The sequence below is a fragment of the Hibiscus syriacus genome, unplaced genomic scaffold, assembly GCF_006381635.1.
Source record: "Hibiscus syriacus cultivar Baekdansim isolate YM2019G1 unplaced genomic scaffold, ASM638163v2 tig00112380_pilon, whole genome shotgun sequence".
Classification (NCBI taxonomy): Eukaryota; Viridiplantae; Streptophyta; class Magnoliopsida; order Malvales; family Malvaceae; genus Hibiscus; species Hibiscus syriacus.
This window is the reverse complement of record NW_024063317.1, coordinates 244,047-316,135: the sequence shown is the minus strand read 5'-3', so window position 1 is coordinate 316,135 and position 72,089 is coordinate 244,047. Positions and strand designations below refer to the sequence as shown.

At 35.6% G+C, this 72,089-nt stretch overlaps 1 protein-coding gene and 1 pseudogene across 1 annotated transcript in view; both read left to right on the top strand.

The window, feature by feature from the left end:
* The first annotated feature begins 25,586 nt into the window (after positions 1 to 25,586).
* LOC120178761 lies at positions 25,587 to 65,050 on the top strand (annotated as a pseudogene).
* Positions 65,051 to 68,420: 3,370 nt separating this feature from the next.
* The window catches only part of LOC120178762, a 6,903-nt gene continuing 3,234 nt past the window's right edge, over positions 68,421 to 72,089 (top strand). The window contains exons 1-5 of the mRNA XM_039184558.1: positions 68,421 to 68,508; positions 68,920 to 69,138; positions 69,361 to 69,589; positions 70,565 to 70,734; positions 71,938 to 72,080. Of these exons, the coding sequence (XP_039040489.1) occupies positions 68,975 to 69,138; positions 69,361 to 69,589; positions 70,565 to 70,734; positions 71,938 to 72,080 (706 nt within the window). The 5' untranslated portion in view covers positions 68,421 to 68,508; positions 68,920 to 68,974. The remainder of the gene's footprint in view (positions 68,509 to 68,919; positions 69,139 to 69,360; positions 69,590 to 70,564; positions 70,735 to 71,937; positions 72,081 to 72,089) is intronic.

Below are 72,089 nucleotides of genomic sequence, written 5' to 3'. Positions count from 1 at the left end.
CAAAATTCGGGTATCTGGCGGAACAGAAGGGGTGGAGAAGGCTGATATCAAGCTAAAATCACATCTAGATCCTATAGAAATGCTCCATAATCTTAAACTGACACTCCCTGATGTGTCGTTGCGCTATCATGTCCAGGCTGAGCCGGATGCTCACTATTGACTTCATTGCTCTCACTACCAGTCCCTTGTCAGACTTTTTTTTCAGTCACCCTCGGTGAATTCACGAATTTCTACATCCAACACAACACACATAATAATAAGAAATTAGGTTAGAAATGAGTAACATCAATCACATCATATCAATACATATTAGTAACTTTGACATCCTAGTGACATGTACACACTTTTCACATAAAATACACTCAGTTTCAGACAATAATTGGCTAAACCTACAACTTTGATACCAATAAATGTAACACCTCATTCCCGTATATGTTCCCAAACACGAATCAAATATGTCACATGCTTTTAACACAATTTTTGTATTTGAAAAATTGTAAAATTTTGTTTCTTTAAATAATACGATCTAATAATAAAACAATTAAAACGTCATTTACTATTAATATGTAATATATCATTTATACGCGTCATATAATAGTTTAAGTTTGTTGATAAATATAATACTACAAAAGTATATTTCAACCATTCCTATCAGAGCATCATAACATAACAAAATACATGCCTACTAGTAATATCAAAATAACATCTAAATATGTCATACTGCTGCTGATGAGGCAACCCTTGACAGACGATATCAGCTGCTCTCCTTACTCCGAAAGTACGCTATAACCTACGCGTGAAACAATCATACACTAATTATTCACTTAGTGAGGCATATTAAAGTAAGGCATTTGAAAACATAAGTAATCATAAGAGATTAACATATGATTTAATTCGTATAAAATATAGAAACACGTAAAACTAACTTGATAAGCCAAGTTTCCATCACATAACATGCGAAATATTATACATAGCATAATTATCAATTGGTGTATTACAAAATCCATTCACAACCCAATGTATGATAGATGGGAATGCAAGGTACACAATTAGCACCTAAGTGCTACAATTACATATATGTATTGTAGTATACATCGACACTATACTAACAATTTCGGAGTGGTATTTCATTATGAACACCATCCTTGCACACATAGTGCCATAGTACAACAAATGCACTACTACAAAAATGCAATAATGCATTAAACAAAATCGATCAATAACCACCTTATTTAAGGTATTACAATTGTAACTATGACTCTCAATGTATACACAATAGGCTCTTATAACCAAATCGAAGATTAAACATTTATTCCAAAATAACAATAGATGTTAAACAGTGTGAACTACATCCATTTGTTTTAGGGCAGTTCATACCCTAAAGTCATTCAATAAAAATCATTATCATAAAATTTATGAAAATATTTTAGAATGCGTAAAAACATGATAAGTAAAACAGCCGAGGTTGACTCATCACAAGTCTTCCTCATATCATTTATGTACATAATAAAATGCACTCACCTGGTATGCCTCACTATTATGCCTTACTATCGATATCTGATTTTTATTGAACTTTTACCTTGCCTTTCGATTTTCTTGTATCACGAGTTTGATCACGATCTACACAAGCATCAATGTTTAGCACACACAAATATAAAATACATGTTAGTATTCTTACTAACGTTTTAAGCACAATAATAAAACTCAAAAGTACTATTATTTTTGAATTCTTCTAGAATTCATCTTAACTTTTTCTTTTTTACTCATAATGGTCCCTTGCCATTACTTCTTCATTTCAAGTCCCAAATAGCTCAAATAAAACTCCTGCATTTAATTTCCAACCTAATACCTCAACAATGTCATTATTACCACTTAAGTCACTAACCTTCTCAATATTTACCATTTGATGCTCAAATTTTGTTAACTTCCCAAAATAGCTCAATTTCACATTCTAACATCAATTTCAGACATTTAATATAAAATTACAGCAATGTAAATCCAGTATTAGGTAATTACACATTTATCGCACAATTTTTCAAAATTTTTTAATAGGTCTCCCAACTTTTAAAAATTTAAAAAATGGTCTCAAAATTTTTCTAAGTCTTGTAAAACCTTCCAAATATCATTTCTAAGCCATAAGAAATTTTTCATAATTTTCCCCTTTTCTTTCCTCAAGGCCGAATGCTCTAAGGGTTGGGATTCCATGATTTTCACTATTCAAAATTTCAAAGCCTCTGCAGTGAAACCCCTAACTTAATTTCATCAAATAACAAATTTTCCCCAATCTTAGAGTTAGGTTGAAACTACTATATGCATGAATAGGTGGTTTTAATCATCAATCAAGCTTGGACATGATTCTACAATATCAAAAACCTCAAAATCCATCGTCATCTCCTTAAATCCTAACTGAACATAAACCCTAAAATTTAGGATCTTCAAACTCTAGCAATATTAGCATGACCAAATGATAGAGCTCATCGAATAGAACAATTTTTATTTCATGACTTAATCCAAAAACCAAAGGAAATTGCTTGAAAATAAAAAATAAAATTGTCTTACCTAGGGTATGAAGGAGCACGAAATGGAGTTTGAAGAAGGCCTTATTTTCATGAAATTTCTTGTTAATTTGCCATTTATTAAGATTAAATGAATTTAAAATTCATTTAATGGGAAATGACAATTTTACCATTAATGAAACTTGACAATTACCTTCATACCAAGCCACATAACACTTATCATCTTACCAAAGTCAAAGATTAACAAAATAATTTACCCTTTACAACTTTACCCATGCTATTTTCCAAAAACTTCAATCTTACCATTTTCATCCAAAGATCCAAATTGAACATGGAAATAAATTCTCAAATCCAATTATCCATATTAGTTTCCATCATTTTAAAATGTGTAAATAATATTTCTAAGCTTAATTTAATATCCTTCAAAATTTCTCTAAATTTATATTCGATCTGATTTACCAAATTTTTACCAGACTTTAACACTTTCTAGCTTTTATTGCAGTGGCCCACTTTTCTCTATGTGCTTCAAATTCTGATCTTGTATCTTCTAAGGGTAAAGAGATTGACCTTTGTTGCTCTTCCAAAGATACCTCTAGTTCATTAGGGGATGTTGGGACCGTCTTATTTCGCCTTCTTTATCATCAGGCTTCATAATCTGGAGTGAATATATCATCTCCAAAAACTAGTTTAGATCGGAAAGTATTTTTTCCAAGTTTTGTCCCTTTTACGTGACAATTTCTTATAATCGTCTTTGTGAAATAGGAATCCAGACCCCCTTAGTCCATATGCCACGGGAACATATTGCCTACCTCTAAACTGTCTGATTACTAGAAGTAGAGCATATCCAATACCTCTCCAAATTCCTAAAAAATTTACCCAATGATCATTGCCACATCTGTACATGAATTTGTATTGATAAAACCATGGTGTATGCCATACGATGTCTTCTCCTCAGAGATTTCTAAGGATCTTAGTTCATCTACTTTTTGATAAGTCCATTGGCCATTATTGTTTTAAAAATTCACCCAAGGGTGAGTAATCATGAACAAATCAACCAAGGAATACGTGGAGAGCTTTCTAGAAATGGTTGTGAATCCAAACTTACAACAACTAAGTATATCTAAAAAAACGTTCATTTGCTATATGTTGGCACCTATTTAAGGATATAAGGGTTTCTACCAAAATTACGGGTGTAGGGTTCATCCCCTTTATCAACTACTCTATGAAATCTACTATGGAACCTTCTGCATGCCCCAAAACTCTTGGAAATAACATATATTGTGAGGACGAATGCTACAATTCTATTTCCTTCGTCCAAGTGATTTTCAACGATTTCTTTGAGGCTGACCCAAGGAATGCCCTCTTTTTTACCTTTATTTTTAATGTGGTCCTTTATCTATTTATCCCTCACTCCAAAGAGTTTCATCAACCTGGCTTTAAATGATGGGTCTTTAATGGGTCTGCCATAAATACGGTTACTTTTGACATCTTTGATGTTCAATAACGTCATATATTCTTCAATCGAATGGACCATGTCATGTCCAATAAAGGTGAAACAATGTTACCCAGGATTCCAAAATTGAGCCATGGCACGAAGCATTGGTTCGTCAACTTTCACATAAAGCAAAGCTGCAATGTCACCATAGAGTCGTTAGAAATGGTCCATAGTATCAACAACCCAACTATCCCACACTTTCACGAGTTCTTGCAAATTGTTCTGTTTCCAACTGAGATGAGTCTTATCCGTCAACTTTGACACTAAATCCAAGGGCAAAATGTATCCAAATTCTCGTTGTGTTATTTCTAACCAAACTCTTAACTCTAAGTATGAAACTAGATGCTTTTGAGATTCTTTCTCCGTTGATAAAAACATTCTAAATTTGATGTAGTATTCATAGATCAACGCCTCTTGTAGTATACTAATATGATGCAACATGGTACAAGAAAACAAAAGCAAAGAAAAGGAAAAAAAGTTATTAAAAATAATAAGCAGTAAAATAAAGACAATAAATCCTACCCGCGTGCTTTCTACCCTTGTTATGATATAGATAAAAAAATCCTACCCACCCAAGATTTATACCACAATGATTTATTCAGAAAGAAATTAAACCCTAACCTCATGATTTCTAGTTCACATGCTTTGTTCTTATAAACATATGAGGAAAATGATAAGGGTCGATTTCTCCTTTGTGTACACTAATTTGGGAATTCCTATAGGTTTCGTATGGTTTTAATCCGGGTATATTTCTATGTTTTATTACATTCATTGTTTCAGCTCTAGGGTTAAAGGTACTCAAATTATCCTTGTTGGTGCCTCCTTGGGCTCGCGAGACCCTTCATCCTAAACTCATCACAGTCTCATATGGATCAAGTTAAATTCAAGAGGATGCACATCCCTATGTCTGATACATATAAACATATCCCATGAAGGCATAAGGTGTGGACCCTAAATACTACTTGCTAGGCATGACACGAGAAAACATATCCTACGAAGGCTTTGCTTTCACCCCACTTAAAAGAGACAACCCAAGAATAGGGTATATGTCATACATATACAGTGAATGTGTCATGAGAAATCTATCAACCTTTACCAAACACCAATCATACAATCTTTGAATAAAATATATTCAAACAACCTAATAATCTGAAATCTCATGAATACACATGTCAGTACGATCAATCACAAGTGTGCACATGTCATTAAGGTTTTCTAAAGATGAATGCAAACAAAAAAGCACAACCAATGGATCAAAAATTAAATTAAGTTGAATCCATAATTTTCATGGCAAAGAAAATAATTAATAAACTAATGTCATGACTCCCTAAAGTCCCTAGCGAAGTTGCCATGCTGTCGCAACGTCCCAAAAAATCTAGGGTTTTATTTTAGGGGTTTGTTTTGACTAAAAATAAAAACGTGATTCAAGGGAGTCCCCACCAATCTTTGTTTAGGGTGTGATTCGATCACCCCAAAAATGTTTTGTTATTTTAATAAAATCTTAAGTAGTAAAATAACTTTTTGGTCTCCAGAAAATGAGTTCGAGAGTCGATTACGTGTGGGAAAGGGTTAGAACCCCCACAACACCTGAAAATCGGTACCTAGTCTACTAATTATTGTCTTTGGAATGGAATTTATAGATTTAGAATTAATTTAATTAATGATCCCCTATTTAGTTAAATAAATACCATGATATTTAAAATCCATGAGAAAAAGATTAACGATTCGACCATTTAACTAGGGAAAGTTACCACCTTATATGAGGAAGAATGTCATCTATTTTATTTCCAATCAAATCAATCAATCGCTAATATCTTCATTGAGAATTTTAATTGGCATTTCAACGTTTTTAATAGAAAGGGAATCACCACCGAAAATAAGGTAGAATAACGATTTCGTAGAAGGAAACACGGAATGCATTATTCATGGTATTTATTTACATAACGTTGTACAAAAAGCAAGAATTTTATTAGTGAAAATTACCAGCCTTTAAGATAGATAGGGGATGTTCAAATATTTATAAGTATCGAACCTAAACCTCTGAATAGGGTTAAGAGGCTCATTTTCGATAAATCTAAATATGTGTACATTTCTTCTTCTACCCTTCTGATCAATTTTAAAAGTTATCAATTTTTGTATTCGTTTCACTGGAGGGTACTCATTCACTTTATATTATCGAATTAATTTACCTAGGTGGATTAGGGTAACCCTCTTTAATAATTTAAAGTGAATATGCATGGTCGTGTAATTCATTATGTAAGAAAGGGTCCGAGTAATGTGTATGAGGTTTTCATGCTTGAAAGATAACAAATGTTATACAATCAATAGAATAAAGGCACAACAATTAAGCAAACAAAATGAAAAGTCAAATAAAGAAAACCTTTGAAAGGGAATAAATAAAGGAAATTAAAAATTAAAAAATAAACGAAAATATTAAAAACAACTATACAATTAACATGAGAAAACCTGAAAGAAGAAAACAAAAAATAAAAAAAATGTTAGTAAAAAAGAAATAATAAAATATAAATGTTAAATGTAAATAAAAATAAAATAAAACAAAATAAAGAAAACTAAAGTTGAATAAATAAAAAAATGGTAAACCTTCCCCAAAATGATTTCACGAAAAAGGCAGAGGGGCCAAGGACATGATTTCCCCGAAACCCTGGCAGGCACAGATCTACTGAAATGATTTCATTTTAATGTTTATGCAACCTTCCCCAAAACTACATCATTTTGAAGAAAGCTTAAATACCCTTTTTAGTTTCTTTTTTCCATCTTCTTCATTTTTCCTTCTTTCTTTTGTTTCATGAGAGAAGATATCCCCTCTCTGTAGAAAGTCAAAAGTCGATCAGCCTCTGGCCACCGTACGTTGGTTGACTGCTGTCGGTGATGGTCGTTTGCTTTCAAAATATATAAGTAGACTCATCTCGATCTTCTCATCTCTTATCTAGGATTAGTTTCACCGAAAAGTATGCCACCTCTCATGAAAATGCCGAAACTTGTTTGGCTTCTTTCATTATGATCTGCCACTTCCCATCGTTGGATTGTCACGATTTTAAAGAATGTTGTTCTCCACCCTTCCTTCTCTTGATTCACCGTGGGTATTAGCCAAAGAAGGTCCTGATCACCGACGAGATCGCTAGACGAACAGTAAGAACTTTTCTTCTTCTTCTTTTTTTGGTTTATTTTGTTTTCTCTCTTTTCTTTCCCGTTTTGATGGTCACTCGTTGGAAAACCTAACCAAAGTTCGCTTGTATGTGCAAAAGATAAGAAAGAAAGGGAAGTGTTTAAATAATATGTTTTATTGATTTTGAAATGTCAAGTACATGATTATCTTTTCTTTTTTTTTTGCATTTGAAAGAAAACCTCCATTCACTTTTATTTTTGTGTTTCGGTCCCCTAATTTGTTTGCAGGTATCGATTTTTATAACCACCATAAAATCTATTTTCCTATTAAATCCCATTGATTTGGGGGTTATTATTGAAAAGGATTTGAAATCCTTTATTTGATATTTTGCTTTTTTGTGAAGATCTGGTAAAGGGTGAAATCTTTCCAAAGGAGAGTATTTTCAAAGGATTTTAAAATATTTAATTTTAATTAATATAAACCTTAATTTATATTCTAAAAGTAAATAGTAACCTAATAAAATTTAACAATAGTGTATAAATTGATTTATCATGATGTATTGTAAACATGAAAAAGTAGAGATAATATGAAAAATTAAAATGAATACTCATTTGTTCTTTAATCCCACATTGTTAAGACACAAAGGCTAACACTCCACTTATGCCTACGTAAATTAATCTCATTAGCTTTCTATTTATGAAGCCAATATTTGTTGTATTCGGTCCTATAGTTTTATTTTTTTTAATTTTCTTAAAAGTGTATTTTGTGACATAAAAGGTACGTTTTGTAGAAAGTGTTTTGGCCACTTCAGCATATGAAGGTACCTATAAAACAAGTCTTTATTAAGTGGGATGCCACATGTGCAAAACGCGCTACATAGATGAAAGAATGATATTTAAATAAATATTAGAAAAAAAAAAGAGCTATTTCAGTAAATAAAAATTTTTACGGTGATTTTTGAGGCCACTCAATGATTCTTCAATTTATATTTGAATTTTGTTAGTAGTGGTACGAACCAAGCTACTATAATTGTTAAAGGATGATTATTGACTTTAAAAATCTAAGATTTAAACACCAATGACTACTAAGATATTTGAATGTTTATTGTCAAATTGTTAAAAAAATTTATATCATATACCAGCCTTTGTAATCACCCTCTGACTGATAAGAAAATAAATTTTGTTAGTAGTGGCTGAAATCCTTCTATTCCATTAAACTTTCTTTCATAAGTAAATATTTTAATCCAAATAAATTTTTAACATCAATTTTAATCTATCATAAATACAAATTTATAGAATTCTGTTCATTATAGGCCTGAATATGTTATAGGCTATTCAAAATGGGGGAAAAATTACTAAACGTTGAGGCCACAGATTGAACCTAATACGAACTAACTGCCCCATTTTTCCAGATAAGCACTCATTGAGGCCACACAAATTTCTTTCTCATTCTGTTGTTATTGCGTTGCTTCTGAATGGTTTCTAGTTATAACTCTTTTCTTTTGATTTCAAAACTTCCAAAAATCATTTTTATTGTTGGTGTATGGTCAATGTTATTGTATTAATTAATTATTCATCGAATTCTATTAATTAATCGATTTTAACTTTTAAAAATAAGGTAAAGTATATAAATGGTCCTCTAATTATAGGGTGTTGTTTTGTTGATTCCTTTGACTGTTAAAAGTTGGAAAATGACTTTCCGACTATAAGATATTGTTTTATTGAGCCCATAAAATTATTAAAAATTACAAAATAGTCACACAACTATTCATATGTTCCAAACTTGTCCTTTTTCCTTAAAAATTTGACGACAACCTGAGTTGGACGTTATCATGCTGACTGAGATATGATAAAATTTGATCCTAGAATCTTAAACGACTATAATATCTCAGTCAACATCTTAACGTCCAGCTCAAACAACTATCTATTTTTAACACACACAAAAAACAAGTTTGGAACATATGGATAGTCGGGTGATCATTTTGTAACTTTTAATAGTTGATTGACTCAACAAAACAACATCATATAATTAGGGGTCACTTGTGTAGTTTACCCTTAAACTTATTATTTTTTATAATATAAAGAAATTTCAAAGTTTTGTAAATGAATCATCAATCTATAATTAAGTTATCAAGCTTGATTGAGTTGGTATAATAAATTAGTTGGGTGTTAACCCAATTAAAAATTTATGAAAACAATTTTTTACTTTAAATAATAATCAATAGGACTAATCACTAATATCATAAAAAAAGTGTTTATTGTATATTGAATCTTGATTAGTTATGCTATAAGCTATAGTATAGGTTGTCTAGTTGTGAAGAATCAAATCAAATTCAACTATTTAAAATGAAAAACAAACATAAATAGATTGCTGCGATGCTTTTGAATGGTTTCTAGTTACAAGTCTTTTCTTTTCATTTCAAAACTTCAAAAAGATCATTTTTATAATTTGTTTACACACAGTTTTTTTCTGATTAATTATTCATCGAATTTTATTAATTTATATTATTTTTGCAATACAAATAAATTCCAATGTTTCGTAATGTCTAAAATAGACAATTCATCTTTTCAAAATCATTTTTAATAGTAATTTCAAACAGTTAAATTTTAAAATATACATTTTAAAAATATTTTTTACATCACCTTTTAAATCACTTTCGAAAAGTAATATTAAACTGGCTAAGTTGGTATAACTAATTAATTTGTGTATATAACTACAATCAAAAGTGATATCGAAAGTCATTTATATGTGGGAAAGGTTTGAGTATCCCACTGTTTCATTGAAAGATTTATGTTATCTTGATTTTTTAAGTAAATGAAATAAAAATATGATATCGATAGTTGTTCAACGAATATAAAGAAAAACGTAATAATAATAAAAATAAAATTGATTATAAAATAAATATGTTAAATAGTAAAATAAATAAAAATGTTAATGAAATTGAACAAACAAATAAAGTCTATAAATTGAGTAAAACCAGAATTAACCATGCAAATAAGTAGTTTACCCTTTCATATAATGATCAAGCTATTAATTTTTTATCTTAAAAAAATACTAGATGTTCCTTTCTTCGATTAATGGCGAATAGTCGGTGTCAAGAAGGGATTCAAATAGCAGAATGCAACCACAATAGCGGCCGTTATTTCGCTGTAGTGTCGCCGTCTGAAACCGATATTCAGGAAAAATGCGGTGGGTAGCAGAATCACAACAATAACGATCCGTCGCAGCAGCAATTTAGTGTTTAATAGTAAATAGTGTCGATAATGGGATCCTATTCCTTTTATTCAACCGTGACTTTAAAAGACAGAACAAGCAAAAATTGAAATTTTCAGCCAAAAACTGAAATTTTCAGCCAAAAACACAAGGAATATATTCCCTGCAGTCTACACTTTGCAAAATAAAAAAAATGGCAGTAAAACCTAATTGAAAATAAAGAAAAAATCTGCAAAGTTAATACAAAAGAAATAAATCCAAAGTTCCAAACAACCATTACAAAAAAGCTCTGTAAAATCAAAATAAAAACATAGCGCAATTGAGCGTATCAAGCAAGACTCACCATTCACCAAGGAAAAGATCAAACCGGGAAGATGTTAAGCCGAGAAGAAGTTAAGCAGGCCAAGAACGTACAAGCTTTGACTTCCATTTGACAATGTAAAACATCCCTAGATCTAACTCAAAATTTAGAAGAATTATAAAAAAAATCCCTAGTTCAAGAGTCAAGACAAGTCGGGAAGAGGACGCAAAAAAGAAGAAAAAAAGTGAGCTATAAATATAAGAAGAAGAAAAAAAGAAATAGTAGATCAAATAGAAAATGCCAAAAAGATAAAAGAAATGAATAAAGAAAAGTCGAAGAAGGAATATGGTAGGATAAAAGGGCTTGATGACTGCCCCAAATCACCGACCATAATAGTCAATCATATTGCGGTCTAAAATTTGAGAGTAAAAGAAACAAATTAACATATTAAAAACTAAAATATATATGTCATCTTATCAAGTGTCAACAAAATGGAGAATTAGAGAGCATTTTAATTATTTTAAACAATTTATAGGATACATTTTTAAGGAATATGTTAATTTGTCATCCTCCCACCTTTAAGAATTTATAATTTAATCCTTACTTTATAATGTAAACTTTAGTTTTTATTTAATTTAATCCTAATTTCACTAATCTAAAATTATTTAATTTAAATTTCTTTAACTTGATGTATGTACGAATTTCAGTTTTTATTGAATTGAAGCATGCCACCTCATACGGAAAAATTCCCGACTGAAGGATTAGAAGGTGCACCAAGTAAAGATATAGGTTGGCACTTTGAAGATCCAATCCAAAATTCGAAAGGAAATGTTATGGCATAGTTACGAAAGGAGGAATAACACGTTTTAAAGAGCACATTGCTCTTAATGTTACTGGTATGTAATACTTTATAATTATTTTTTGACACATATTCTTTATAATTATTTTTAAATGTTAACAATAAATATTATACATAATTACTAATGTGAATTCTATTTATTTGATTACAGGTATCAATAGAGAAAGCGTGATGAAATTACTTAAAGAATCCAAAGAAAAGAAAATTGACAAAATAAGGAGATTAGATAAATTCTTATCGCAATTAAGGAAAGAGGAAGATGAATTCATCGATGATGTTTCTGCTATGAGACAAACCACTCTAGAAAGTATCCAATCACAACACGAGTGGTATAGAAGAGAAGAATTCAGACGAAGTACATGTGGTTGGGGTAACATTTATGAAGAAGGACGATATTCTTCTCATGGATCATTTGAAATATATCATGGAAAAGATCTGTCTCAAGCGAAATTGAATTTACTTTAAGGGGAACTATATCTGAATTGGTTAAGAGCAAAAGCTCAAGATAACCAAAGGTTAGAAAGTCTATTTTGAAGACATTGCGTAAAAAGATAGGTGAAACGGTCTTGAAATTTTTAATATATATGATCCACTTCCTTTCCAATTAAAAAGCTCGCCTTGGTTATATAACTTAATTCAAGTATCAATGGAAGTTGGACAAGTTGTAAAGCTCCCAACACCTTATGAGATTTCATATGTTTATTTGAAATCAGAGTATGAACAAGTTCGTGAATGAGTAAATGGATTAAAGACGCATTGGAAACAATTGGGTGCAACTCTGATGTGTGATGGTTGGACTAACAATTTAAATCAAATATACATCATAAACTTCATTGTTTACTATAGTAAATGAAGCATATTTTGGAAATCTGTGGATGTATCGAGCGTTCATAGTAGAGATGTTGAATTCTACTACAATTTGTTAGATAAAGTTGTGGAAGAAATTGGGGAAGAGTACATTATCCAAATAATGACTGACAATGAGGCATCAATGAAAGCCGTTGGAAAAAGATTAATGTTGAAAATAAACCATCTTTATTGGACCTCATGTGCAAATCATTGCTTATATTTATGTCTTGAGGATATTGGAAAAAAGTCTAACTTAGCAAAAGTATTAGAGGAAGCGAAGAAAGTGACTTGCTTCATATATAATCACATTTGGACCGTTGATTTGATGAAGTATACTCACGGTAAACAGATTCTTTGCCCCACTCTTACTCGATTCGCTACTTATTTCATACAACTTGAGGAGATAACAAGGCAAAAACGATGTATGAGAGAAATGTTCAACTCAAATGTTAGTATTTTTTATAATTTGTTAATATTTAATGATTTTATTACTTTCAATTTTTAAATAAGTTAAATTATTTTACTGATTTTTTTTATAAAAATGTAGGAATTTAGAGAATCAAAATGGGGACAACAAAAATCATGATTGGCTTACGAAGCCAAAAAACTATTTTGGGAAAAGATTTTCAGAAAAAAGCCATTGAAATCATTAAAGTTTACGAACCTCTAGTCAAAGTGTTGAGCTTGTGGATAGTGATGAAAAACCAACCATAGGCTTTATTTTTGAGGTCGTTGATAGAGCCAAACACGCAATTAAGGAAAATTGTTGATATTCCACCGAGTATGAAAGAATTATTGACAATAGGTTGAATTTTATGCATTCCGACTTGCATTCGGCTGGTACGATAAATATTTCATATAATCAAGAATCATTTCCTTAATCATGAATTAAGCATATTCCTATAAATTATGATTAGGTTATTTCCTCAATCCTCAATTTCAATTTGGGGCTGAACATTTTAAGAATGTATTGACAGAAACATTATAACTTACAAGATCAATGATTGAAATATTATAACCTTCTATTGATAATCAAATCAAAATAGTTAATCGGGTTATATTCAAGTATTGTATTTGTAAATTAGTTAAATAACTTGAAATTAAATTATCTTTTCATTTTACTCAAACTTTTATTTATGTATTTGTTACTATTTTGATGTAAACACGAGACATTTAGTACTCCACAAGCACAAAGAGCTTGGAATCAAATGAATTCGGATAAATAGTTAATTAAATTATTTATTTTATATTATTTAATTACATTGTACATTTTGATGTTAGTTTGAAATTTAAATAATATTATACAGATGAAAGGTGGACGATATATGGCACATGCACTCCTGAATTACAATGATTAGAAATTAAATTGCTTAGTCAAAAAACTTCTACATCAAATTACGAACAAAATTGGCGTATATTCATCATATTCACACCAAATCAAGAAACAAATTGAAGAACAAAAAACTTTAGAAACTAGTGTTTACATATTACAATATGAGGTTTAAAATAAGGCTTCAAAAAAAGAATGAGCATTGATGATATAAACACTAGTTACAGTCCTATCATCCTTGATCATATCTTTGAAGATGTTCATCCGCTTGATCCGCTATCATAATAGCTTCAGGAGAGAGAGAATCCATTATTAGATGGTGAAAATATGTGTGTGTTGCTTGTGGATACCTTAGATGAAGAAATGAATGTTGACGATCAGTCTCAACAATAACATTTATCCCATTCAAGTTCTAGTACAATGCCGAGTCAGAGCGGTGGACCCAATATTGGCGGTTTAAGTTCAATTAATGACGATAACTGGTCGCGTGTAAATGTTTGTGTTGTAGCACGCAAATTTATACACGTATACAGAATCGATGCAAGTAATATAATAGTGAGTGAGTTATTGTCTCCATGGGGATTGGTGGGAGCTTTTTATGTTTCCTATAGTTAGAACTAAGTGCCACTAATTAGTCATAAGATTCTTGTATAAAAAGAAAAGCAAACAGTCACAAATGATACGAACATATGTAAAAGTATTGTCGAGGAGAGAAAAATTATAAAGTGAAGTGAGCATATAAGTTTGGTCGAGGCAATAAAAATATGCAAAGGAAGACTAATAAAAATTGTCAAGGAAAATAAAAATGTTGAGTTTAATATATTATGAAAAGCCTCACACAATCAAACCTATAACGGAGCACTTGGGTTGGCTTTGCTATGGAAATAAATTATTCTATGTCTATGATGATTTAGTATGATATGCCTATGTTGTCCTAGAGGATTTACTAGAGTGTTCCTAGAACTATTGCTACGATAATACTACTCAGCGTGAACTACATCCCTTGGTTTGTCAAATTGTTGCTGTGGCAATACCCCTCAGCGTAAACTGTAGCTTTTAGCCTATTTTACTCAAGCATTCACCTTTTTTAATCAAATGAAACCTTCTCCTTATCTCTAAGGTAGATTAGAACCTCACCATCCCGTATTAGTTCTCTTGTTCATGTATATCAAACTTAACTCTCTCGATGCTAGGTATCAACTCCTAGAAACATGGCAATCTCTCAAAAGCTCTTACAAAGACTATGAATGTTTTTTCATGGCACAAGACAATCTCTCAAAAGCTCTTAGAGTGTTAAGGCAACAGTTTAAAACAATGAACAAAACAACAGTTAGCATAAAAAAACTTCATCATTCATTAATAATCAAATAAAGTATCATCCAAGCATCATCCAACACCAAATAAAATAGTTTATGGTGTGGTAAATATCATCCCAAAAATTAATCTTTAAGCACAAGCCCTTCAATGATGTGAAAATAAAGAATAAAAGGGGGAAAAGTCCAAAACAACATTATCGTGACATTCAAACCACCACCATGATTGCTCCAGTGGCCAGCCTGTCTCGAGGGCCTAGCCGCCGCTCTGGCGAAACCCGGCTATAGAGGGCACCAAGGACGATCGAGTAGGAATGATAGAAGAAGTGACTTGCTACAATCGCTTACTCTCTGCCTCTTTTTAGGTATATTCTCCTCTCATCCCCACTTTTATGAAGATATATAATGGGGTATTTATAGTAAGAATTCCTAGAGTTTAGTTCCCTTGGAAATTCCCTAAATACCCTCTATTTCATACCCATTGTGCGAATAAAACAAAATCTATAGTGGTCTCAAATTTCATGATGATGGCATGATTGTACGTGAGGTAGATTGGACAGTTGGCCAAGTGACATCAGTAGTTTTGTCTTGTGTTTTGTCAGACTTGTAAGATAAAACTTGCCTTGGAAAGAAAATTTGTTCCTCGATTGCAAGATAACCCTCACTATCGCCCTAGTAAATTAATTTGTCTCGACAAATTAATTCTTCCTTAGTCATTTCTTGCATCATCACAACCAACAAACAACCTTTCTCCTTAGCAACATCGGATTATTCAAATAAACTTTGCCTTGGAAAAACTTATCCTGCACATGTAGTCCTAAATGCAACTAAAATACTAAATCAATGGCTTTTTGTCACTCAATAACTTAAGTTAAAAGACATATAACACAGTCTTTTTACGGATTTATCACACCCCCAAACTTAAACTATTGCTTGTCCTCAAGCAATGAATAATAAGCAGTAGAAAAATAACGTGTCACGGCTATAAATTAGGACAATCGAGTGGTTTAAAATTTCATCCATCAGCAATAAGTTTGTCCTCAACATGCTAGACTGGATAAGAAATCAAGTACCCTTCCCTAGGTCAGGACTCTTTGACAGTGTGTGTGTGATTGTATATAGTCTATGATTAACGAAATTAGAAAACTCCTAAATAAGTTCTTCTGATTTTTCGAGGCATTAAATTATTCATTAAGCATAGTTTCACTCTTGTTTATTTAACATGTAACTTCCAATACTTCTTTTAAACTACTTCAAGGGGAGTCAACTCATCACACCTACCGTCCCACACTCTAGGTGAAATGTAGCATACCTTCCACCCCTGAGCTAGTCAGGTAGAGTCATCGCGTGACTGCTTTCATTCATTCATGTGCTGAGGCAACCATTTATTTAAGGGAGTTATAAGGTCATGCCGTTACATAGAGGAGTGTCCCTCTACAGTTATGCCAAAGTATTTATTTGTAATTCAACATAGTTCAAAACAGTAAGGAGTTCAACTTTGGGTACTGACTTGCATAATATTTTCGCAGGAAAAGATGGTAACTTGTCATTGGTAACTGGTAACAGTTCCTTGAAGAAGATGTTCAGCTGTGCATCTCTTGCCTTGACATAACTAAAGAAGGTCTGCATGTGACCTTCCAAGTATTCTAGCCACTCCCTCGTCTCTTGATGATTGGTAACAACAACTGTCATTCTTGCCGCGACAACAAATTTTTCACCATATTCTAACCCTTCACCCTGAGCATTACCGTCAAAAATCACTAGCTCAGGTACCATCTTCTTGGTGATGCGCTCCTTGGATTTGAGGAACTCTTCCAAAGGCTCCTCGGGGACCGTCTTATTCCTAAAGAGAGCCGTAATTAGATTAGGAAAAAATATTTTACCTTTCGCCCTTTTGGCGCACTCATGGACATGTTCGAAGATATTTTCACCCATATCAATCGATCACCCATAGATGATGGAATGGAGCAGCATCAAACATCGTAGTAACACAATTGTGTTCTGAGAGTGGGAATCAATTTACCCTTCAAGAAGTGGTTCTATAGTTTCGTGACTGACTGAGGGCGCGACAATCGACACGTTTCTTGTTTGCGGCGTTACCTTCGAATTTTTCCCAGCCAAAGTATAAGTCTTCCAACACGCCATCATAAATTTTAGAGTTGGCTTCGGCAAGGAATTTCTTATGGTGGTTCTCAACTTTGTCAAGTTTAAAATAGCGGTTGATTGCTGAGGGAGTGAACTGGATGAACTTCCCTCGAACATAAATACAGTGATGGGAAGGGTTTCCCATATACGTATAGAACTCCCTGACCAGTGTTGGTGCCACCACTTTTCGGTGTCGGGCAAACGTCTCCCTACTGTGCTGTCAAACGATGTCCATCACCTCAGGCCCGAAAGATTCGTCGTCGACCTCAGGGAATACAAACTCGTCTTCTAGGTAGACTTTGCATTGCTGCAATGCCTTATACATTTTCTCGACCTCATTATTTTGGAAGCGTTGGAAGTTTGTTACAGCGACGAACGAGATGTAAGAACCAGGGTTTGACTTGGATCGAGCCATGGTATATTGATGACAGGTTTAATGGAGAGAACAAGGATATTGGAAGAAAACTCTGGAGGTGTTTGGGTAAAGATGAAAAATCAAAGGAAAAAGAAAAGATGAAGAAGAAAGTGATTGAAAGAGAAATGGTGAAAGAGAAAAGTAAAGTAGGTGATTTTGGAGAAAAATGGTGGGTTAGTGAGCGGTTTTCTAGGGGTAAATAAGTGAAAAGTGAAAAGGAATATAGAGTAATTAATGCAAAAAAATTTGACGAGATAAAAAAAGAATAAAATAATTAAGGGAAAAGATTTTTCCCTCTCAAAATTGTCGCCCAAATAGTTTATTAGGGTTTTACTTCCCTCCATATATGAGTTTTAGCCCTATGCTGCCACGTGTACAAAGAAAAAAAAGAGACAATATTAGAAAGTAAAATAAAAAATAAAACACTCGTGCATAATAAGATAAAGAAAAGTTATTTATATGCAACATGCAAATTATGTTGCCTAGGCAACAAAATTTGTTCAAGAAAGAGGAATAATTGTGCATCGTGGAGTAGCAACGTCGATTCTCGAAAGATCGGTGCTCCAGTGTACGCTTTAAGTCTTTGACCATTCACCTTAAAAATTGTCCCATCATCCAAGTTTGTTATTTCAATTGTGTCGTGGCGATTCACTTGATGTACTATGAAAGGTTCTAACCATCTGGACTTCAGCTTGCCTGGGAACAACTTTAGCCCTGAATTATAAAGCAGTACTTATTGACCCGAAGAAAATTACTGAGGTAAAATTTTACTGTCATGTCACTTTTTCATCTTTTCTTTGTAAAGACGGTCATTCTCATACACCTGATCTCTAAATTCATCCATCTCGTTTAGCTCCAACAATTACCTTTCTCCAGTAAGTTGCACATCCATATTAAGTTTCTTGATGGCCTAGAATGCCTTGTGTTCTAGTTCTACTGGAAAATGACATGCCTTGCCATAGACTAACTTGAATGGAGACATCCCGATTGGTGCTTTAAATGTCGTACGATACACCCACAGTGCCTCATCGAGCTTTGGCGACCAATCTTTCCGTTTTGGGTTGACCACCTTCTCAATGATCTGTTTGATCACTCAGTTGGAAACCTCAGTCTGTCCATTTGTCTGGGGACGGTATGCCGTGACAATTTTATGGCAATCATCATACCTTTGTAGCGTCTTGGCAATTAATTTATTGTCAAAGTGATTACATTCATCTCTGATAATTGCCCGTGGTGCTCCAAAGCGAGTGAATATATTTTTTTGCAATACTTTTAGTACAGTCTTGGAATCAATGTGTGGTGTTTCCACAGCTTCAACCCAATTGAACACATTGTCCACAACTAAAAGTATGTATGGATCACTGAAGGATAATGGGAATGGTCCCATAAAATCGATTCCCCATACATCGAAGAGTTCAACCTCCAAAATATTGTCATGGTATCTCATTTTTCTTTGATATATTCCCGGTGTGTTGGCAATAATCACATGACTTATAGAAATCGTATGCATCCTTGAATAAGGTGGGCTAGTAGAAGCCAGATTGGAGAACCTTTGCAGCAGTCCTCATTCTACCAAAGTGTCCTCCACACGGGGATGTATGGCAATGAAAATGATCTCGTTGTATTTATCTTTGGGAATATACCTCTGGATTATTTGGTCGCCAAATTATTTGAATAAGAAGGGTTCATCCCAATAATAGTGGCATACATCATGTCTAAACTTTTTTCGGCCCTAGCTAGATAAAGCTAGATAAATATGGAGGCATAATACCACTAACAAGAAAGTTAACTATGTCAATGTACCACGGCATTACCGCGGCAAATAAAATTTTCTCATAAGGAAAATCCTCCTGAATATCATTCATGTCATGGAAAATATTTTTTCTCTAACCTAGAGAAGTGATATGTTACTTGGTTTTCAGTACCCTTCTTATCCTTCACCTCTATATCAAATTCTTGCAGCAAGAGTATACATCTAATAAGCCTAGGCTTTACATCCTTTTTATTTACTAGTTACTTAATGGTAGAGTGATCAGTATGTACAATGACCTTAGTTCCTATAAGGTATGCCCTAAACTTACCAAAAGCGAATACAACGACAAGCAACTATTTTTTAACGATGGTATAATTAAGTTGTGCATCATTAAGGGTACGACTAGCATAATAGATGACATGGAAGATTTTACCTTTTCTTTGCCCTGGTACTACCCCTACAGCGTAGTCACTTACATCGCACATCAACTCAAATGGGGCATCCAAGTCAGGTGGAACAACAATTGGTGTCAAGGTAAGTTTTTTCTTCAAGTTTGTGAATGCACCGTGACATTCCTCATTGAATACGAATGGCTGATTTTGTTGCAGTATAAGACATAAAGGCTTTTAAATCTTCAAAAAATCCTTGATGAAACGCCTGTAGAATCATGCATGTCCTAGGAAACTTCTTATGCCCTTCACAATGGTGGGTGGAGGCAGATTCTCAATTACTTCCACCTTGGCTTTATTAACCTCGATGTCTTGGCGAGAAATTTTATGTCCCAACACAATTTCTTCTGTCACAATAAAGTGACATTTTTACCATTTTAGCAGAAGGTTGGACTCCTCACATCTCTTAAATTATTGAGGCATCGATTAAAGTCATCGCTCGAGACAAAAAATCATCCATAAATATTTCCAAGAAGTCCTCCACTATATCTGAAAAATGGCTACCATGCACCTCTGAAAAGTTGTTGGGGTATTACATAGTCCAAACGACATCCTCCTAATAGGCATATGTGTCATATGGGCAGGCAAAGTGGTATTCTCTTGATCTTCAGGTGCTATGGAAATCTGATTATACCCAGAATATCTATCAAGGAAACAATAAAATACCTTGCATGGTAACCGATTAAGCATTTGATCGATGAAAGTGGTCTTTCATTGTCGCATTGTTGAGCTTTCTATAATCTATACAAATCTGTCAACCTGTGATGGTTCGTGTAGTCAAAAGGTCATCATCCTCGTTCTTTACCACGATCAAATCACCCTTCTTCGGCACACATTAAACCGGACTGACCCAAGAGCTATCGAATACGGGATAAATCACCCCAACATCGAGTCATTTGATGATTTCCTTCGTCAACACTTGTTTCATTATACGATTAAGTCTCCTCTGGGCTTCCACAGAATTACTATGACACTCATCTAGTTGGATCTTGTGCATACAAATAGTAGGGTTGATTCCCTTCAAGACTGCCATAGTCCACCCGAGAGCTTTTTTGTGTTGTGACAAAACACTCAACAAACTACACTCTTTCTCGGGGGTTAGACTAGCAAAATTATAAATAGTAAAGTATCATTACTACCTAGATAAATATATTTCAAATATGATGGCAAATGTTTAAGTTCTAAAGTAGGTGCATGTTGTAGCAAAGGTTTTGGAGGAATAAATTCATTAAAGTTAATGTATTTGAATCTCATACCTGGTCTAGCTTGAAGTAAGCTAGATTGTTCCTCCTCCAATGAATAATCATCAGACTCCGCATTTTTTTATCTTCAGCAAATATTCCATTTGCCTCAATCGAAAAAATTTTGCCTAGGCAAATTTTTTTATATATCTCTATCTGAAAAAATTTACCTGGGCCAAAATTATTGTGTCCCTCTGACTATAAAATATCTCTGTGGAGAAAAGTTTTACACTTCTTTATTTGAGAAATATTATCTTGGCATAGAGTATCATACTTGTCCAGATGTAAAAATATGTCATGTCCAAAATTTTTATTCCATCTTCTTTATTTGACTCCATGTCTCTAATGCAATGGCATTCTTCAAAACCATTAACATATTTAAGAGTGTTGAAAACATTGATAGTGGCACTTTGATCAGTCACTTGCATTGTGAACTCTCCCTTCTCACAGTCTATTAGGATGCGTCCTGTATCTAAGAATAGATGCCCAAGAATAATAGGTGCATTTTCATCGGCCTCACAGTCCAGAATAAGGAAATCTGATGGAAAGACAAACTTTTCCACTTTAACGATTACATCTTCAATTCTGCCCTCGGACAAATAAGTGATCTGTCAGCCAGTTGCAAAATCACGGTGGTTGGTTGAGTATTACCCATTCGAAGCTTTAAAAATATGGACTTGGGCATCAGGTTTACGCTTGACCCCAAGTCACAAAGGGCTCTCCCAACATAGTTATCACCGATGGAACATGGTGTAACAAAACTGATGTGATCTTTTTGGTTTGGCGGAAGTTTACTTATTTCTGAACAATATTCTATCGTCGTGGCAACCGTTTCTATTCTTTCCACCTTTATCTTTTTCGTGACAATGTTCTTCAAGAATTTGGCGTATGAAGACATCTGATCAATGGCTTCAAGCAGTGGAATATTAATATACAACTGGTCGATGACATTAATAAACTTTCTAAACTGGATCTCGTCATTATGCTTCTTCAACCGCTGAGGGAAAGGCAGTGGAGGTCTAACTTCATCTGCAACATGTGAAGTTAAAACTTTTGCCTTGGCAATAAATTTTCGTCATCATTGGATTGACTTGTTGACCCCTTGTCCATTTTCCTTCTCCTCAAGCAAATAATCTTGTTTAGCATGTTCAACTTGACCTTCTGGTTATTCATGTGTATTGCCTTGGTGAAAACTTTATTTATTTTTTCTCAAACTTGTCATCAATATTAATTTTGGTACCACTCATAAGTGTAATCACCTTGTATTGCTCCTGTCCATGAGGCTTAGTAACCTCAGTGTCACTACGGAGGCTTCCATACGGGCCAGAATGTAGTGTCATGGCAATTTGGCCCACTTGGTTCTCCAACGCTCTCAATGATGAACTATGTCTTTGTACTATGTAAAAAGTACCTTGATTCTTGAGCCAAAACCTTGATCGCATGTAAATGTGTGTTGTGGCATGCAAATCGGTGCAAGTATACACAATCGGTGCATGTAAACACAATCGATACAAGTAATATGATAGTGAGTGAGTTATCGTATCCACAGGGATTAGTTGGAATTTTTTATGTTTGCTATGGCTAGAAATAAGTGTCACTAATTAATCATAAGATTATTGTCTAAAAATAAAAGCAAACACTAACAAATGATATGAACAGATGGAAAAGTATTGTCGATGAGTGTTCAGGTATCAAGGTCTTTGTTGAGGCCATGAAATCTTTTGTCAAGGCCATAAAGTCTTGCAGTGAAGCTTCAAGGGAGTCAGAATTTGAGGAAAATATGAAACCCTTATAATTATTTTACCAAGGTATCTGTTGACACTGTAAACTTGATTGTTTAGAGGCATTTTGTTATGGCCTATTAAAATTGCTTGTGTGGTTGTTGTTGTTCCCTTGATTACCCCAAGAAAAATTTGGATGTTGTCGCCATCCAGGATTGTGTGTATTAGAGTAGAGGTTGTTGCTTCTTCTATTGAAATTTCCCATGAAATTGATAGACTCTTGGTTTTTTGGGCATTCACTCTCATGACGATTGCCACAGGAAAGAATGCATGTTTCACTAGATGCATTGACTTCTTTCACCTCGCTATAACGCTGTAAATTTTTAACATATTTGTTATAGTAGAAAGTTGGGCAGAAAATGAATCCTTACCGTCAAGTTCATATGTCCCCGGACACTTTCCTGTCTGTTCCAAGCCTTGTACACGGAAATTGATAGTCGTTGTTGGCTATCCGATCAAGGATATCAAAGGCTTCCTCGGGTGATTTGTCAAGCAGAGTGCCATTCGCCGAGGCATCCAACATCATGTGAGTGGGTGCGTTGATTCCATTATAAAACATGACGACTTGAGTCCAGTCGTGGAATAAGTGGTTAGTGCACTTGCAAATAAAACTTTTATATCTGTCCCAACACTCATATAGATTCATCATCACCTTGGTGAAAACTTGCAATGCCATTGCAAAAATGGGTGTTCATATTGAGCGGGTTATATCAAAGCATAAAACTTTTGCATAAATCAACCCATTATTCCGTTGAATTGGATGTGACTCCATTCAGCCAAGCTCTCGCTCGGTTACGAAAAGAGTAAGGGAATAATTTTGCTTCAGCACATCCTCGTACACTCCTTGTTACCTAAACGAGTCACACACTTCAAGGAAAGCTCGTACATGCTATCTAGCATCTTCATTAGCAAGCCTCCAAACTGGCCGATAGAATTAAGCATGTTGGACATCACTGGTTTGAGTTCAAAATGGGCTACCTGTATTTTCGGTGCCACGATTCTATAGTTGAGATCATTAAGAATAGGATTTAAGTGATCTCGTATCGCTCGTGGTCTTGGAGCATTTCGGGGAATATTATTTGCTATAACATTAGGATATGCCTGATCTTCCACAGGGTTATCAGCCTGAAACTTCAGACGATTCATATTACCTCTATTAGGCTGAGCATGTTGCCTTTTCTAAACAATCACTCGATCTCATGTTCGAATGGGACTAATGGTTCATTAGTAGATCTTTTGGTCATGCAACGACACAAACCTACAAAAAAATAAGAAAAGACAAACACGTAAAAGTAATCAACTAAAATATCAACTAAAAAATGACAAGAAACTAAAAGTTGTTATGCAAAAAATTATCAAAATTCCTCTAGTTGCCAATCCCTGGCAACAACACCAAAAACTTGATTGCGTGTAAATGTGTGTGTTGTGGCACGTAAATTTATACAGGTATACACAATCGATGCAAGTAATATAATAGTGAGTGAGTTATCGTCTCCACAAGGATTGGTGGGAATTTTTTATGTTTGCTACATCTAGAACTAAGTCTCACTAATTAGTCCTAAGATTCTTGTCTAAAAAGAAAAACAAGCAGTAACAAATGATACGAACAGATGGAAAAGTGTTGTCCAGACAAGAAAAATTATATAGTCAAGTGAGCATATAAGTTTGGTTGAGGTAATAAAGATATGCAAAGATAAACTAATAAAAGTTGTCAAGGAAAATAAATATGTTCAGTTTAATATATTCTGAAAAACCACACACTATCAGACTTCTAACGGATGTCTTGGGTTTGCTTTGCTATAGCGAGAAATTATTCTATGTCTAGGATGATTTAGTATGCTATGACTATGTTGCTTCGACAGGATTTACTAGAGTGTTCCTAGAACTTTTGCTATGACAATACTACTCAGCGTGAACTACAACCCTTGGTTTGTCAAACTGTTGTTGTGGCAATACCCCTCAGCGTAAATTGTAGCTTTTAGCCTATCTTACTCAAGCATTCATCCTTTTTAGTCGAATGAAACCCTCTCATTATCTCTAAGGCAGATTAGAGCCTCACCATTCCGAATTAGTTTCTTTGTTCACGTAGATCAAACCTAACTATCTAGATGTTAGGTATAAACTCCTAGAAAAATGGCAATCTCTCAAAATCTCTTATAGAGACTAGGAATGTTTTTTCGTGGCACCAGGCAATCTCTCAAAAGCTCTTACAGTGTCAAGGCAAAAGTTTAAAACAATGAACAAAACAACACTTGGCATAATCAAACTTCGTCATTCATTAACAATCAAATAAAGTATCATCCAAGCATCATCCAGCACTAAATAAAACAGTTTATGGTGTGATAAATATAATCCCAAAAATTAATCTTTAAGTACAAGCCCTTAAATGATGTGAAAACGAAGAAAAAAAAGAAGAAAAACTTCCAAAACAAAGCTCTGTCCTAACCCATGTTATACAAAATTTATTGATTAGATTTGTATATTATGTGAACATATTATAATTATAATGAAATTAAAATATAATTATAATGAAATTAATATATAATTTTTAAAATTTATTCATTAAATTCGTATATTATGGAAATATATATAAAATTAAATTGATATATTTAATCATCTATGAATGGTCGTCTTGCATGGACTGCTCTCAATCTAAACAAGAAGAACTGAACTACCAATGACTGATACAACCCATTTATTTCCATAAACAAAATGAAAAATTAATGAATTTGAATTTGATCTTAGATAGTTTATTTAGTCAAAATGATTAATATGTTTATCACTAGTCATGTTTAATGGATGCAGCTTATAAGGGAGAAAAAGATGAAGCAAACCATTCCCCAACCAAACATAGAGGATGGCGAGAAAGTGACATGAAACTACAACAGCAACACTGAAGAGAACTGTGCGCCTAGTTTCAGCTCTGCAATCACAACATGGCCATTGGCCTTCTGAGCATTATGTATTTTATGCCTCCTTTGGTATATGTTCTAGTTCCTTATTTTTTGTTCATATATTTCTTCTAGTTTCCTCAGCATGAAACTGACTAATATTTTTGCAATGCATGTAATGGGTTTGTACATCACAGGTCATCTCAATACTATATTCACTGTAGAGCATTGCAAAAATGTTCTCCGTTACATTTATTTTCAACAAGTAATGAAATTGGACAGTTTCATATTCCAAAGTAATATTGAATGTTTCTCCATTTCGTAATAAGATCTTGTCTTAAATCATGTATAACAAGGATGGAGGTTGGGATTATTCGTAGGGTGTCAAAGTTCAATGTTCGGCACAACCCTCAATTACGTTTGTATGCGTTTACTGGAGTGGAACCTCATGGAGGCCTCGCAAGAGGCCGAAAATGGATTATGGATCGAGGGGGTATCACGTCCATTACTTCTTGGGGAAAGACTTGGCTTGTTGTATGCAATCTCTTTTATTTACTATCAAACTTAATCTCTACTCATTAAAACATGGTTTCATAATATATTTATTCAATGTAGATAATGGGTATTTATGAATGGTCTGGTTGCAATCCAATGCCCCCAGAGTTTTGGCTGCTCCCTTCTTATTTTACCGTTCACCCAGGTTTGCAATGATTATGTGTTTATGATCAGATGCAGGTTGTTTCGTGTACTGGTGTGGCTATGCAATTTGTTGCAGCTTTCTTGTTACTTACCAAACAATGTTGTTGCAATGCAGCAAAGATAATGTGTTATTGTCGATTAGTTTACATGCCAATGTCTTATCTATATGGAAGAAAATTCGTGGGATCCAATCACACCTCTCATTTCACAGTTAAGAGAAGAACTACACATTGAGCATTATAATAAAATTGATTGGAGTAAAAAGTGACATTTATGTGCAAAGGTAAATTGATGACCATTATATATATATATCTTGTTAATTAGAGAAAGTGTGAATGAAAAAGCGTTTATAATGTTGCATGCAGGAATATCTTTACTATCCTCGTACATTCCTTCAAATATTGCTTTGGCATAGTCTCTACAAATTTGCAGAGCCTCTCCTCAATCGTTACCCTTCGATGAGTTGAGAGAAAAAGTTCTTAAATTAACAATGGATCACATTCATTATGAAGATGAAAGTAGTCATTATATTACCACTGGATGTGTGGAAAAGGTTTTGGATAATATTTGTTAATATTTTATATAATGATTTCTAATTATTTAATTACTTAAGACTTGATTATTATGTAAAATTGAATGATAAATTGGGGCAGAGTTTATGTATGCTTGCTTGTTGGGTAGAAGATCCAAATGGAATCTATTTGAAAAAGCATCTTGCTAAGATTGTTGACTATTTGTGGGTTGCAGAAGATGCAATGAAGATGCGGGTTTGTTGATTATATAACACTAAAATTAAATTAATTTTTTATTAAAATTGTCCATTATTCTCTCAGCTAACTAGTATGTATATTTTCAATATTTCACCTTTCAGACCTTTGGAAGTAAAGTTTGGGATGCTAGTTTCTTTCTACAAGGTTTTCTTGCTAGCAATTTATCTGATGAAATTGGACCTACTTTAATGAAAAGGCAAGAATTCCTCAAAAACTCACAGGTTTCTTAAATCGTAAATCATACAAGTGTAAACCATTATATAGAGATTCTTAACTATTTAGATTTTCACCGCATATTGATGGCTTGCTTGAAATTTGAAGGTTAGGGAAAATCCTCTAGGAGACTTTAAAAGAATGTTTAGACACATTTCAAAAGGATCATGGACATTTTCTGATCGATATCATGGATGACAAGTCTCTGATTGTACTGCAGAAGCTTTCAAATTAGTTTTGTTTCGTTAATTAAACATAGACATTTTGATTATGAAACAAAAATCATTACTTAACAATGTGTTAATTTTTGGGCAGTGTTGCATTCTTCTTTCAATGATGACACCAGAAATGGTTGGAAAGAAAATGCAAAAAGAGCATATGTTTGATACTGTCCATTTGCGTCTATATTTAAAGGTTAATAGGAACGGAACTAGGATTTTAGTTTAAGATCAAAGACAAAGTATAATTTACAATAAAATTGGGGGACAAAATCAAAATAAATCAAATTTTAAAAGACTAAATAAATCATTGTTATAATATTCTTTAATAATAAAAAATTTTGGGGGTGCAGTGGTCCCCAATCTCCTATGTACCTCCGTCTCTGCAGGTAAGGTATATGCAATGTCTTACGTAGAGTGCACATCATCTGCCATGCAAGCAGTAGCTCTTGTTAAAAAATTATTTCCAGAACATAGAACAAAAGAGATTGACAATTGCATCAGAAAAGTTGCAAAGTTCCTTGAATTGTACAATACCACAGACAAATCAGTGTAACGCATTCAGACAAGTCAGCCTTTCCCAACATAGATCCATGCCTCGAATTATCTCATCATGAAGCCAAGTCGCATTGGCTAAGAATCACCCCTCAGTTCATTGGTCGATCCCACAGTATCCTGTCCGAACAAACAAGCCACTCATTAGTCTCTCGCCACAATATAATTCCAAAGCCACAAGTACTCTTGGAAGGGAGATCCCGGCGGGCATAGTGAATGCTAGATGACAACCCCTCTCCTCAACCAAGAGCGTGATATGGGGCCCACCAACCCCAAACCATCCCTAGGTATCATCCAGAGAGACACCGTACCATCCACTTGGTCCCGATGCCCGCACACCTAGGTTCCTCATGAACCTAGGAGAAGGTTGCTTACACCATGGTAGCTCCACATGCTAGCTCAGGGTGAGGGGGATGGTGGAGACCCAACACCAGATCACTTCTCCCTAAAGAACTAAATAAACTTACCAGCCATGACACCAGTACACGTTAGAATGTTTGAACTGAGGCCATTACCTTGACAGGCCCTCTATCTTCATTCTTCAAGCTTTTCCTTGTCTCACAGTCGTAACTACTAGGCCCACCATCAGAGGGGCCCATCGTTTACGGTCGGGGTAATCTCATGGAAATGAGATGTCCACGACATTCTCCCCCACTCATTTGGTCGATGTCCTCATCAACACTAAAACCATATCTTAGTTAACTTGTTGCATAGAGTTGACCCTTCTCATGAGGTCCATCTCTTGCCCTCAAGAACTAAGATCAGGATTCGTTCCACGGGACACCAAACTCAAAGCTTTGGGTAGAGTAAACCCACCTACCTCCATTTTCTCTCATTACCATTGAGCTTGTTCTCTCTAAGGATATAACCTTGAGGAACCATCGTGGTTACGTCTAACATGTTGAACACCATCACATATTCCAAACCATATGACATATCACTTGGTATGTTACCACTCACATACCTATCACTTTGTGGTATCTCAAACAATATTTCACATATGAAATGATCCAGGTAATCAATCCCAAGGTATCATATTAGCTCAAAACATATGGGCATTCAATTATGTTAGACATATCCCAACTCAAGTTCCCTCGATCCTTTGTAAACGCTATGCCTGAACTTTGTCCACCTGACTCACGATTGCTCACTTGCAACATTCTCGACAAAGGTTACAGGCTCACCCACTTCCTCGACAGAGGATAATGGCTCACCCACTTTTATTCTTGTTCGAGCCCTGCTTAATAGTAACGATATACCTGCTCAAACACTAAAACACCACACCACCACTAACAAACACATTTGTTAGCCTAACAATCATAATAGGACTTCCAATACACCATTTCAAGAACATTTGCTAATATAAATGTAACATAAATCTACATACCTCATACAATATACCCAAGTACCTTAGGTTTACCAAGTGATTTACCTAGTCCAAACAATTATTTTCGAACCTCTTCCCCACACATTCTCATGATGAACTCATCATGAACAACATTTACTAGATAACTGAACATCTGATAGTCCCTCCTTCTCCTCTACTCGAACTCATGACGACCTCTTCATGAACATCTTTGTGCCTCATTCCCGTGAATTGTACACTCAATGCACCCATGCATGTCTCAATCTACGCATTATTCTCAAACAACCATATATGCTCCTGATGCTTTTCCATGAAAGTGATAAACACATAATATCATCCAATTAGATGAATACGAACTTGTCAAGGCAGCCACGGAACACCGAGTCGCACAAGTCAGTTTCAGTTCATCCCCTCGGGCCATCATCACCTGATGGTATCCTGTCCTGAGATCAAATTTGTGGAATACTTGGCACTATTCCGCTGGTCAAATAAGTCAGCAACTAGAAGAATGGGTTATTTAATCCTGATATTCACTTTATTAATGCCCTATAATCCACGCGCAATCTCAAACTCCCATCATGTTTCTTTTGGACAACATTGACTCCCGAAAGACGACTTCGAGGGTCGAAAGAATATGGTTTGAAGCAATCCATCCCACTACTTTTCCAACTTAGCCAGTTCTTGTAGGGCTCATCCGAGAAAGGGAACTTCCCATGAGGCATTTCTTCCATGATTAACTCAATCTCATGGTCCACCTACCTTTTAGGTGATAACTCTTTCGGTAAATTATCTGGCATTACATCCTCATAGTCCTTTAACATTTCTTAAACACCCGCAAGCACCTTACCAGAAATGGCAGCCTCCTTGGAAACTGGTAAGACTAAGCATAAAGGCTCTTCATTATTCCCTCTTTTCGTAAACTGGATAGTTGGTAATACTTTTTTCCCAGGACATAGAAGAATCGTTGCGATATCATACACGGTTGTTACCCCATGAACATAACACAAATTGACGCCTAGAAAAAATCACTAGGAATGCCATCACGCTTCCTAAAATTTTCCCTACAATCAATAAAATGTCAGATAATATTTTATTGACATAATTACCTCTTTGGACCTTTAGCCCCAAACTTAGCGTATCAGCCACATAAATGGTATGCCAACATGAATAGCCAATTTCAACATCTATAGTGATCCATTTGGTGTGGCCACCATCAAGCCTTTGACAATTCAATGATTTCCTCAAAATCCAATGAGCACCAATGTTTCTAAAAAGAATAAGCATCATACACAAGATAAAGAAATTAGGCTTCATATTGCCACAAGGAATAAGAATCGATGCGCAGATATTTAAAACCAACATCCCTTGAACAATCAATACTAAACGCCCTGTGCGAACATCTAATGAACATCTCCATACAGATCAAATTATTTCACCATTCCTGCTTCACACATTAGAGTGCTTAGGGTAAGATCAGATCACCCTTCATACTCCCATACGGAAGCGCTCGAAAAGAACTCTATTTCCTTGCCTACTTGTAACGTTAAAGTCCACAATGTGAATCATCAAAAGAAATGAGGAACACATACTGTCCACAAATATCAATCCTCTCTATGGCTCCTTCCGCAAACTACTTAGCTGGAATTGTAAGGCAAATAAGAATCACCTGGAACCCATTATAACTGGCTTAGCTCGACTGTCTTTAATTGGAGCATTCATTATGCACCATCCCTTGTTGATTCCACCACGACATTAAAAGCACTTCGTGGTGGACACTCTCCAATTCGACAAGGCCAACTACAAAGGAAACGCCTTAATGAGAGTCTACTCCCTCCCTTGCTCGATCCAAAACCCAATCGGGACTCTATTTCGGGTGGGGTCTCTTCCAAGGAAACTCTTATTCGCTCCCCAACCCATTATCTTCTCTCCTCTTGCCAACCTATTTGGACCTCTTTATTGGGTATTCGCTCCACTTGTAGAAGGCACCTTACGCTTTTCATAAGGATCATTATAATCATTAAGGCACTTAGCAAGAACTATCGCTACTTTCAGATCTCGTATCCTTTAGGTATGTAATTTAAGCCTCGCCCACAACTTAAGCCCTCTAAGGAAATGAAACCATTTATCCTTTTCAGACATGTCCTTGATATCTAGAACCAAGGTTGAGAACTCTCTCCCATGTTCCCGTATGGTCCCTGTATTAGACAATTTCTCCACTTCTTGCAAGTGACATAGTCTACATTATCAGGGAGAACGGAAAATCTTAAACTCATTCTTTAACGCATCCCAAGTCTGAATAGAGAATACTCCGTCTTCAAACTAGAATCGCCACCATCACTAGCGTCTACTTCCATATATATAGACAATTTCCACCTTATCTCCCTTAGAATCGGTGCCCATTAAACATTGGGGATCAGGGATATTTGCTCGTATGTGATAACTCTGTAAAAAGACTCAATTTCCAGTCTTTTCACTTAAGTTATTGCTCGTCTAAACAAAGTATGAACTACATTTTTAGTTGCATTTAGCTGTATATAGGTTATATTAACCTGTGATGGATAAGTTTTGCTTAGGCAAGATTTATTTGGCTTGACTAATGCTGCTGAGGAGAAAGGTTGTTTTAGTTGTGTTTGTGCAGGAATTCTATAGAGGAATAACATTTCAGTCGTGACAATAAAAAGTTGCAAAGGTCAACGGAACAAAAGAGAACGTAAAGAACAGATTAATCTTGCCGAGGCAAGATTTATCTGAAGAAGTCTGAAGCAGGTGTGGCAAAACTGCCTATGTCACATGCCAGCTGGATGACCTACTTCACGTGCAAGCAAGCCTTTATTGTTCTGACAGTCGCTAGCCTCCTTTCCTTTTTAAACTTGGGAGATTAATAACGGCTAATTAAGAAAATCCCAAAAGCATGCAAAGCCCTAGGAGATTTTTCCTTATAAATATTCAGTCGTAACCGCAAAAAAAAAGAGGGAAGGAAAAAGAGGAGAGAAGAGCTTTACCTAAGGCGTGAGCAAGCAATTGCAGTGCTTTCCCACCGTCTACCCACCAATCTTCCTTGGTGTCCTCCATAGCTAGATGATAGTAGAGCGGTGATCAGGCCTCGAGAGAGGGTGATCTTGATAGACAACTAGAATCAGAACAAGCATTTGAGATTCCAGGTAGTTGATCTGGAGAAATCTCTTCAGAAACAAAAAAGAACGAGACGACAAACAATAGCTGAGTTAGAAGCTATTGTAGATGGATTCAAGAAGCAAGCAAGCGAGCTTTAGATAGTGCCATTTGACGGAGGTTTACAATGGCATTTCTATTGGGAGGAAGCTCAACAAAGGGTGAAGGCTAGAGATGCAGTTATCTGTGACTTCCTGGAACAAGTACAGAAGGCAGCTCATCATTTGCATGGCTTAGCAAGGGAAACTAGAGTAGTTCGACAAGGCATCCAACCAGTGACAGATGAAGGAAGAAGACTTGTCAACCTACTAAAAGTTGTTCGGGGTCTAGACGATTTAGTCCGGATGTACCTTTAGATTGTTTTTATGTCTCTTAAAAGATAAAACATTTTTGTTTAAACAAGGATTGTTTATAATAATATATATTTTTCTGGATCAATGCCTTTGAATTACAAACATCATGCATCATTCTTTGCATTTTATATTTCATGTTTATTTTTATATTTTCCATGTTCTTACATTCATTAACTAACAGAACATGTCTCAAATGAGAATAAAGAGCAAACCCTGAGTTTACCTCCGCAAGAATTAGACACACATCATATGCAAAAATACTCGAACAAAGAAGAGACAAATAGAGGCCAAAATAGAAAAAATAGAGGAGAATATGGCGAAATTACAGAAAGAGCTTGATGATAAGATAGCCCAGAACAGTCAGAATACCCTGGATTCCATCACGAAATGCTATGAGTCCTTGGTCGATCAAACTGGGGCCAAGTTTTCTGGTTTACAATAGGCCAGTGCACCAGGGGCAGGTTCATCTGAAGGGGTAACTATACCGCCAATCTCACAAGTGGTTGTTTTACCTGGAATATTACCCGGATTGCAAGAGACTTATCTCAGCCAAAGGGAAAGCCTCCTCTATTACAAAGATACAAAGTTCTGCAACCAACCCTGACAATCATCCAGATGACTACAATATCCCGGACTTTGATGAGGAGGATAAATCGAATAAGATGGAAGAGAATATTAAGATGCTGGAAGACCAGATGAAGATGGTCAAAGGGGACCACGACTACTACGGAGTGAATGCAATGGAGCTTAGCCTGGTCCCGGATCTGGTGCTTTCACCAAAATTTAGAGTCCCTGAATTTGAGAAATTTGACATGAATAGTTGTCACTCAGCCCACATCACGATGTTATATCGAAAAATGACAGGGTATGTGGGAAATGATCAACTCCTGATCCACTGTTTCCATGATAGAATGTCTGATTCAGCTGTCTGATGGTACAATCAGCTGAATCGATCTTATATCAAGACGTGGAAAGACTTAACCAAGTCTTTCTTAGAACAATACAAGCATATTAATGATATGAGACATGACTGGGTTATGGTGAAAGGCCTGGAGAAGAAGCACAATGAGAGTTTCCGACAATACGCACACCGATGGAGGGATTTGGCTGTGCAAGTTCATCTACCCTTGGATGAAAAGAAAACTAGGAAGCTTTTTGTATAGACCCTAAAGGCACCTTACTTCGGGCACTTGGTGGTAATCACATTGGGAAGTTTTTTAGACTTGGTTATGACCGGAGAAATGATCGAGTTGGCCATAAAACAAGGAAAAATTGAGGGAAGGGAGTCAAGTAATAAGCCTCATATGAAGAACAAAGATTGAGAGATCAACAATGTCAACACCTACAACGCTAACAAAGGTGTTACGATCTCAAGCTCAAAAACTGAGGAAGCAAAGAGAAAGGGAGAAATTTGATCTCATTTCCATGGCATACAAAGAATTGTACCAACAGCTTTTTGACACTCATGTGGTGTCCCCTTACCCTATGGAGCCATTTAAGCCCCCTTATCCCAGATGGTATGACGAGAGCGCTTACTGCGAGTACCAGATGGTGTGTAAGGGCACTCGATTGAAAATTGTCTCTTATTCAAGAGGTTTGTACAATGGAAATGAAACAAGAATTTGATTTATTTCAACTCTTGAACCTGAACATCGCATAGAATCCCTTGCCTAATCACCAGAAGACTAGAATTAACGCAGTCATTACTGAGAAGGGTAAGAGAGTCAAATCGAGTGTTTCGAAAGTAAAATTTCTTTTGGCTTGGATATGGAGCCAAATGGTGAAAGCAAGGCTTCTCACACCATTAGGAGAGACAATAAGGAATGGAAACAATAATCATTGCTGTTACCACGTTGAGGATGGGCATGAGGTGCAGGATTGCCCAGAATTCAAAGCATTAGTCCATCACATGATGGACAAAAATGAGCTAGAATTTTATGAAGAAATACAAGATTCTCCAGAAGAAGATGTTTGCGCTACTAGAGAGTCATCAAAAAAAAGATTCGTAGGGGTAGTCCTTTAATAATTACCCCTAAAATGAAAGCAGCAACAACAACACAATCCAAGGTGGTGATCATAGCACCCCATCCTTTTCAATACAAGGACAATCGACAAGTGTCATGGAAGTACGAATGCCAGGTGAGTACTTCAAAATAATGTGACAGTAAAGTGGGGTAGAGACCACTTGAGCCCTTTAACGAAAATGTGCTAGCTATCAACGAACCCATAAAGGAGGATGAAGCTAAAGAGTTTCTCAAATTCTTGAAACACAACGAGTATAGCATTGTAGAATAGATTCACAGCTTGCCGACGCGCACCTCAATGCTGTTACTACTATTGAACACGGAGGTACACCGAGAAGCACTGTTGAAAGTCCTAAATAAGACGTTCGTGCCCCAAAACATACCAGTCATCAAGATGGATCGACTGGTAAATAATATTCAAGCTGATAATCTCATCTCATTCTCATATTATGAGATTTCATACGGAGGGAGAGGCCGAACAAAGGCATTACACATTACTACCTACTGTAAGGGGTATGCCTTACTAAGTGTTTTAATCGATAACGGCTCAGCCCTGAACGTGATGCCTTTAGTCACATTGAAGAGGCTGTCAATGGATACCTCTCATATGAGAACCTGTCATAACGTGGTCTGAGCATTTGATTGGACCAAGAGAGAGGTAATTGGCAAGATTGAGGTGTCGTTAACAATCGAACCAACCATCTACAACGTTGAGTTCTTAGTGATGGATATCATGTCTTCTTACAACTATCTTTTGGGAAGGCCATGGATTCATCAAGCATGTGCAGTACCATCCACACTGCATCAAAAAGTTAAATTTTGTTATTGATGGAGCCTTTGTGATCATAAATGTTGAAAAAGATATCGTGGCAAGTGTGACTACGGATGCCCCATACATTCAGGTCGATGAGGAAGAGCTAGAGTGTTCATTCTGCTCTTTGGATTTGTGAATGTCACATTTATGGCAGAATGAAGAAGGATTCCTAAACCTCATCTTTCCAAGTGTACCAGAATAGAGATTAGGCAGACTTTTAGAAGAGGTACCAAGACTGGAAGAGGGTTTGGGAAGCATCTACAATGAATGATTAATCCAGTCATTTTATCTCAAAATTAGATCAGTTTGGGCTTGGTTTTCATCCCAGTCATCACAAAAAGGGGAAGGAAATCCAAAAAATCGGGAAAGAATACTAGCCAGGTTAATTTGAAGTGAGTTTCAATGGGAGCCCGTGATATTCATGCCTCTTTATAATACGTTTAAGTCAGGTGGTTATGTGTTAGAGACTACCTCATCAGCTTTAGAAGCGGCTTTGGAAGATTGAGCATCAATGCCGTGACCACAGGAAATGATGAAGATACGGATAGATCCAGAATCTACCCTCTGCCACCTAAGTTTGCGCCTAGCCACTGGTTGGTGGAAGAACTACTTGTCGTTTACAAGAGTCTTTCAGAGTAATATTCTAACTATCTTTGTTTGTCTATACCCGGAGCAATATGTGATCTTTTGTAAGGGTGAATGAACATTCTTGTTTAAATTCAATAAAAGATGCATTTTTTCTCATTCCATGGCAAACAAGTTTTCTTATTTCATTTCTTTTGAATTCATTTTCTATTTTCTTCATTTCAGTAATCTATTCTAATATCTTTCAAACTTAATTTTTGGTTGCTCTATGTGGGATGTTTTCCTATCACGCATACATATTTCTCTTTTCCTTCAGGTCCCCAGATAACATAATGCATGCATTGATGATCCTGATCCAGAGATAGATTTTGAATCGGCCATTTGTCTCGAGAAATTTGATGAATACGACAATGAAGAGGAATGCAACTTACCTACCAAATTGTTTAGAATGGTAGAAAGAGAATAAAAAAAATATTGCCACATGAGGAGAAGATCGAAATCTTAAATCTGGGCACTGAAGAAGACAGAAATGAGATTAAGATTGGCACAACTCTTTCGGTTGAAGCAAGACAAAACTTGATAGTCTTACTTTAGGAATATAGAGATGTGTTCGCATGGTCATATCAAGACGTGCCGGGGTTAGACACAGATATGGTAGTCCACAAATTGTCTATCAAACCATAATGCAAACAGGAGCAGCAAAAGCTGAGAAGAATGTGACCTGAGATGCTTCTTAAAATCAAAGAAGAAGTCAAGAAGCAATTAGATACCAATTTCCTCCAAGTGGCCATGTATCCGGAATGGGTGGTTAACATAGTGTCGGTTCCGAAGAAAGATGGGAATGCTTGCATATGTGTCGATTATTGGGACCTTAACAAGGCAAGTCCCAAAGACAACTTTCCTCTGCCACACATAGACACTCTGATGGACAATACAGTTGGGAACGCTTTATTTTCATCATGGATGATTCTCGGGATATAATCATATCAATATGCATCTTTAAGACATGGAAAAGACCACGTTTGTCACAATGTGGGGAACTTTCTGCTACAAAGTGATGCCCTTCGGATTGAAGAATGACGGGGCCAGATATCAGAGAGCTATGGTGACCCTGTTCTATGATATGATGCACAAAGAAATTGAGGTTTATGACGAAGACATGATAGTCAAGGCACAAACCAAGAATCAACATGTTGAGAATCTGAGAAAGCTCTTCCAGAGATAAGAAAGTTTCAGCTAAGACTAAACCCTATCAAATGCACCTTCGGGGTAACATCTAAGAAGCTGTTAGGCTTCGTAGTCAGCAGAAAATGCATTGAGGTTGATCCTGATAAAGTTAAAGCTATCCAGAATCTCAGATTAAACTACATAGCATGTATCTCAGTTAACCGATAAATGTGACCCAATCTTCTGTCTTCTCCGAAAAAACAACTTCGGAGCATGGGATGAGAACTGTCAAATTGCATTCAAAAAAGTAAAGGAGTATTTATATCGCACTCCTATTCTGATGTCCCCCATCTTAGGAAAGCCTCTATTCTTGTATCTATCCATATTCGAGAATTCGATAGGATGCGTCTTGGGTCAACATGACGAGTTCGGAAGGAAGGAAAGAGTCATATACTACTTGAGCAAAAAGTTCATCGATTGCGAGGTCAGATATCCTCCCATCGAAAAGGTTTGTTGTGCTTTAGTCTAGGCTACAAAGAGAATCAGACAATACATGATGTATCACACCACTTGGTGATTTCCAAGTTAGATCCACTAAAGTACATGATGGGTGTACCTGCTCTCTCTGGAAGGTTTGCCCGATGGCAAATGCTATTGTCCGAATTTGACATCGAGTATGTGAGCCAGAAAACAATAAAATGAAGTTCCATATCATTTTTCTTGGCAAGCAGAACAGATGAAAATTATGAGCCGCTGAACTTTGACTTCCCAGATGAAGATTTGATGGTCATATCCTTAGAAGAAGCGAGTACTTCTACCGACGATTCTTGGAGAATACATTTCAATGGTGCATCAAATGCATTAGGACATGGCATCGGGTCTATATTGATCTCCCCAAAAGGGAATCATTACCAATTCACTAGCAGATTGAATTTCGATTACACCAACAACATGACAGAATATGAAGCTTGTGTTTTGGGATTTTGAGCTGCACTGGGGCAAAATATAAAGATCTTGCGAGTAAACGAAGATTCAACCCTAGTAATCTATTAGCTCCATGGAGAATGAGAAACCAAGGATGCAAAGTTGGTGTAATACTGAAAGCTAATACTAGATCTGCTCGAAGAAGTCGATGAAGTCACCTTCCACTACGTGCCTAGAGAAGAAAATCAAATGGTTGATGCTTTAGCTACCTTGGCAACCACATTCAATACTGGCGGGGAGTCTAAAATGATGTCAATTAACATACAGTCGTATGAGTACCCGACTCATTGTTACCAAATCAAGGAAGTGAAAGACACTAGCCTTGGTACCATGGCATTCTGCAATACATTAAAAATAAAAGTTATCCAGAGGAAGCCACCGAAACTGATAAAAGAACCATTAGAATGATGGCAGCTGGATATGTCCTTGACGGGGAGGTCTTGTACAAAAAAAGCCATGATCAAGTCCTGTTAAGGTGTGTCGATGCAGAAGAGGCAAAGATGATAGTGGAAGAAGTACATGATAGAGTTTGTGGAACTCATGCAAATGGACATATGTTGTCAAGACAAATAATGAGATGCGAATATTTTTGGTCCACACTGGAAAGTAATTGCATCAATTATGAAAGAAGATGTCATAAATGTCAAATTTACGGAGACAAAATAAATGTTCCACCTCATCCACTTCATGCCATGACATCACCATGGCCTTTTTCTATGTGGGGCATGAAAGTTATCGGGAAAATCCATCCGTAGGCTTTAAATGGTCACCGGTTCATCCTTGTGGAAATTGATTATTTCACAAAATGGGTAGAGGCTATGTCATATACCAGTATCACTCTGTCTACTATTTTTAAGTTTTTAAAGAAAGAGATCATATGTCGGTATGGTTTACCTGAAAGAATTATCACTGAAAATGCTACAAACCTGAACAACAAAATGATGGATGCTGTTTGTGAGCAATTCAACATAAAGCATCACAACTCTACTGCTTACAGACCAAAGATAAATGAAGCAGTAGAAGCGGCAAAAAAAACATCAAGAAGATAGTGGAGAAAACGACCAAGACCTACAAGGATTGGCATGAGAAATTACCTTTGGCTTTATTCGCTTACCGAACCTCGGTACGAACCTCGACTGGGGCAACTCCATTTTCACTAGCTTGTGGAATAAAGTAGTGCTGCCCATTGAAGTAGAAATTTCGTCACTCCGGGTCTTGACAGAAGTCAAATTGGATGATATAGAATGGGTGCAATCTCGATATGATCAACTGAACATGATAGATGAAAAGAGACTGAAAGCCATTCATCATGGTCAAGTCTATCAGAAACGGATGATTTTAGTACATGACAAGGTGCGCCTGAGAATATTCTGTGAAAAAGATCTGGTGTTAAAGAGAATTTAGCCCATTAAAAAGATTTCAGAGGAAAATGGATGCCAAATTAGGAAGGACCTTATGTCATGAAAAAAACCTTTTCCGAATGAGCCCTTGTCCTGGCTGAAATGGACGGACCGGAACTGCCAAATCCCGTCAATTCGGATACAGTCAAGAAATACTTCGCTTAGGATAAAACCCAAGAGGGCATCCAAAGTTGAAGAAGAAAAAGAAAAAACATTTAGGGTGAAAACCCGAAAGGACGCCCTAAATTGAAAAAAGAGAAAAAAAACAAAAGAAAAAGAGAAAAGAGAAAAGAAAAAGAAAAAATAAGGTGGGTTCAAGATGAAAACCCAGAAAGGGCATCTTGAAACCAATGATGGGCCCAAGTTGAAAACTCGAAAGGGCGATTTGGATATTGATTCAAGAAATCTAGACAGTGGACATATCTCTGAATAAATCTTCTACAAACTTAATGAGTCGGAGAAAGGTTGCACTCTCCTGAACGTTGTCGTTTTTTTGAAGATCCCTTGACAAAGGCTGCGTTCAAAGTCACCTAACGACTTATCAGTTCAGAGGCGCTCGCATTATCGAGATCTAAGACATTAATTCACACTTTATTATGTATTCATTTTCCAAAAATTTCATGTATTGTTTATTCTTTTCCCTTATGAATAAAGACAATCTTTTCTCTAAGTCAATTCCTTTAAGCATCTTGGATTGAACTTAAATCTAATGATTTATTTACTTCTATGAAAGATAATCGCACATTACTATACAAAGATTCATTGAAAAGTACAGGTACCCAGAAGCCGATCAAGGCTCATGCACATACTTGAGATGGTTGAGAAACAATTTCCAAATTAAGGATAAAAAATGAAATCTGCACATCAGATTTAAACCTTTGAAGAATTCAAGATCGGAAATCCGAACTTCAAGATTCTAGAACCAAGAATCAAGAATCAACAAGACAGGAAATCAGAGATCGAGATTTCTCTCTAGAGCCCCAAAACAACATATTTCGCATATAATTTTTAGGCACACCTAAGAGCATTGCATCCATAGCATCAGATAAATGAATAACTTTGCAGATTCTAGCTAGAATCAATTTCAACTTCACGGCGAAGGATATTGGACTCGAAGTGACACAATTTAATCGAGATTGGATTTCAACTTCACGACCAAGGATATCCAACTCAAAACCAAAATGGTGAAATAAAGGATTGGATTTCAACTTCACAACGAATGATATCCAACAGCTAGTTTGACGAAACAAAAAGATTGGATTTCAATTTCACGACGAAGTATATCCAATCCAAGGCTCAACTTCACAACGAATGAGCCACCCACGATTTCAACTTCACGATAAAGGATATCGTGCCCACAAGCAACTCAATATTGGATTTCAATTTCATGATGAATGATATCCAATTCAAGGCTTAACTTCACAACGAAAGGGCCATCTGTGATTTCAACTTCACGACGAAGGATACCGTGTCCACCAGCAACATCCATCCTTAGATTGGATTCAACTTCACAAAGAAGGATCTCCAATTCAAAGCTCAACATCATAACGAAGGGGCTTTCCAGATTCATTCAGAGTAATTTCAACTTCACAACGAAGGATATTGGACTCGAAACAACGCAACTTACATAAGATTGGATTTCAACTTCATGACGAAGGATATCCAATTCAAAGCTCAATTTCATGACAATGAGCCATCTACGATTTCAACTTCACTACGAAGGATATTGTACCCTAAAGATTAACCCAACTTCACGACGAATGAGTCATCTGTGACACAGTAACACTGAAGTCTTCAGGTCAAGTTTCAGCTTCACGATGAAGTATCTTGAGCTAGAAGACGGTTCAGAGGCCACATGCCAAAAGCTTTGAGTTCGATTTCAACTTCACGATAAGGATATCGTGCTAAGAAGTTTCCAATTCAACTCAACCTCACGACGAGGGAGTCATTTCATATTTCAGTTCAAACTTACAAACCAGTCTTAACATCGGATTTCAACTCTATTTTCGTTACACTATAATGAGAAAAATTTCGATATGAGCAAAGATATGGTGAAAATTTGTGTCTTTGAATCTTTGCTCTATTTTCGTTACACGGTAATGAGCAAAGAGGGGTAGCTGAAGACACTGAATTTCGTCCATTGATATTATGTTATATAATATATTTTTTATTACAAACTATATTATAATATATATATATATATATATTTGGGTTTTATTACATATTATAGGACCCAGTGTAAAACAACCCTAAACCCAACGAGCCCATCAGTACCCAGAAATAATGAGCCTGACCCGCATCCACTGGAGCAGCTCACGCGAACCGAATCGGCCCGAACCAGGATAGGTTAGGGTTTCAAAACCCTAACCCATTTTGCTTCCAATCGCACCTCACCCTGAAGACTTCTTCGTGCCGCATCTTCCACCTGCCATTTCCCTCGGTTCAACAACCACCAACACACCAACAAAATCCTCATTAAGATTCTATGTAACTAAAAATAGTAATTTTTTAACTATAAAATGATGTAATCAATACCCCATTGTACACACTGAAATTTCATACGAAATGCATACGATTACTCACGAAATCGCTCAAAAAAATACAAAGGCAACTCCAAAGCACTTGCAACGTTTCGAAGAAGTAAAAGAGGGTAAAAATCTCACCTTTTCATTTCGATTTCAAGGCTTACATGTAATTTCTTTTTTCTTCGTGTTTGTGTTTCAAAAAAACCCAAAAGAAAAAAACCAAAATCATTTTTATTTTTAAGCAATGGAGAAGGAAAGGTGTTCGAAAATAAAAAAAAAAAAAATTCCACCGCCAGTCACGCAAGGCGGCGGGGTTGCTGGAATATGGAAATCTACAGTGGTATTCATGTCACTGAGAGAAAATGAAGAATAGGGGAGGGGCTTCATTTTAAAAAATGAAGAAATGAAATATTTTAGGCTAAAGGTTGGCCTTTATATCGACCCGCGACCCGACTCGTGGATCTATAAGATCCCCGTGTTTTAACCAAAAAGGGGGAAATTGCAGTTTTGTCCCCTCAATTTTTAAGGATTTTATTTTTACCTTTAATTTAATTTTCACCCGAATTCTTTTTAAATTGGCCCCTTAATTTTGAGTTTCTTCTAATTTAACCCCTTTTATTAATTATTATTATATTTTTTTCATATATATTTTTAAATATATTTATTTTTTTATCATAATTATTATTTTTTTAAAAAGTATCGTTCTATATATATATATCTATATTTTTTAGTTTTTTTCATTCTTTTTTTACTATTTATCTATTTATTTTTTACATGTTTATCTCCTAGGGGGCTCCCTTTTTTTGTCTTTGATCAAAATTTCCCCCCATTTTCGGTGAAGTGATGGTGGTAGTTTTTTTAATATTTATTATATATATATATTTTATTTTTTTATTAATATTTTGATGTGTATATATTTTTTTATTTTTTAAATATTATTATTATATATATATTATTTCTTTACTATTATTTTTCCTTATCATATTTATTTATTTTATTTATTTTTCTTCTCTTTATTTTATTTTTATTTTCTTTATCTTCATTTTATTTATTCATATTTATTTATTTTTTGTCTTTATCTTTATTTTTTAATTTCTTTATATTTATTTATTTTTATTTTATTTACTTTTTATCTTTACACTATTTTTTTATTTTCTTTATCTCGTTTTATTTACTTCATTTTTTTATATTATTATATTTTCTTATTTGTTTTCTTTACCTTTTTTCTCTAACACACTCTCGACTTTTAAAGGGTACACTTTTCAAACCATTCAGAGGTAAGTAATTTGGATCACAGTTTTACCTTTCAATTCAAACATTCAATTTTCTTAATTAAAGAAAACTGGAAATTACGTAGTACCGAAAGGGCAGTTCAAGGGTGCTAACCCTTCCTTGACTATAACCGACTCCCGAATTCGACACATCTTTGGTAAGACGCAGATCAGGTAAAAAAATAAGGTATCCAATCAACCCATTTTTTTTAAAATAAATGATTGGTGGCGGCTCCAAACCATTTCCCTAAGTCGAAGCCCAATTTCGAGCCCACCCGAAAGACAATTCCGACAGGCATAGAGATGTCAGAATCAATACAAGAACATGTCGTTAGAGAACAATATATTGGATTGACCCGATATCAGCATATGTCTTGGATTATTATATATGGTCACAACATTGCTCATGGTGATGACTATATGCATGATCCTCAAACTTAAGATCATTACTATCTCAACATATATTGTTGTATATTTTGATACGGTTAAACATGCTTCGTAACTAGTTGCACGATAAAGACTGATATTGAACATATCATGATAGATGCAGTTAGGGGTGGGAATAGGCCAGACCATGCTTTAATAGGCCTAAGCCTGACCTACGATGAATTTTGTAGGCATGAGCCTGGCCTGTAGCCTATCAAAGGCTTTTATTTTGGCTCGGCCTGGCCTGTTTAAAAGCTTGTTTCACAATAAACATTTAATATTCATTTGATAATTATTTTTACTAAAAAAATAACACGCCTTCTATAATCGGTTAAACAAATCCTTAATATATAATTTGGTTTAATTTTTAATCTAACATTAATTTTGTTGGACACATATATATTGGTACCCAAAAAATAATATAAGTATTTTAAACACTAATTTTTGTCCCACATACATGTTTACACAGTACCCAAGGTCAGCACCATACCTTGATATTCCCGACGTCTACACTAGCACACCATCAAATCCTGTTGCCGCCCAGGCATCCATACTGTCCATGCTCCATTTTGTTGATATTTCTATTTGTTTGTAAGGAATATATAATAAAAAAATGAATGAAGTAATGGTGGGGGGACCCGCTCGTGAGAGATGATTGGAGGGGGAGAGATTGAAGAGAGAAAGAAACGGGGAAAGGGGTTTTGTTTAGTTTTAGGTTTATATATTAGATTTAAGCTTAATTATCTTCTAGACCCTATAGTTTAGTCAAATATTTCCAGTTTAGTCACTAATTTTAGAGTAAAGTCCTATTAAGTCACTCTAACTTAGGCGTATTTTACAAAGTAGTCACTCTAAATAGGCCGGCCTATTAGGCTTATAAGTCTTAATAATAAGCCTAAGCCTGACCTATTTAAATTAATAGGCTTTTAAAAAAGCATGAGCCTGGCCCTTTTATTAAATAGGTCAGGCTTTATGTAGGCCAGGCCGTAGGCCCCTATAGGTCGGCCTGGCCCTACGGCCTGGCCTATTCCCACCCCTAAATGCAGTGGGGTGTGAATGATTAATATAAGATTTGTCCTTCATACATAGTAGGAAACATATCACAAGCCACCTGATTGAGTGAGACTAAAAATGCATTGTCATGCTCAAATAAGTTAATATGAGATATCACAAATTATTCGTTCATTATAATATACTCTAGATATCAAGAAAGAATATATGGGCTATACAAGTATGACTATTTCAAGACGTATGCCTATTTTAGATATAAAAGAAAAAAATGATATAATACATAATAGAGTTGGTCACGAAGATGTTATGTCGAATCATGATTTCTTGTAACTTAGATGACATGATATATTGCTAGATGTCACTCATTGTTTGTAGTGTTAGAATGGTTCTAATATTACTACTAACGTTACAAGAACTTATAGGGTCACACCCAAGGGTTGAGATGAGCAAATTATAATAAATTACATGTATACAATTTTATTGTACTTAAAATAATATTTATATAATTAAGATCATATATATATTTATATGATTAAATAGATATTAAAAGGAATATAATTAATGTAATTATTTTCTTTTAATTAATTTGTAAAACCCTAAGTGTTAGGGCAACAACATTATAAAAGGAAAAGATTGGCCTAGCAATCATTTCTCTATTCTCATTAGATTTTACATGTTTTCTCAAAACAATTTTGGGAAAAGTTAAATTTTTGCTCTCAACCGGGTGAACCAAGTAGAGGCCGAGACATGATTTCGTAGAGGCTTTGTGATTATAACCGCTCGTGATTGTTGTTGCTTTGCTGCTATTCAAGGAACCCAATGTGAAATTTTGCATTTATTCCTCCCGATTTTGATATTTCGTACTTGGATCACTGGTGAAACGGTCAAATTTTTTTTCCGTTGAGCCATAGGATATGTCGACGGTTCCAACACCAATAACCATCCAAGAGTGAGATGGATTGTTATTGAATCTTCTTAACATATTCCATGATTCATTCTTATTTTGTTCCTCCGGAGGTCCATAGAACCCAGTGCAACGACACACGAAACCTTCAGAATCAATAATCAAAACATCAATGTGCGAGCTAGATAAAAAACACAAAACAACACTGCAATTAGACTTCCAAGAAAGACACAAGCCTCCTCTAGTTCCATTCGAATCCCCCTCAATACCGTGTACACGTACACATGAATTCCTAGTTTCTTCCATTCTCGAACCCTGTAGTTTTGTTTCCATGAAGAAAACTACAAAAAGAAAACTACAGAGGGATTAACATCTCTTAAGAGATGTCGGAGACGTCGAACTGCCCAAGGCATCCCTAAACCTCGGACGTTCAAGCATAAAAGATTTATGGTTGTCGAGTAGTCTGGGGCAATAGGCCTACCGATACTAAAAATGTGTTTTTCGATCCCTCATTCCTATACCGTTTAACACTTTCTCCCTTCTCCAACAAGTTCTCTTCCTCGACCTACGTCATTACCACATCTAAGCCCCCTTTAGAAATCGCAACAATATTAGTCCAAGCTTTCAGACTCTTAACCTTCGAGGCCAATGATAGTTTGGATGAAGACGCTCCGCTATCGTTCTGCTCTCTGATTCAATAATTTCTTCCTATTATATCAACCAAGGGCTAGTGTCAATCCCTCTCCTCCGTTGAGGCACTCGTAATCAAACATCCTATTGAAACTCTGACTCCTTCTCTTGTAAAACACGTTGAGGGAAAAAGCTTTCGTCGTGGCCCAACTTTCCACATAAGAAACAGAACAATTTCAACTTTTCATATTGAAAAGTTGCATAAATAGTTTGGTCGTTCAAAAGAGCAATCCTCTTCTTTTTTCTTTTCAGGGACTTACGCACATCCAACCCCACACGAATTCGTAAACTGACTCTGTATCCCAAGGCTTTTTTCGAGTCATTGTAATCAACAAAAGTGCCTAGGAAATTCCCCAATTGCATCGCCATTTGCCTTGCGATTAATCAAGTCAGAAGGTCATTTGCCAGAACCTAGAAATTGACACGATTAAGATCCACCACCATAGGATCTTCCCCCCTTTCAATCGATGTAAGATTAACATGTGTGAACTAAAATATCAGGACTAACTGCCTCAATCCTATCCACATCTATTACATGATAGAGGCAAAATAAAAATCTCTCATCCCCCAATTCAGAAATAGAAATACCTCTAATTGGAAGCCAAACATTAGCCAACGTAGTTCTCATCGCTTGAAAATTTAATGTGCTACCCGTGAGGAATCTGCCCACAGAATTGTTTTCGAACGAGATAGACGTTACATCATGCGACTGCTCAAGAACTAAGGCTTCATCTTCCTCTTCACCCATATTAAGAACCTTCAACTCCTACACTATCTCACCCATCAGAAAACGAATACAAAAACCAGTAAAAACTGGGAAGCTAGCAATGCTAGAGACTGAGATAACTCAGAGACAAGACAAACTTTTTCGAGAGACGGTTGTGAACAAACCAGAGAAAAACCCTAACATAGAGGGTAATGCTTTCTAATTATTTAATTTGTTAAGACTTGATTATTATATGACGATTGAATAATACATTGGTGCAGAGTTTATGTATGTTTGCTTGTTGGGTAGAAGATCCAAATGGAATCTATTTTAAGAAAAATCTTGCTAGGATTGTTGACATTTTATGGGTTGCAAAAAATGGAATGAAGATGCAGGTTTGTTGATTATATAACACTAAAATTAAGTTAAACTTTCGTTAAAATATTAATACTTTATTGTTCATTATTGTCTCAACTAACTAGTATTTGTATTTTCAATATTTCACCATGCAGAGCTTTGGAAGTAAAGTTTGGGATGTTGGTTTCTTTCTCAAAGGTATGCTCGCTAGTAATTTACCCGATGAAATTGGACCTACTTTAATGAAGGTGCACGAATTCCTCAAAAACTCGCAGGTTTAAAAAACCTTAAACCATAAAATCGTAAACTTTATATACAGGGATTCTATATATGTGACCTGTTGAACTTTGAAGGTTAGGGAAAATCCTCCGGGAGACGTTAAAAGAATGTTTAAACATATTTCTAAAGGATCTAGGGCATTTCCTGATCGAGATAATGGATGGAAAATCATGGATGGTACTGTAGAGGCTTTCAATGTAGTTTTCTTTCGTTAGATCAAAAATAGACATTTTGATTATGAAATAAAAATCATTGTTTAACAACGTGTTGCTTGTTGTGCAGTGTTGTTTATTTCTTTCAATGATGGCACCAGAATTTTAGTTTATTTTGATTTTATCCTCTTATTTTCGGCTGAATTTCTCAAATAATGCAGTGGAAAAAATTATTTGCTCGAATAATACAGTCGACATATTATTTTGTTAAATAGGGTGAATGCTATAGTAAACATCGAAGACGCATAGGAGTCCAAGCGACTTACCCAAACCCCTTGAAGACGCATTGGAGTCCAAGTGTCTAACATTTCCCGACCAGCAAAGTCGATACAATCCCCTCGAAGATGCATGAAAATGCATGCGTCTTCCCCCTCACATGCATGGGCCATGCACGATTCATGAAAGGTACATTTACCGACGTAGGTAATGTCCCTGACCCATACCATCCCTTCTTCCTTGTGGCCCTTGCATGCATGCATGCATGGCAGCAATAATGGCGTGTAATATAACCACGTGACTATGTAGGCATTGTAGCAATAATGTTGTAACTATTGGAGCAATAATGGTAGGAGTAGGGACGGACGGTTGGGGGTTGTGGTTGGAGGCATTGGGGTTGGTTTTTAAATATAAATATGAGGTGTAGGGAGGGAGAGAGGATTACACCGAGAGTGAAAAAAAGAAGAGAAGAAGAAAGAAGAGAAAAGAGGAAGAAATAAGAGAAAAGAGAAAGAAAGAAGAAGAAGAGAATATCGGTTCGTGCTACATTATTCGACAAATTTATATGAAATTAGTTTACAAGTTTGTTAATTTTTTTGGAAGAACGAAGGTGAACTAAGTTTGAATAAATTTTATTTGAGGTATTTTATAATTATTTTTACAAATATTTGTTAATGTTACGATTGTTGTTATGTTTATATATATATATATATATTTTATTATATTATAAATACAAATTTTGATGTTGTAGAGAAAATGAGCAACAACTTTTTCACGATTGTCCACTATAATGGACATAATATGGAAAATGAGGACGGAGTTGTTTTCCATTCTGAAAGACCTATAAATATGATGTTCAAAAGGGGCATCACATTTGTAGAAATGAAGCAGAGGATAGAAAGAAGGTGATGGAGTAGTGCATGAATATGAGATAGAATACAACAAACTTAGTCGTTATGCTACTGAGTTAGTTTCTAATGATAAAGCTCGACATGATTGGTTTATCGAGGGTCTAAGGCCTAAGTTAAAAGAGATGATGTTGGCGTTAAACTTGCCTAGCTTGCAGGAAGTCATAAACCGAGCTAAGGTTATAGAGAGAGCTCAAGAGGAGACTTTAGTAGCAGAGCAGAGTTTGCAGACAGAGAAAATAGTTGGAATGTCTTCAACTTCCCATCATGCTAAGAGAGGCAAGGGCTCGAGTTCTCGATATACTGACAGAGATAGTTCTACTGTTGCTTCTCAGAAAACTAAACAATCACAATTTGTTGATGCTAGCTCAGGTAGATCTTATGGAGAAAGAAGTAATCCATATCAGACATGTGGAAGATTTCATCGGGGAGTATATAGAGTGCTCTCTGGAGCTTGTTTTCTTTAAGGAGAAACAGGTCACTATGCTCAAAACTGTCCATAGAGATCCGGAGATAGGTCAGTGCAAACTGAGAGATCAGTAGCAGCACCTAGTAGAAGCAGATGAAGAGGAAGATCCGGTGGTCAATCTGAGTCTAGCCAACGACAAGAAACTCGGGGAGTGGCTCAAATTATAACATTAAAAGTAACAAGGATCGGGATGACCCGAAAATCATAACATGTAGATTCCATCTTTTTGATGAGCCTGTATTTGTTCTAGTTGACCCTTGTTCCACATACTCTTATATTAGTACAAAGTTGGTTAGAACTAGAGGAATTCCTTTAGAACCAATTTTTAGTGAAATGATAGTGGTAAACCCTATGGGTCATTGTGCAACTCGGGTATGTAGAAAATGTTCAATCAAGATTCAAGGGGTTGTGTTCCTGACAAACTTGATGGAATTGAACTCATTGGAAACTACAAATATTCGTTACTTATTTTTAATCAGAATAAATAAATTTTAATTAAGAATTTTAATTAAAATACATAAAAGAAATATTAACTCCCTGCAAGAGGAAAGTCAATCATTGTTCGACTAATCGGTGTTAAAAATGGAAGTCTGTGCCAAGCTGTTGGGTTATGGGGTCCAACAATCACCCTTAGGGATTCTATCGAGTATGAGAGCGATATCAGGTGCTTGACAGCCCAACCTGTCAAGGCCCACGTGTGTCTTGCGAAGCCCCTAGGCCCGCCCGCAGCACGCTATAAATGCAGGGCTCTGTAATGTCGTGGTGAATTGTGGAGGGTGCCCCACAAGAATCTATATTGGCTTAGGGGAAAGCAATGATCACCCGCTACAAAGATATAAGGTTAAAATGGCCCACCTACTTATCACCAATTGGTTTTAAAAATGAATGGTGATCATTCGCTTCAGAACTCTGTAATTAAGCGTGCTTGAACTAGAGTAATTCAAGGATGGGTGACCCACTGGGAAGTTGTTCGAAAATTGAATGACTCGATCCTATCAAGTGGTATCATAGGAGGTTGCAGGTTCGAATCCCCCAGGTGTTGCTCGGGTGATTGTTGGGTTATAGTGTCCAGTGATCACCCTTAGGGATTCTATCGTGTATAGGCGCGATATCAGGTGCCTGACAGCCCAACTTGTCGAGGCCCACGTGTGCCTTGCGAAGCCTCTAGGCCCACCCGTAGCATGCTATAAATGTGGGGCTCTACAATATCGTGGTGAATTATGGGGGGTGCCCCACAAGAATCCACCTTGGCTTAGGGGAAACCAGTGATCACCGGCTACAAAGATATGAGGTAAAAATGACCCACCTACTTATCACCAATTGGTTTTAAGAAGGAATGGCGACCATTCGCTTCAAAACTCTATAGTTAACCGTGCTTAAATCAGAGTAATTCAAGGATGGGTGGCCCACTAGGAAGTTGTTCGAAAATTGAATGACTCGATCTTATCACAAGCTGTCATAACCGTCTTTCGGTTGGGCCCCGCATAGGGCTTCGACTTGAAATAAATGGGTTGGAGTCGCCACCGACCATTTTAAAACGAATTTGGGTGGGTCGGACACCATCTTACCTGATCTGCGTTGTACCAGAAACATGTCGGGTTCGAGAGTCGGTTACGGTCAAGGAAGGATTAGCACCCTTGAACCGCCCTTTCGGTACCAATTAATTTGTCGGTTGTCTTTTATTACGAAAATTAAGAATTTAAATTGAAATTTAAAAATCCGATTCGAATTACTTACCTTTTGATTGGTTGGAAGTACGACTGAAAAAAAATATGTTAGATAAAAAAAATACTCAAACAAAATGCTAATAATAAAAAATAAATAAAAATAGGTAAAAAATATAAAAACTTAGGATCAAATTGGAACAAATTGAGCTTAATGAATTAGAAAATGAACTGCAAAAGAACAAATAAAAAGTTAGGGGACCAATTCACATAATATAAAAAAAAATACAGGGACTAAATTGATTAAATTGGGAATTCGGAGGTAAATTTACGGGTAGTGACCACATTGAATTGCGACTCAAAATTTGGGGGACAGCGGAGAGGATTTAAGAATCCTATATTTGCAAAACAAACCCTAGTATATAAATAGCCAAACACCTCCATTTTTATTTCATTTCCACACTTTCTCAGAGATATCATTTCTCCCGGTTCTCTCAAGGCCTCCTCTCCCAGACGATTTCCTGCCACAACTTCGGTGACCTTTGTCGCACTGGCCACTACGCCGGCTGCCGCCGGCGGTGGCCGGAAAAAGACCGCTTAGCCCGAAACACTCCTCTCGACCCTGTAAACCCAAAACTAAACCCCAAATTCATTGAAAAAACTCCAAACGCCGTAGATCTGCTCTAAAGTTTCGATCTTTACCCTTTTTTTGTTGGTGACGCTTCGTTTCCTGGCGAGTTCCTCCCGTTTCCGACGTGTACTGAGTAATTTATTGCTCTTGTGTTCACTGGGGTCTCGAACGGCTTTATTGCTTGCCTGTTTCTTGTTTCGATGTTTGGTTATTTTGGGTTATTTTCGGGTTTTTGTTGTGCTGTTGACTCAATGGAGTCTTGTTTGGTTACTGTGCTGGTATGATGTTGTGGTGTTGTTGATGTTTATTGTGGCTCGATTTGTTGGCAGTGGTTTGGTATTGTTTTTGTAGGTTCTCGATCTTTGTTGGCCGTTTATTCTCGCCGTGGGTACCGTTGATGGTACTGTTGTTGGTGTTTTGGGTTATGTCGGTTTACTGTAATGGTCCCTCGGTGTAGCACTGTTTGCTTGGTTCGTGATGATTCTCTGGTGGGTTTTTTTTTGTACTGTGTTGGTCGTGGGTTTTTATAACCCCCCACCGGTCGTTGGTCTGTTCCGAAATACGGGGCTCTCGTGGCCGTGGAGGCCGGACACCCCGGGATGGGTCAGTCCCGGGAATCTCGGCCGGAAAATCTGACCGTTTGGGTGACGTGCTTGACTCCTCGAATCCCTTGTGCGACGTCTGTTGACATACGTGCCTAGGGTTTTCAGACCATAAACCTTTGTTGGGCTGGTTCAGGCCCGTTCTGACTTGTTTGGACCTCGTTTTGGACCTAAAACAAAACCAAAATAAGTTAAAAAATGAATAATAATAATAATAATAATAAATAATAATAATATATATACATAAATATTTTCAAAAAACATAATATATAAATTTTCAAAATGTTTTTTTAAACTATATAATATACGAATGTTTTCAACATGTTTTCAAAAATATTATATAATTTTTCAAAAATGTTTTAAAAACTATATAATATAAATGTTTTCAAAATGTTTTCAAAAATGTTTTCAAAAATTATATATAAGTTTTCAAAATGATTTTAAAAATTATATATTATATATATTTTTTAAAATGTTTTTTAAAAACTATACATTATATAGTTTTAAAAACTATTAAAAACTATATATTATATACGTAGTTTTAAAATATGTATATATATATATATATATATAAATATGTATGTACATATAAAGAAAAAAAATATGTCAACGAAAATTAGTGTCTACAGCTACCCCTCTTTGTCCTTTTTCGTGGAACGAAAAATAGGACAAAGATAAAAAGACATAAATTTTCGTTCGGTAGAGTTGAAAAATAACTCCCTGTCAAATTGAGTTGCAGATGGCTCCTCTGTTGCGAAGTCGAGTCCACCTTGAAATGATATGGAATTGAAGCCGTAGTTCGGAATTTGAATCGGAACGTGGCTTCTCGTTGCCAAATTATAGCCAACTTTGGTATTCTTCCCGGTTTAAAGACCTTGGTTAAAACTCGAATGGAAAATAGTACCTGGACTCTACCCAGTGGTTGATTTTGAGCTGAATGAAATCGAACTCGAAAGGTATTCGTTGACAGATAGCTTTTATCAACTTAAGCTATACTGTCGGAAAGCGGTTTCTTGCCACTAAGGCACGGCTAACCCGAGTCTTATTGTCGACTTGAAAGCTTCGAATGCAATCGGACAGTAGTGAATGATGTGTCATCGAGCTGAATGGAATCGAACTCGATAATTTTATTGACAGATAGCCCTTCTTGCCTTGAGCTATTCTTTAAACTTGATTTGCCTCTAAGTTGAATATAATTAAACTCGAAGGTCTTTAGCAGATAGCCCTTCTGGACTTAAGCTATACTGCAAATGATGTGTCGTTGAGCTGAGTGTAGTCAAACTCAAAGGTCTTTTGTTGGCAAACAACCCTTCTAGACTTAAGTTGTGCTGCAAATGATGTGCCTTGGAGCTGAGCGTAGTCGAACTCGAAGGTCTTTGGTTGGCAGATAACCCTTCTCGACTTAAGTTATGCTGCAAATGATGTGCCCTCGAAGCTGAGTGTAATCAAACTCGGGGGTCTTTGGCAAATAGCCCTTCTCGACTTAAGCTATGCTGCAAATGATGTGCCGTTGAGCTGAGCGTAGTCTAACTCAAAGGTCTTTTGGTCACAGATAACCCTTCTAGCCTTGAGTTATGCTGTAAATGATGTGCCCTCGAAGCTGAGTGTAATCGAACTCGGGGGTCTTTGGCAGATAGCCCTTCTTGACTTAAGCTATGCTGCAAATGATGTGCCTTGGAGCTGAGCGTAGTCGAACTCAAAGGTCTTTGGTTGGCAGATAACCCTTCTCGACTTAAGTTATGCTGCAAAAGATGTGCCCTCGAAGCTGAGTGTAATCGAACTCGGGGGTCTTTGGCAGATAGCCCTTCTCGACTTAAGCTATGCTGCAAATAGTTTGTTTAAAAAAATGGCTTCCCTTAACGGGTCGAAGCCGGTCATGATTCTTCAGGTGGTTCCTCTGAGCGAGAACCAAGTAAGACAATCATTGGATGACTCCCATTTTATGGGAAAGCCCGTTGATGAATTCTGACAGCCAAATATCTTTCGTTGTGGAATTGAATTCTGGCTTGAAGACATAAACTGGAAACACGTTGCTCATTGTTGAGTTGAGCTAAACTGAATTTGATCTGAATTGGTTCTCGAACCCATCTGAAATTGGTTCTGAGATCTGTAGATATGTAAAGTCGGTTGAGGTGTAGCTTCTTGCTGCTGAGTTACACCATCGTTCTTTAAAGGTGCTTGCAAGTCGAGTAGCCTTTATCCTGAAGTCGAAGCTTGACTCTGAAAGCTACAAAATTATGCATGCTAAAATGATGGATGTGATGCACCTAAGTATGTCTAAGATGCATGCAACATGAATAAATTATGTGTTATTTCTTGGATGGAGTCTCGTGCTTTGTCTGCCAATCTGGTCCTTGGAATCGATCGTGCCCAATTCTCTTTTCTGGGCTTTGGCTTTACAGACCTTTCATATCTGAGACTGTCCTGTTTGAAAATGTTTTTCTCCTTTTTTCTTGTTTTAGGAGGGGAAATGATGAAAATTCTGTAAAATATTGTTCGTAATTGAATCAAATTGTAAACATGAGTTCAAAGTATATCAAAGGAAGCAATAGCTCTTTTTATGATTTCAGAGTTACAGCTCTTTGACAAATGTTCAAAGGGATGAGTTGGCTTTAGGTTGGCCTCCTATTTTCTAAGGTTCTGGCAAAAAGAAAAAAATGTCATTTTTTTTTTGTCATTGTAACAGACTCTTTTCCTTGGCTTGGCTTTTTAATTGGTTGCGGACAAAATGAGGCAACTAGCATTATCGATTACTAGACCTTCTATTTCGGTTCTCCGAAATCTTTCATTTGTTCAAGTTTTGTAGGCTCCTCTAACAAAGGTAGTGTAGAAATATCGGTCTAAAAATAAAATCCTTGAGTGCTCGTGTGAAGTTGACTATAACAAGTGTTCTTTAACTCCCTTAGTCCATTTTTACCGAAATTCCTTATTTAATATTGCCATTATCTAGCTAGCTAAATCCATAAAGCGTGGGCGTTTAACCAATTGCTCTAGAGGGACAGCCCAATATGTAAACACCTTTATCAGGTTAGCTGAAATCTTATCCATAAAGCCGGGGCATTTATCCAATTGCCTTAGAGGGATAGCTCAAGCTTTATTGTATAGTATAATCACCTTTATCAGGCTAGCTGAATATTATCCATAAAGCCGGGGCGTTTAACCAATTGCTTTAGAGGGACAACTCAAGCTTTATTGTATATATAATAGTGTAATCTGGGTACACGGATCAAATTTCTTAAGTTTGTTAAGAAGAACCGGTTATAGTCTAGGTGTTTTTGAAAGTCAAGGAATCTCATCTTTTAGAGTTCAATTACCAAGCAACTGGCCTAAACTAGATTCACCTACTCGACTATTCCATCTGTGAAGATCATTATCATCACTGAACGTCTTAAATAAAAAGCATAGTAATGTCATTTGCAAACGATGTCCCATGTTGTCCGCACCTTATGAAAGGAAATTGTTATATTGGTTAATTGCAAGAGCAGGGTATGGTGTTTGAGTGTATATTCTGGGTAAGGTCAAAGTCCTCGTTTTTAAATCATGTTACTTCGTCAAAGATCTGTAACTTTGAACCATTTACAGAGTTTCTTAATTCGGATGATATTCAAAGAATTGTGAGTTTGCAAATGTGATTCATTGCTTACAATCTTTAAAGTATCATAAATTTATTCAAATATCCAAAGAAAGTTCAAAAACAAGTCCCAAACATGAAAAAAAATCAAAAACAAATTCAAACAAGATGTCTCAAAATCGAATAAGGCCTTATCAGGATGCCCCACTTGTCATGACTCTTTCTGCTTTAGGAGTGTCATTGCTTTCATCGTAAAATTCCAGCTCTTTCCTGTCCATCATTAGTTGGATTAAGGCTCTAAATTCGGCACATTCTTGTACATCATGTCCATCTTCATTGTGATAACAACAATAGATGTCACTTTTGGAATCTGATGTGCTAAGATGTGGTGCAAGAAACCCCTCATTTATCATTTGCCTCCATACCAAAGCAAGAGGTAACTTCACTTCGGAAACTCTGGTTTTGGCCTTTTTACCTTTTTCCTCGGTGACTGCACTTTCCTTATTCTCTTCATGTTTTGGTTGGGGGTTCTGTGCAACGTGGAGTGATTCTGAATTATTAAAATGAATCCAACCCCTGTTGCGCATCCTTTGGATAACCCTCTTAAAGGGGAGGCAATTTTCGATAGCATGCCCCGAAACACTACCATGATATTCACAGTGCGTATTTTTGTCATACCACCTGGGGTATGGGGGCTTTAGAGGTGTCTCGGGATAGGGTGACACCACATGTACGTCAAACAGTTATTGGTAGAGCTCCTTGTATGTCATGGGAATGGGATCAAAATGCTCTTTTTCCTTCATTTGTTTTTGCCTACAAAAGGGTGCGATTGGAAACGACTTTGAAATGTTGATGATCTCTCTTTCTTTCTTCTTCAGGGGAGGCTTTCCACCCGTTCTACCTCCTGGGTTAATGGTAATTTCTACCCTTGTTGTTTTGACCTCTTCTTCAAATTTCGGAATGCGATAACTATCCGAATTATCTTGAAATCCTGGTAAGATTCTGGGCGAGACAACCACTTGCGGGGTAAGTGGCATGGTTACCCCTTCCGATGAGCATGCCCCAGGCACACTTGTATGACGTAAGCCAACTAACTTGGCAACGATCTGATCGATCAAGGACTCTTGGCCTTTCGTGATTGCATCTAGGGTACTCTGGCTATTCTTATTTATCTTTTCTTCTAACTCTCTCTGGAGCTTCAACATGTTCTCTTCGATCTGAGTAATTCTGGCTTCCATCTTCTTTTCGGTTTGAATGAGGATGACACATGTCCGAAGCTTGTGGAGGTATGTCCAGTGTTTGTACCCTTCCTTTATGAAAATATCTTATTAGTTCATGTGACTGCAGTGAAAAAAAAAGGAAAACTATGTGAAATATGCAAGAATGCATGATGCATGAAATGTTCGAGGCATTGATCCGAAAAATGTGTATGTTATTATAAATAATCCTTATTAGGGACAAAAGTGTTTTATCTTTTAACAGACAAAAAAATATTGACAGCTTTTGATATGTCGACTAGTCTTCTACCTTCGTCTGTCACCGATTGAATAACCTGTCGACCCGCTCTGGCTTCTCTGGGTGAACCGTACAAATGTCGAGTTGCTTTTTTGTACTGGCCTAAGAAGTCTCGAATGACTGCATCTCTGGAATTTATCTTTTGTTGAATTGTTCCCAACGAATACGTCATTGGAGCCCCCAATTGATAGGAACTACGTGAAGTCATTTGTTTGAATTCGTCAGCAATGGTCTCCAATTCCAGCTATCGTTTTGCCATTGTTGTCTTTGAAGGGACTCCCAAGATTAGTAACCTTCATCTTGCCCCAACAACCTCTGCCAGTCAGTTCTTCAAAGATAGACTTTCATCGTGCTTGATGTAGACCCGCTTCATTCTGAGTCCTTTATAATGAAGCAGAGTGATATACTCTTCAGTTGTGGGCACCACGTCTTCTGGTTTGAAGGTGACACATAGTTGCCTTGTCCTCTGCATTTTCATCTCTTGTATTACAACCCCTTTGTCCATTAATGCAGATTATTCATGTTTAACAAACACGCTTTTGGTGGATCAACACCTCTTTCGAATGATTCAAATGATAAAAAAATGCCAAAGAGCAACAATGAAAGAAAAAAGTTAGTGAGATAAGGATAATAGTAAAAAAAGATGATGAAAATGAAACGTCCTACCCCACATGATATCTACCCCACATGCTTATTATTCCTACCCGGACATGATCTCTATCCCGCATGCTAATTTCAAACAAATCCTAACCACATATTTGTCTAGTTCGCATGCTTTGAACAGAAAATAAAGCAGGAAACAAAGCAGTCTAGGGTTTGGAATAAGGTTTTGGGGTGGGCTCTAATTCTCCATGGTCTCCCGGTTTAGGTGCTAAAAAATGGTACCCGAGTTCTCCTTGCTGGTCCCCCCTTGGGCTTGTCAGACCCTTAGTCCTAAACACATCACAGGCTTGTGTGGACTAAGTTAAACTCGAGAGGACACATTCCCTTATGCCCATACGGAGAATAAATTCACACAAAGGCATAAGGTATATGAATCCCGAAGGTTACTTGCTATGCCCATACGATGAATAAATTCACACGAAGGCGTCGCTTTCACCCCCACTTAAAATGGGTTCGGAGCTCGGGTATAGAGCCTTTAGATGAAAAAAAGTTGGGAAAGTTGAAATCATTAGAAAACTGTCAGTACAACTATTTATTTGAAAATTGATCAAAGGTAAATAATTAGAATCGAATAAATAAATTTAAATTTGCAATTTTCGCTCAAAAAGATAACCATAAATTAATTTCGGCCTGACTCACTTACCTGTCCCCAGCAGAGTCGCCAAGCTGTCGTTACCGTCTTTCGGTTGGGCCTCGGATTGGGCTTCGACTTGAAATAAATGGGTTGGAGTCACCACCGACCATTTTAAAACGAATTTAGGTGGGTCGGACACCATCTTACCTGATCTGCGTTGTACCAGAAACATGTCAAGTTCGGGAGTCGGTTACGGTCAAGGAAGGATTAACACCCTTGAACCGCCCTTTCGGTACCAATTAATTTGTCGGATGTCCTTTATTACGAAAATTAAGAATTTAAATTAAAATTTAAAAATCCGATTCGAATTACTTACCTTTTGATTGGTTGGAAGTACGACTGGAAAAAAATATGTTAGATAAAAAAAATACTCAAACAAAATGCTAATAATAAAAAATAAATAAAAATAGGTAAAAAAAATATAAAAACTTAGGATCAAATTGGAACAAATTGAGCTTAATGAATTAGAAAATGAACTGCAAAAGAACAAATAAAAAGTTAGGGGACCAATTCACATAATATAAAAAAAAATACAGGGACTAAATTGATTAAATTGGGAATTTGGAGGTAAATTTACGGGTAGTGACCACATTGAATTGCGACTCAAAATTTGGGGGACAGCGGAGAGGATTAAAGAATCCTATATTTGCAAAACGACCCCTGGTATATAAATAGCCAAACACCTCCATTTTTATTTAATTTCCACACTTTCTCAGAGATATCATCTCTCTTGGTTCTCTCAAGGCCTCCTCTCCCAGACGATTTCCGGCCACCACTTCGGTGACCTTTGTCGCACCGGCCACTGCGCCGGCCGCCGCCGGCAGTGGCCGGAAAAAGACCGCTTAGCCCGAAACACTCCTCTCGACCCCGTAAACCCAAAACTAAACCCCAAATTCATTGAAAAAACTCCAAACGTCGTAGATCTGCTCTAAAGTTTCGATCTTTACCCTTTTTTTGTTGGTGACGCTTCGTTTCCCGACGAGTTCCTCTCGTTTCCGACGTGTACTGAGTAATTTACTGCTCTTGTGTTCACTGGGGTCTCGAACGGCTTTGTTGCTTGCCTGTTTCTTCTTTCGATGTTTGGTTATTTTGGGTTGTTTTCGGGTTTTTGATGTGTTGTTGACTCAAAGGAGTCTTGTTTGGTTACTGTGCTGGTATGATGTTGTGGTGTTGTTGATGTTTATTGTGGCTCGATTTGTTGGCAGTGTTTTGGTATTGTTTTTGTAGGTTCTCGATCTTTGTTGGCCGTTTATTCTCGTCGTGGGTACCGTTGATGGTACTGTTGTTGGTGTTTTGGGTTCTGTTGGTTTACTGTGATGGTCCCTCGGTGTGGCACTGTTTGCTCGGTTCGTGATGGTTCTCTGGTGGGTTTTTTTTTGTACTGTGCTGGTTGTGGGTTTTTATAACCCCCCACCGGTCGTTGGTCTGTTCTGAAATACGGGGCTCTCGTGGCCGTGGAGGTCGGACACCCCGGGATGGGTCAATCCCGGGAATCTCGACCGGAAAATCTGACAATTTGGGTGACGTGCTTGACTCCTCGAATCCCTTGTGCGGCGCCTGTTGACATACGTGCCTAGGGTTTTCAGACCATAAACCTTTGTTGGGCTGGTTCAGGCCCGTTCTGACTTGTTTGGACCTCGTTTTGGTCCTGAAACAAAACCAAAATAAGTTAAAAAATGAATAATAATAATAATAATAATAAATAATATATATACGTAAATATTTTCAAAAACACATAATATATAAATTTTCAAAATGTTTTTTTAAACTATATAATATACGAATGTTTTCAACATGTTTTCAAAAATATTATATAATTTTTCAAAAACGTTTTAAAAACTATATAATATATAAATGTTTTCAAAATGTTTTCAAAAATGTTTTCAAAAATTATATATATAAGTTTTCAAAATGATTTTAAAAATATATATATATATTTTTTTAAATGTTTTTTAAAAACTATACATTATATAGTTTTAAAAACTATTAAAAACTATATATATACGTAGTTTTAAATATGTATATATATATATATATATATATAAATATGTATGTACATATAAAGAAAAAAAATATGTCGACGAAAATTAGTGTCTACACAAGCCCAAGATTGTAACAACATCAGACATCCACTTATTTCCACGGTATTAGTATCATCCAATTTTAAGATATATGATCGAGTTGCATATACAATTTCTTCTTCGGTGCTATTTTTTTGAGTTGAAATTGATCCTCCAACCACGAAAGCCTCAAACGCCACCCTTTTACATTTGGGCTTACTGTTGTCTTCCCAAGAAACTCATTGCAAAGTGTTTCCACGTTTTTATAATCATCTTTCATCACCACCGACATCCCATTTGTTCAAACCCCGAGTTGTAAGGCCACATCTTCTAGGGTTATCGTGCATTCTCTGCACGACAAATGAAATGTATGTGTTTCTGGCCTCCAACGTTCAATCAATGCACTTATCAAACTCGGGACCAACTTATACTCCCATACAAATGTAACATGATAAAATCCATCCTATTCCAGGTTATCTTCAATCAAAGAGTGTGGCTTAGCAAGAATACTAATCCGATGACGGAGGACTCGCTGCTCGTCTTCCTACAATTATAATATTCATGAAATTTATATCAATTAATCATAAAATAAAAATTAATAATATTTAATCAACAATTATAATATTTTATTAAATAATAATAACAACGTCGCTCCCAAATGGCTAGAAATATGTTGAGCGTCAAGATGAAGTAGTTGATTTTGTTCTGCTATTTCAACGAGATGAATTTGTACAACGAAATTTAATAACATTAATAATTTAATAACACATACTACTAACTAACTACATCTAATTATTCAACAAACATATGAAACACATACAACTAATTGAAACGAAATTAACAAACATAAAAAATTTAAATTTATCGTCTATATTATTCATATTATTTTATAAATAATATAGATTTTATAAACAAAATTAACTAACTAACCGGGTTAAATTTGTCGAATAATGTAGCACGAACATATTCTCTTCTTCTTTCTTTCTTTTCTCTTATTTCTTCCTCTTTCTCTTCTTCTTCTCCTCTTCTTTTTCACTTCCGTTGTAATCCTCTCTCCCTCCCTACACCTCATATTTATATTTAAAAAACCAACCCCAATGCCTCCAACCACAACCCCAACCGTCTGTCCCTACTCCCACCATTATTACTCTATTATTGCTGCAATAGTTGCAGCATTATTGCTACAATGCCTACTTATTCACGTGGTAATATTACATGCCATTATTGCTGTCATGCATGCATGCAGGGCCATAAGGAAGAAGGGATGGTATGGGTTAGGGAGATTACCTACGTCGGTAAATGTGCCTTTCATGAATTGTGCATGGCCCATGCATGCGAGGGTATGGGTCGGGGGATTACCTATATCGGTAAATACAACGTGTCTTCGAAGGGCTTGCACCGACTTTGCTAGTCGGGTAACGTTAGACGCTTGGACTCCAATGTGTCTTCAAGGGGTTTGGGTAAGTCGCTTGGACTCCAATGCGTCTTCGGTGTTTACTGTAGCATTCATCCTATTTCACGAAATAATCTGTCGATTGCATTATTCGAGTAAATAATTGTTTCCACTGCATTATTTGAGAAATTCAGCCCTTATTTTCTATGATTAATTATGTTTTGTCTCTTCATTTTCTATGATTAATTATATTTTACCTGCCTTGAGTTGGAATCCTGTCTGATCCTATTGCAAAGTAAAAATGGTGGTTATCCAGGTTGGGAGCCAACAGGAGATAGTTTTTGGTGGGAGTTAATAACCATAATATCCATTTTAAAATGAGTACTAATCTCAATATATCTAACCTGCTAAAAACATTTTCACCTTAAACTAACTTTTTTAGTGGTTGAATTCAATCGAGTTTCTAGAGGATCTAATCGCTGAACATGAGTAAGTTTCTTATTTTTTTCTCTTTAATTAATCTCATTAATTATTCCATATATATAGTGGAGGGTAAATTACATGTTTAATATCTAAATTATTAATTTTGGTTTGTTTTAGTATCTAAACTTTCAAAAAAATTCAAAATCGTACCTAACGTTTGATTTTTGTTTCGTTTTAGTACCTCGCCATTAAAACCTTAACGGGTGGTTTGCACATGACATTTTTTATGGGTAAATTACATCATTCATCACTCAATTATGTTCTCACTCATATTTTGGATTCTAAAATTTATTTTTTAATTTAATTATATAACTTTCATAGTACACCTAATTTAATCACTCTAACTTTTAAATTATATATTAATAAAATAATAATGAAAAATGTCATGTTAAAAAATTATTAATAAAATAAATTAGAGTGCTTAAAATAGGAGCAATTTGAAAGTTCAATAATTAAATTTAAAATTTTTAAACTTTAGTACCAAAATAGGAGTAAGAAGATACTTGAGGGATGAATGATAATTTACCCATAAAAATGTTGTGTCCTTATGTTGTTAAAATGAAACAAAAAATACATTTCAGATATGATTTGAAAAAAAATTAAAAGTTTAAGTATTAAAATGGACCAAAATTGATAGTTTAGGTACTAAACACGTAATTTATCGTATAATGAAAAACCTAAATTTTATATTGATAAGAAGGATTTTTATTTTTGTGTAAAATTCAGGTACGTAGAATGCACATCATCTGTCATGCAGGCACTAGCTCTTGCCACAAAATTATACCCAGAACATAGAACAAAAGATATTGACAATTGCATAAAAAAGCTGAAAAGTTCCTTGAAGACACACAATACCTTGATGGTTCTTGGTAATGAATTAAAGAGCTTTTATGATTTTTTTAACAGTTTGTAGTGATTAGAAGAAGGTTGTATTCGTTTGTAATATCTTTTCATCATTGACAATGCATGCATCATGTTCGAATCCGATACCTCTAATGAGAGCATTCCCTATATGAATTTTTCACTCAAAACATTAATTTGGTGGGTTTTCACCATAATGACAAGCATATATAATTCCCACATATGCATCATAGATATGGAAGTTGGGGACTTTACTTTTTTTACGGCACATGATTTGCACTGCTAGGCCTTTAGGATCCTTGGAAGAACTACAAAAACTGCTTCGCCATTCGTAAAAGAGTTGGTTTTTGCTTAAAACACAAAGAGAAGATGGCAGTTGGGGAGAGAGTTATCTTTCTAATCCCGTTGACGATAGTATTAGGTGCTTGGATTTTATTAGAAATGATGATCCTAGGCATACCCAATCTCTTTCCATTAGTAAAAGATTATTGGAGAATCCGACTGCATATTCATTTTCACTCAATTATGACGACGAGGTGTTTTTGTCTAAGTCTCCTGTTAGGGTTAACTCTGTTTACTCAAGTGAAAAAGAGTTGTCCTCTAGAAAAAAAAAGAAAATAAAGAAGCAGAAATTTGGCTCCCTTTTGGATATTCAGGACAAAATACTATCGAAAGCTGAGAAAAAAAGAAGAGATCGAGCGTGGAAGAGATTCAATCTGTTTTGAAGAAAAGGTGGGCTGCTGCTTGTGTAGAATCGAGGGAGAAACTGCCTTTAGTTTCCTTGCCAAATTTATAGGATTTTCGTTTTTTTAATTAATAGGGGGATGAGATTTGTGTGCTGGGAGGAAGATTGATGAAGTCATGGTGATATGTTAGTGTTTTAGCAGGTTTGGTGATCACGGTTTCTGCTGTTGTTTGGATGCTTTAGCGTTTCTGGTTGGTCGTTCTGGAGCTGTTGGATTGCAGATTGGAGTTTTGGTCGATCTTTTGTGGCCACTGTAGCTCCATTAATTTCCATGATTTAGTTTGAAGTACGCAGGCTTATTAAGTCGAATTTGTTGAGTTCCGCTTTGATGTCTTTCCGAATGTGGTTATGTGGCTAGTTGTTTTGCTACTCTTTCTTATGTGTTTTTCTCGGCTGGTTTCTGTTACTGTGTGTAGTTATTTTTATAACAGCAGGTTAGATGTTTCCTTGTATTCTCCTGTATCTCAAGAAGTGTTGTATCTCAGGAGTTAGTTTCTGGCTTTCTGTTCTTTCCACCTCATGGTTCACTCTTTTTCCTCCAGTAGGTTTAGGGAGGTTTTTGAATGAGCTCTGTGGGGTGATGTACCTTGTATCCTTATGAATACAAAGTACCCATCTTTCAAAAAAAAACATACCTTATTATTCATTCGGTATAATAACAAAATTACTCCCAACGTTTGCATAAATAATCACTTTGTCCCTTATCATTTTTTTGAAATATTTTAGCCCCAACGTTTTATTTTAAAGCAAAATGTCTTTGGATGGATGAAAATCATTGCTAAAGTGGTATTACACATGGACATGTCACGTCTGTATGAGACATTGATAGTTAGTCAACTAACAATTTTCATCCAACCAGAGAACAATTTACTCCAAAATGAAACGTTGGGGCTAAAATGCTTCAAAAGAAAAGATAAGGAGTAAAAACGCCATTTATACAAATGTTGGGGAGTAATTTTATTATTATGCCTATTTATTACATACACAAATTTTTATTCTATTTGTACTTGTACTTGTTCATAAAAAGGTATATATACCCATATAAGGAAAAGAATCGAACCTGGTAAATACAGCACAGACTTTGATGGGTTTAATTATTGGTGGCCAGGTATGCTTTACATGCAATAAACAATAATTTTATATTTTTTGATAGTCTGGGTAGTACAAAAAAGTTATTGACAACGCACATACTCTGCAAATGTAATTATTTGAACCTAAAATTTTTAGGAAGATCAACACTCTTTTTAACCACTAAAATCGTTTAATGAGTTCAATGATTTTACAATTCTAAATAAAAAAAGAAACGATACATATATATTACTATGTAGATTTTCATAATCACCATACAGATAGAAATATGCTTCTGAATAGGCTGAGCGGGATCTTACACCTCTTCATCGAGCTGCAAAATTGTTAATAAATTCTCAGCTCCCAAACGGTGGTTTTCCCCAGTAGTAAACCACACATATCTAGATTACATATGCTTTCTGAATATATGTGTGTGTAAATTTTGGATGAAATGAAAATTGCAGGGATTGGGTGGAACTTTCTTCGAGAATAACATGTTACACTATACATCATACAGGAATACTTTCCCATTGTTGGCTCTTGGGAATACCGCAATCATGTTTGGCCTTCTAAACAAATATGTTTTGAATAAAAATAAGGATCATTTGGAGGATGATCGTGTAAAATCTAAGAATAATTAGCTGCATTTGGATTTATAGTCATGGTATTTATCCTTTGTAATTGGAAAAGGGCATCAATGAATGTTTGGCCTTCTAAATAAATTAATATAGTTTTGAATGAAAAAAGCGATCCTTTATGTTGTCCTTTACTTTTAATTTTTAAGTTTGAAAGCGTCTAATTTTTATTTATGTTTTTTTTTGGTGAATTAAAAAAGATCAATTTTATTCCATTCATTTTCGCTCTTAAAAAGCTTAAAAACCCCCGCTTCAAATTCCGATCAAAATTCTCAACGACAAATAACAATGATAGTTAGCCGCCGCTACTGAAATATTAGACCCCAAAATTTCTAGTTCATTTTTTTACATCTTGAACATTAATCAAATGTTCATTTCGCTAGACATACCCCAAATTCTACAAATTTAACGTAAAATCCCTCAACTTTCTCTTTCTAATCTCCCTAGACTCGATGTCAAATAACATCAGTTTCAAATTATTATTTTTTTCCAATTTCAACGCTTCATTTCACTATTTGAATGGCTTATAAAGGAGCTTGAGCCATTGAATATGAAAATAACTTCAATTCTCTCGACTTTGTTGGTATCATTCAATAAGAAAAGATAAACATCAAAGTCGTATCAGTCATAATCTTAACCCTAAACTCTAATTCTCTATCTGAAGGTAAGCCTGATAATTTCTCAAAAAAAAAATACTTACGAAAATTCTTCCACAGCACAAGTTTTTCAATTTTGGACTTGGCACCCTTAAGTTTACGATATAAAAAAGACTTCACAACCTTCACTCCTCATCGTTTGGGCTGGCATTATTGTAATCACATGAATGGTGCTTTCGTCCTTCTCATTCGATACTAAAACTTGAATACCATCTAACCCACAGAGTTTTAATGGCTCCGTTCAACACTTCAAACTCTCATCATGCTCAAAGCCTCAAATGATTAGTTCATGTCTATTATCACATCAAACTCTCGAAAGACTAATTCCATTAATTCAACCGAAAATAATTGACCTTAAATCTCAATCAGGCATCTATCATAAACTTTGTCTACTAATACGTCGGATCCCAACATATTGAATATACAGACCCCATATTAGAATCCTTAATATGAACATCTTTTTGTCAAACGATCTTATTATTCAAACCAAACACATTATTATAATATTATAATATAAATAATGTATGTAAATGCAAAATGAAGGATTAAATTAAACATGATACAAATTTAAAGGTAATAAATTAAAGATTAAATTATATATTTTGTACCTAAATTTTCAGTTTTGATCTATTTTAGTATCTAGACTTTCAATGTTTTCAAAATCATACCTAATATTTACTTTTTGTTTCACCCCACCATTAAAAACTTAACGCATTCCTAAACTTTTAATTTTTTTCGAAACCTAAATTTTAAACGGGTACTAAAATGAAACAAAAACTAAACTTTAGGTATGGTTTTGAAAATATTGAACGTTTAGATACTAAAACGGACAAAACAGATAGTTTAAGTTCTGAATGCATAATTTACCCTAAATTATATTGTGAAAAATAAATAAAGGACCAAAATGAATTAAATTAAAGATGTAGCAAATCATATTGCAAGCCACGTTCTTAGTCTTGCTACGTTTGATCTGATCTGATCACCGTCTAGCACAACAGAACCACCGCTAAGCTGTTTCTTTAGACGATTATACAAGTTTCTTAAACTCTACTTCCAGCCTCTGTATTTCACACAACACATCTCTCCCTCCACTTATGCATTTTTACCCCTCTTTTCTTAAAGATCAAAAAAAAAAAAGATATTGAATTTTCGTCAAAAATAAGATTTTTCAGAACTCTTGTTTTGTGAGGTTATCTTATAAATCTTGCTTTTTTTTTTTGTAGAAATGGGTTGATGGCTAATTGTTCAAATAAGGTAATCTGAGATTGGTGTTCTTTGAATCCAGGAATCAGCAAACATATTCTTGTGAACTTGATTGGGGTTGCAGAAGGATTTGAGACTTCTCAATTTCTTTAGGTAGATGCTTTGTTTTTGATTTCCCAATTTTTGGTTAGTATATATTAGGTTGTCAATGGAATCCAATACATTGGTTCTGGTACACGCTCAAAAAAGAAAAAAAAGAAAGAACCAATTTTTTATAGGTTTTAGATAAAGATTTGGAGATCGAGTTTTATTAGCTTATATCCTTAGTTGGAGTCGTTAGCAAATGTTTATAATTCGTTGCGTTATCTCTTTGATTTTTTGAAGATTTTGGTTGCCATTTAAAATTGCTGGACATTGTATTACTAGGTTTTATATGAATCATAAATAAGGTTTTGCTAGTGCTAGTTGGATGCATTGAAAAATTGGTGAACTTTTTATTGATGAAATCTTGATGTTTGAACTTATACACGGGTTTTAGATATCTCACAGTGGATTTCGTTTCAGTGGGTATGAATTGAAGGGAATCTTAGAAATCGCGGAGGCAAGCAAAAGTAAAAATATGCTTGAAGCTTTGGTAAGAGAAGGATCATTCAAATGGTTACTTAGCAAGCGAAGCTCCTTTGCAGAGGAAGTTGAGGATCTGCAGAACTCTCCATCTGCAGGAAGGAATTGGATACCTGGGCTGTCTCCAGTTGCAAATATCATTGTGCGCCGCTGCTCAAAGTAGGTTTCTTTTGCTTCTACTTTGCTGTTCCTTTCAGCAATGCATGTTATAAGTACATGAATTCTTTCTGCAACTTGTTCCGTAATCTGTTTCGAAGTTGTTTTGTTAAATTAGGTTTTCGTTTGCTTCTAATTCAATCTAGATGCAAATAAGAATAATGCAAATTGCATTTTGATTACATTATGTAGTTTCTTATGGATAACAAAAACAAAATGATGCAGAATCCTGGGAACCTCTTCAAATGAGCTTCTAGAGTGCTTCAATGCTGAGGCATCTGATTCTTTGAAGTCACAGCATGCGAGGAATTTTTTGGAATACTGTTGTTTCAGGGCTCTTGGTCTGTCTACCCGAGTAATGGGTTATCTAGCTGATAAAAAGTTTCGACGTCTTACATTTGACATGATGATTGCTTGGGAAGCCCCAGCAGCTGCCAGCCAATATCCAGTTGATGTAAGATACATAATTTAGGTCTTCTTTATTTTTTGAAGGAGAGGGGGAATAGGTTTTTCGATCATCTCGTGAACCTTCTGTCGTGTCTGTTGTCACATTTTCAACACTTTGATACTCAGTTCCCTGACCAAAGTCTCCATACTTTATAGAAGGCACCATATGTGTTGACATTACATGACACATATATGAGTGTGGAATGCGAGCTGAAACCTTATTTGACCATATGGACTCAGCTACATCACAGGAGTTAATTCACTGATCAAATACTAACAAAGATTAGAGATGCAGGAGATTGAGAATGTCGGCCTATGGGAGTGTTCTCTTACTAGAGGACCTGCATTTATATGAAGCCTAATTTCCTTAGATCCAAAAAATCCTAACCACGAATTAAACATAAAATTACACTAAAAAGTTATTAAGAATAGGAATGGAGTGGAGGTTTTACTTTTTCATTGTCTTTTGAGTAAATTTGTGACCATTATCTCTGAATATAGGTTGCTACAAACCTAATTATTATTCAACAGTTCCATCTTTCGTCCTTTAAAATTTGAAGTTAGTTTGCTTGGGAAGAATGTATGCTGTGATGTTGGGTTTGTTCAAGAGCTAATACTCAGATTATTCCTTTTAAATTAGTCTTAGCTAGTCCAAATTCAAATTCGATTAATATGATATAGTACTAATATATTTTTTAAGACAGTTGAGAATATCATATCCTGTATTTATATCCTGTTTACATTGTTTTTTAGTTTTTAGATGACTCCAGATGCCCAAAACTTTAAGGAAATGATGACACTGGTCTTTAGATACATCTATGCATCGGACTCCCATATCCAAGTTCATGTTATGTAAAATTTTTGAACGCACTTGAACCGCTTTCATGCACTTGGCTAATTGGTTTTCTTGTTCCATTTATTGTCCAATAAACCTTAGATTTGATGCTGACACTGTTTATGATAATTTTGTCTTTGCTTGCAGTTAGATGATGATCTCTCAGTTGGGGTGGAAGCCTTCACTCGAATAGCACCAGCAGTTCCAATCATTGCTAATGTGGTTATTTGTGAAAATCTTTTCAATGTTCTTACATCTTCAACAACTGGTCGACTTCATTTCTCTGTCTATGATAAGTACCTAAATGGACTAGAAAGGTAAGGGTTTACTGTCTGAGTTTTTGTTTTGGTCCAATTGTGTTTCTACTGTAAAATTTTACTGTTCAAATGAAAGTTCTATTCTTGGCTCATATCCCTTAAAGGTTTAAATACTTAACAATCTAGAAGGATATATATATCCAACCTAGAGGGACCACATAAAAAGGTTTTGAATTGATATTCTTTTGAAGTACAGTTTGTACAGTAAAGCTACAGGAATAAGTGCAGAATATTTCGCAAGGAAGTTGCAGATTTTTGAAGGGATTTGAAAATTATATGCAACTTCTCAATTGTTCTAAGGTGCACTAACCAAAAAGATCGATTTGGTGTAAAATCAAATCTAGTTCACACAAGATTTTGGGGCATTTCTTCTGCTGGGAGTTGCTAAGTGAGAAATTTTGTTCATAGTTTTCGTCCTAAATCATGCAGGTCAATGTTACAGATGGGGAGGGACATTTATTTTTCATTATTAAAATGAACTCTCTTTAAGGATAGAGGTTAGGAAATGTGAATTATTACTGATAAAGTAGATGAACTTGGGTTGAACTTGAAGTTTAAAGTGCATTATATAGTTTATTCTTGGTTAAAATAATTTGTTTCACTACATGATAGTCAAAGTGATGTGCTGTGTCATTTCTCCATAAATTACCTGGTTAATCTCTTTCTTATGGCTTTTTACTGAATAAAATTGATGGCTAATCTGCTATCTTATCTCGAACTTTTGGGTAAACTTCACCTCAATATAATTGAAACTTGAATGCCATAGTACTTGATAATACTTCTTATGCTTTCTTAAGTATTTGATATTATATCAATTGACAACAAACCTTAAATTTAGGATTGTGCTATAAAATCCTTATCATTTGCCTTTTCATTTGATGATTCTTTTAAAAAAGTGAAACATATAGGTCTACAAATAACTTGGCCTGTCTACAATTCTAAAATTCAACCAAAACCTATTGGTACTAGTATGTCAGTTATATGATATGCAAAGTTCTCAGAACCATAGTATAATTTTCTTACCCTGTATTATCTATTAACCATCTTGTTTATTTGGTTGCTCGCTACACCCCTCTTCAATTTTTAGTTTTGAGTTTGTCCACAGAAGTTTTGTAGTATATCAGAGGCTTAGTAATTTGTGGTAGGATCTCTATTTAGTAGATTTGCACATCTAAATATGGTATTCTGAAATTTATTCTATAGAGTGATAAAAAGGATGAAGAGCCAAATGGAGTCCTCTCTTCTGTATTCTTTTCGAGCATCAAGTGGAGAAAAGATACTTGAGGTGGATGGGACAGTCACAACTCAACCAGTTCTTGAACATGTTGGAATGTCAACATGGCCAGGTAAGTTGA